Here is a 71728-nt window from a genome sequence, read left to right on the forward strand (position 1 = left end):
AGTTTCTGAAAATAATCAGTTTGTGCACCTTTAGCTGCATGCTATCCAAGGCCCAAGCCCACCTACAAATCGTAGTTGATTTCCGTAAATGAAGAAGCCCAGAATCCAGAACGTCAAAACTCTCAAACCGTTAGCTTCCTAAATCTTCGTCTAAGAAAAATGATATAAAATATCGAAATTTATTTATACTAAAACTACGTCTGTCGCAGTCTTAAACTTTGATTTATGGCATTTTAAAGATTATTATCTAGTATTTAAAAATAAGCATCTAGTCATACATGACGATGGACATATTCGTTTACGATGGCTCATGTACATTAATTATATTAACATATTTTTACGATGGCTACATTGTACTATTTGTAGCCTTGTCATATATATATATATATATATATATATATATATATATATATTACAACCGAATATTTATTACGTCTAATGTTTGTTTGAGATTAACTGTGTCTTTTTTTATATCAATGTTAGTTCGTGTTCATCTAAAAAGTCAACGAACAGTCACAATTGAACACGAACAAACATGTTTCCTTAAAGAACGAACATGAACACGAACACAGAATTTCATTTGCCTACATGTTCGTGAATGAACAAGTAAAGTCATTTCCTTGATGAACAAACACAACCGCTTTTTGTGTCGTAATAGTGACTCTCGGCTCATTCAGTGATCTCTTCGATACGTGCCATCCTCCTCCTTTGTGCACGGGATGCCATAAGCTTTCCGAAGGTGGCCAATCTCCTTGCACTCTACGCCAGCCTCAACGACATTCAACCTGTCCTTTCAGGTTAAAATCAATAATATTTCTGGCCGCTTAATTACCACGCAGCCATCACAAATTCGTCATTTCGTTGCATATGCGAATGTGGTTGGAGTTCCACTTGGTTTTAATTTGTTGGCCTTCAAGTGTAACATTGGTGCTAAGGTGCAAGTTGAAACATATATATTGTTAATTTAAATCGTCGCTATACCTATCGTATAAGGTTATACAGGGCGTATAGCGTCTACATAACATACCACTAGTTTCAGTACAGATGAGTGCAATGCCTCTATTTCATTACAGAACAAAAGACCCAACTGTAAAACCGATTATTTTCGATTATAAGGGGATCACAGTCCTTGTTAATTTACAACCAAAATGAGTGTTCAAGTCGACATATAAATGGCGTCATTAAGCACCAACCTGCAAAACTATGAAAAATACCATCATTTCCAGCAATACTTTTTAATCTTCCACCAGATCACACATATATACCTCTAATCTTGATGAACAATGCGCGTATCAAATGTTATAGTTTCTTCATCGCGTATCTCATCAGCATTATTAGCACCACCTTCAGGCTTCCTTGTTTCTATGGCCATATCAGCAGCTGCAATATTTGTTTCAAACAGGAACGGAGAAGGGAGGGAGTCCGGTGCTCCATTCCCGAACTTACTTCTCATGTTCTCCTCCTCTGTGTCATCATGTTGCAAACTTTGTAAAATTTGAGGAAATGATAATCCACCCGCATCTGCAAATGTAGTTCCTGGCTCAATATCAATTTTTTCCTTTGGCGAATCCTCGGGATTCGAAGGTGTGGGATCCACCACTATATTGTCGTCTTCATGAACATAAGCCCGAAAATCGTGTAGTGAAGGCGGGATCTTGGCAAAAAAGACTTCTGCAAGATTATTTTTTACCCCCTTATGATATGGATTCTCCTTTTTACTATATCTATATCTGAAGTTTTCATGTGTCGTCTGCAATACGAGCATGTTTCAGATAATAAAAGATTTAAATTACACAACTTTTAAAGGGAAATATAAAACATTACCTGGTTTGTGCATATAAGATAGAAATGGAAGATTGTTAAGCCCCCAACAAACCAAACAGCAATGAAGCAGTAAACAATGAGAAAATCTGACAATATATCCTGTGACATAGCCTTCAAAATGTTGACTTTTTGTTGACTTAAGTTGACCCATGAAAATGTGAAAACATAAATGCACAAAACAGTTGATGTAGATAAAAACATGTAGAAGAATCGATAGTTTCGCTGCAGCCGCATTAAAAAAACCGTTATCTATTTTATTGAACAAGAACAAATGAATTGATCTTCCAATGGCCTAAGTTGACTTACTAGTCCAATGCATTGACCAACCCATGGACAGTGATGGTCAAACTTGTGAACACAATTGTTGCAGACAGAGCAGTGTGAGACTCGTGGAGGACGATAGAGCATACACGTGTCACAATATTTGACTTTGACCGTGTGATTGTTAACAATAACGTCTTTTGTTCTCGGTAATCTAAAATGAGGAGTTGTGCCACGAATCCACTCCATTGAAGGGGTGTGCATATCATATGCTTCATCAGGGTCAGGCGGTGATGCGTTTCTCGGGACTATTCCAGGATCTCTACTAGATGTCATGAACAGAAATGCAATATCCTGTCCAAACAATATAACTGATGTCACAAATTAATTATTAACCATTTAGTTCATTAGTTCATAAGTTTGTGACCGGTAGCCATAAATTAATTATCAACTTTAAAGCAGACTTGATTACCAAAAAAGTGAGAGCTGCTGCTACAATCAACACTCCATACCAGTAGCCATAATCTTGGTGGTGTTCCTTTTTATAATTAATGATGTTGTTTACTTTGATACAGAAAGATATTGCAGGACCTGCAACCAGGAGGAATGAGAAACACAAAGAAGCTACATCTGGACCAAAGATCAATCTTCCTCCACATAAAAATCTCTGAAACATTAAGCAGAAATGAAGATGTGATTTTAATACAAAAACGGAAATATGTCACACAATAAACAGAGTTAAACTGTAAAACTAGGCGTGTAACAAGCCAAGCCACTCGTGAGCTTCAATGAGCTCGAGTAAGTTTGTTTAGTAAACGAGCCCTAGACAAGCTTCACTTATCGAGCTCATGAGCCCAAACAAGCCTGCTATTTATATAATTTTTATTTAATATTTATTTATTTGATAATAATTATTATATGTAAATTATGATAAAAATAACCAAAAAATCAAATATATTATGTTATATAAAGTTATAATTAAATAATATATATATAAAATAGTTATAAATATATAAAAATAATTTAAAAAATAATAAACGAGCCCAGCCCAAGCCAAGCTCGAACTTGAAAAACTACTCATGAGCCTAGGGTTGATCAACGAAACCGGTTCCTGGAACCGAACCGGTGGACCCGAACCGGACCCGAACCGGTTCCTACCCGTTTTTTGTAGGAACCGGACCCTATCTGATTCAACCCGATGATCCGTGACCGGTTCTTGCATTTCTGAGTGAGGGCGGGTAGGAACCGGAACCGGTTCTGGAACCGAACCATCCGGTTAGGAACCGGTTCTAGCCGTTGGATCGATTATAGCCGTTGGAAATCGTTTTTTTGGCCGTTTTTTGACCGTTGGGGTCAAAAATAGCCGTTTTTTGGCTCCCCCAAGCACCCCACTACTAGTATAAATAGGTATTTGGTGTCATGGGTTCATCACAACACTCAAAACGCAAACCCGAAAGCAAAAAAATACAAAAAAACGCTATTACAACGTTTTGAGTTCTCTAATATCTTGTTTTCTCTTCTTCTATATTCATATTTGTTGTTATGGCTGCCTCACAATCATCGGTTGGTCAAGGTTTCAACGCCGAACCAAGTTTCGTTCGTATTGTACCTCATAATCGTAATCAAGAGATTTGGTGCAATTGGGATTTGGTTGAATTGAGTGACCATTCATTGAAGGCTCGGTGCAAGTTTTGTGGGGTTTATTTAAACCCACTTTCGAATTCAAATTTGAAGAAACACATCGAAAAACCGTTGAAAAAGAACGTCGATTCGCAACAAACGCAAATGGATAGTGAAGGCGGAATATTTACATACCAAATTGATCGAGTTCAAGATCGTATGGCGAAGTTTGTGATTAAAGAAGCTTTGCCGTTTAGCCACTTCGACAACCCTCGCTTAACCGCCATGATTCGAGATACGCTTCAACCACAATACACTCACGTAAGTCGTCATACTCTTAAACGTTACTGTTTAAAATTGTGGAAGAAGGCCAAAGAGGTACTAATTGCATATTTTGAAAATATAAATACGGGAATAAACTTAACTAGTGATGTTTGGTCGGCTCCACATGGTCTACCAGAATCTTATCTTTGTGTCACCGCTCATTGGGTAGACCCGTCATCGTGGGAAATGATGAAACGCACCATTGCTTTCGAACTCTTTGAGTATCCACATACGGGAGATAATTTGTTTGAAATTTTAGATTATGTTATAAAAACTTATAAACTAGAAAATAAAATATTTTCAATAGCATTTGATAACGCGTCGAATAATACATCGGCGGTTGATAAATTAAAATTAAAATGTACGCCGATTTGCAATGGTGTATTTTTTCACTCAAGGTGTGTTGCACATATCATTAATTTAATCGTGCAAGACGGACTTGCTTCGGATGAGGTTACATCGGTTATAAACGATTTTAGACTAATGATACATGAAGTTTTTAAGAAAAGTAAAAAAAGACAAATGGAATATAGAAAATTTTGTAAAGATACGGGAAGAAAAGCTTTAGGAGCTAATTGGGATGTACCTCATAGATGGAATTCCACTTGCATAATGTTTCAAAGTGCTTTGGAACAAAGAGAAACTTTACAAATGTTTCATTCTAGTCTTGCCGAGAATGATTTGGCAATCCCATTTTCAAATGAGAAATGGGAAATTATCAATGACTTATCGACTTTTCTTGAAGTTTTTAAAACATCAACTACGAAACTATCGGGAACGTATTATCCGACAAGTCCCTTGGTTCTTTCGGAGTTATTTTTAATCGTTAACAATCTTAAAGAATTTGAAAATAAAAGTCCGATGTTTTCAAACATCATATTACCAATCAAGTTTAAATTAAAAAAATACTTTCTTGAATTGCCACCGGTTTTTACTTGCGCCGCCGCTTTAAACCCAATGTTAAATGTTACGGGGGTTGAATGTGTCATAGACGAAATTTTTTCAGCCTTAGATATGCATGAAGTTGACCCAAACTTTTCAACAGAGACAAAAAATTATTTTAACTTGAATTTTAAATTTATGTATGACTTTTATTTAAATAAATATGGGTCAAACATACACATGCCTATGCCCGGGGGGTCTTCATCAAGTTCAAGTGCTACTAGAGTACGAGATCCCATGATTAGCCTTATGAACACCGTTCGCAACGTAACGGCTAAAAAACAAAGGGGTAACACCCCTTCAAGCGAACTAGGAAGGTATAGTGCAAATGATTACTCTACCGGTTTATCCGAAGAGGAATATGGCACTTTTGATGTTTTGGCTTGGTGGAAGGTAAAGGAAACCGAGTTTCCGATTCTTGCCACCATGGCCCGTGATTTACTAACCGTCCAAGCTTCTACGGTAGCTTCGGAATCCGCTTTTTCTCTTAGTGGCAGGGTAATATCGGTGAGAAGAACAAGACTAAATTCGGAGTCGGTGGAGATGTGCATTTGCTTAAAGGATCACTTGGACTCAATCGATCGTATTCAACACGTAACCACTCTCGAAGATGAAACACCACTTGATGTTCGAGTGCACGACGAACAAGAAGGCATTTCTACAAGTAATTCCGAGGAAGAAGTCGCCGCTCAATAATTACGACGAACAAGAAGGCTTTTCTAGAAATAATATGTCACAACTTTATATCTATAAGTTTAATGTTTTGTTAGTTTGTTTTTGAAGATTTTAAAACATGTAACCTTTTTTTTTGAACTTCTTAAAGTAAATAAAATGAATTTTATGTTAATTGTTTTTTTTATTTTTCATGTTATACAAATACGAATCGTAGTTTAGAATCCAAATCGCAAACGAAAAACGAAAAAAAAAAAAAATTTTTTACACTGTAACCGGTTGGAACCGGTTACAGTACAGGAACTGGGTTAGGAACCGGTAAGAACCGGTTAGATAGGTTAGGGGTCCGAGGGTGGGAGAACCGGTTCGGTTCCCTAACCGGTTCGAGCCTGGAACCGGTTTAGAATGGGGTTTTGAATATAGGAACCGGTTAGGAATCGGTTCCGGTTCCTAGTCCCAAACCGTTTTGAACATCTCTACATGAGCCCAGCTCGAGCTTCAAAAGTAGAGCTCGGAACAAGCCGAGCTCGAGCTCTGTATAAGTTAAACGAGCCGAGCATGAGCCTAGTCGAGCTCAGGCCGGTTTGGCTCGTTTACACCCACCTTAAAGGGAAATCTCACAGAAAATCAATTTGGTTTCGGGTTAAAAAAAGTTTCATGAGAAATGAAGTTGAAAAGTGTAATTTGAGAGAAATTTAAATAAAAGCAATGCATGATCCCAAATTCCTAATACAACTATTCTCATATAAAACAATTTCAAATAACACTAATGGATCAGAGAAATCAAAACCGCAGTAATTCCGAAATATTAAGGGAAATGCAATTACATTGCTTCCTTTCCAGACTTGATATTGTCGTTTCGGTTTCTTCTTCTCTTCTGCCATCAAATACTCGAACTCCAAATTTCAACTAACATCAGAAGAGATTATTTGGAATATGAGAGCAATGATTAAAGTCAAAGAGTAATGACAAATGAAACCTCGAGAATTATAAAGTATGTATGTTATGGTTATGGGTTTGAGTGACGGATTAACCCATAATGGAATGTTTGGCTTATGTGGCTACACGTACAGCTAAACCTTCACTGTCCCTAGCTCACTACTGCCAACAAGGTGATGGTACGGCCAATGCTCCAGTTTTTGTAGCCTCCTTCACGCGGGTACCGTTACATTAATTGTCTTCAACCTTACCCCGTGTTAATATTATGGGTTCTGTTAAATATACCAAAAGTATACCAAAGTCATTAATGATGTTTGATTCCAAGAAGCTTTTTTGCTCAATTTCCAAATTTCACAAAATTCAATGACATAACTTTGGTGAACCAATCATGAACACATCTCCCAAAAATTCAACTTTTAATTATTAAGTGTATTATTTATTTTTTTATTAACTAATATATTATTAACTTTTTATTATTAAGTTTTTTATTAACTTTTTATTATTAGGTGCATAATTTATTCTTATTATTATTAACTTATGTACACATGTTTTTATTAACTTTTTATTATTAACTTATATATACATGTTTTTATTAACTTTTTTATTATTAGGTGTATCATTTATTCTTTTTTATTAACTTATATATACACATTTTTTATTAACTTTTTATTATTAAGTGTATTATCTATTCTTTTTATTAACTTTTTATTAATTTTTAGGTGTTCGGGTCCCATGAAGAATTGATGAATTGGGTACAAAACTTGGCACGCTCTCTTGGTGTTGTCGTCGTCACTAAAAGATCGAACAAATATCCTAATGGGTTCGTGTATAAAGTTGTAATCATGTGTGATCGTGGCGGAAAATATAAATTTAAGGATTCAAGTAAAGTTTCTGGCACAAAAAAAAACTGACTGCCCATTCGAATTAGAAGGGAAATATTCAATAGAAGACTAGTAATAATTCATAATTGTATAATAAAATATTTAATATACTATTATTAATACTAGTATTGCAAAAAACTAATTACAATAGTCTTTAAAAAACCTAATTAAAAAATATATATTAGAAGTTTAAATAATTATTATGTAATGATTAGTAGTTATATTTAAATAAAATAGAATAAAAATGATGATTGATATGATTAGTAGTTGATTGAATGATTAGTAGTTGATTAATAGGGTTGACTTGGTATACCAAATAAAAACTTTTGGTATATTTAAAGCCCCCCAATATTATTTGTTGTTGTTTAGGATTTTGGCTTTTAATAAGAGTAAAAATAAATAAATAAATAAATAAAAAATGAAAATAACGCTCTTTAGTTTGGGAATTTTTCTAATCAAAATTGGAATTGTAGTTAACTTTATTTAAAGTAATTTATATATAATATAAAATTATTACCATAAGATAAATGGTATTAAACATTTAAGAAAACGTAATTTATACATTTATAACAACATTGTTTTTTTTTTACCCTTTTGTCACAGAATATATAACATCAATATCAATAGCAATTTTATCTGTTACAAATCACCTTCTATAAAAACATATTTGCGTAGTAAAATCTGATAAAAACTCACCAATTGCTTTAAATTTTACAATTTAAATTAAACCAGAAGGGAGATAGTGACGTAGATGAATAAACAAATAGGATTATTCTTGTTTTAGATTATTAAAAAGAATATAATTTTTATTCTTGTTTTAGATTATTAAAAAGAATATAATTTTGTGATACAGACAAATACCATAAGTGTATTTTTGTCCCAGACACTAAATTTTATCTTATTAATCCCGAATCAAAATGATTTTAACCCAAGAACAAAGGTATACAAATTGGATTAAAACGAACTAAAGAAATCGGACTAGTAGTATAATGGCTGGCAAACAAACGAATACATCCAGAATCACTAATGAGGTGAAACTCGAAAACCATATGAAATGAATATTGAGAATAATGAAGAAGAAACTGCTGCACAGCGACACCCCTCCCTTCTTTTTATTTAATACATCAGCCCACCATTCTATTATTAGGGTCAATGTATATAATCGACTGCAAGCGTTCACAAGTCAAGCCCATAATAAGTCTAAATCTAGCGCACACGTGCGTGTGTAGCCTGGCTTAAGTTTTAAGTTCGACCCATACTTTTCTTCGTCAAATCCAACGTACCAAATAAACAAAATTATATTAAAACAATATCCTCTTTAATATTTTCAATACTATTTGCTATAGAATTATAGAATTGAAATATTCATACATTTCTAACAATTTTGGACTTATCGATAGTCAAAACATATCATTAAACTTTTCTTGTGTAAACGAACCTTATTTGTTAATATAATAAAAAAAATATTATAATTTTGATTTCAACTACGTTTTAAACATTTTTGTTTTTTAAATCAAGAGTTCCAAAACGACTTCAAGTATATATGCAAATATGCAATGTTATTTTGATAGATAAAATATGAAAATGTTTACAAGAATATTCAATTTTTTTGTTAACTTATAAACTTAAATAAAAATAACATTGTACGACAATTTCTGGGTTGGTTGGGATCCCAAACTTTGTTGAAATCATATTCAAACAATCGGTTACAATGGCTGTTATGGTGGATTGGATCATACACTGATCTCGGAGAAGAGAAGACAATTGTTGATCTAATCAAATAAATTCACTAGAACCAGATCCAATTCATCAAATTCAAACCACTCCTGGAACGATCGCGTTGTAACAATAATAATCGTTACAAAATGGCGGGAATGGGGCAGTTGATTGTAACAGATACGATATTGACTTTCATGTGGGTTTGGGCGGGTATTATCGTTAGAATAATCGTTCAATATTTTAACACGTTGCGCTGCAATGATTACGTGTCTGAAACGTTTAAGTGTTCTCTCACCGTTGCTAACATGTTCTTATTCACTTATTTGGCTAAGCTCACCAATGGCGCGGCTTACAATCCGGTTGTTGTTTTTATTAACGCGGTTAATGGAGATTTCGTCACCTTTCTCTTTAATATTGGAAGAATCCCATTTCAGGTTAGTTACATGTTATTAGAAAATTGGATGGTAATATTTCTTACAATGCACAAATGTATATGTGAATGTTAGGTGTTTGGAGCGGTCATCGGGGTGAGGCTTATTCTCGAGAAGTTTCCTGAACTATGGCGTGGGCCCGAGCTGGTTGTCGGCCTTAATCAAGGTGCATTGACCGAAGGGTTGTTGACATTCACACAAGTGCTGATAGCACTCGGTCTTGACAGAAACATTCGTGATAGTTTCTTCAGGAAAACTTGGATGAATAGTATTTTAAAACTTGCTCTTCATATACTCGGATCAGATTTAACTGGCGGATGCATGAATCCGGCTGCAGTAAGTATTCAATAAAGCTTTCAGATGTTATATGAGGAAATAAATATATGCAACATGTTTATTGAAATTTGCATGTTGACACTTTTTTTTTAAATATAAATTAGGTTGTCGGGTGGGCGTATGCTCTTGGTGTTCATAAAACAACGGAGCATATAGTTGTTTATTGGTTTGCTCCTATTGAGGCAAGTCTATTGGCTGTATGGACGTTTAAACGTCTTGTACGCAGGCCAGAACCAAAGAAACTGAAGACTCACTGAAGGTGGTTACATTTTTGCATAAACGTGATTTGTCTGCATATATATGCAATAACGAATCCATATACAGAAGTGTACATGATAGATTTTCTTGTTTTTCAGTTATATTCATTTCATCTTCAAGTTAGATATACTTTCCTAGTCAAACAAGTATTTTTGAGTATTCAGAAGTGATGTATACTTTGGCAATAGAAAACAAAAGGTGAAACATGAAAATTGAAAGGATAACAATCTATTTTATAGTCTTCACAAACAATGTACAGTCTTTACAAGGACATCCACCTAAGATGCAACCTCATATGTAGCTCTCTAATACTCTTTTTTTCATTTACACAAACAAGGACCTTAATGTGATTCATTGGAATGAAGTATGATCACATGTGGGTTTTGGTTTGATATCATACCATATAAAATTCAATATGAAGCATCAAGCTAGCTACCTAACTACATAGACATAGCCACATTGGGTCTTTTAACAATGTATTAAGTTGTAGATGCAACCATGAACCATGCAGTGCCACCATCAAATGCACACTTCTCTGGCTAAATTAACTAAAAATGAAATCATGCAAATATGTAATCACAATGGTTCGTCTTTCAAACGCAAAAATATTAGACACCACAATATATTCGTGACACTTGCTAGAAAAAACGACTAGAAACATGTTCATGCCTAGCAATTGTTGTGTGACAATCAACATATTACATATATTGGAATCAACCTTATATCTGGTTATGATCACGGGTGATTTAGCCTCACGTGCTTATAGTTGACGATTATAAAACACTAGGAACGGGCCCAAATGGGAAAAAAAATACTTTGTCTCTTAGGGTTCTTCATCTCACATTTGTTCTTTGGCTCCCAAATCATGAACGAGTTAGTTCCCTACATTTATCCTTTATATTTCCATGTACACTGAATGCAGTAACTTAAGATGCGCTTTTTTTTATACCATCTTGACTCTTTGCCTACTTATCAGACAGTGGCACTATCCATGACAATTGGGGAGAGCTAGAATTCAAATGTCTGTGTTGTATTTTTAAAATTCATCATTGAATGGATTCGATTATGTCTAAGAAGCATAATCCGGGTGACACTTCTTTGATTTTCAATTTTCATATAGCCATATTCCATTTTTGTGGCTAGGGGCCAGCAATATTTACCTTTTCTGATTTGTATCTAGTAACAACCACCTTAACACTTTTTATTAATAGTTGAAATATTCATTAACTATCGTCCTTTTAGTCGTGTATGATGTATCTTTTAAGTTTTAACTGCATTTCTGTAGTTGATTATATTAAATTTTTATTTTTATATTATTTACTTCCTATTTTAAAAAGGCTATTTATTTATTTTGTTAGTAAAACATATAATCATTTTTAGGCATTTGGAAAAAATGTTAAAAGCATGAAACAAGTGTTTATATCACTAGCTCATAACATGGAACATGCTGTTCTGATTCGCATAAGTTTACTTTTGTTATAAATTGATTAATATTTAAAGATTTAAAGTTACAAGTTCACAAAGGTTTTTTAATTATTATTATTGCAAAATAATCATCAACTACTTTAGTAAACATAAATCAGTGATTTTCTATGAATTTTAAATAATGTATTTATTTCCAAAATGAAATAAATACACGATGAAAAAAGCATAAAGAATAAAAAGTGCTACTATAAGTCTATGACTATGAATGCGGTTAGCATCATTCACGAGTCAAGCCAAGCCAAGCCAAGCCAAGCCAAATTGGTTTAATAAAAATACAGATTTCGCTTAGTTTCCTCTCCTTGTTTAGATTATTAAAAGTTAATAAAGAGAGAGATTCTGATGCAAATACAGGGTTGAGATTAAATATCTGATTTTAAACTAGTCAAACAATCAAGTCAACGAAGAAGCCAAGCCAAGCCTCGTTTAGGAACCCGAACCAATTCGACCCCGCAAGCAATTACTATTTCATTGTCATCCACCACGCTGCTATCCCTAGTCCCTATGTAGGTTCCAATTCCAAACTTTTTATTTAAATCAACCAAACCCACCCTATTTTATTCTTCATTGTCATTCCCAGCAGATCTATCTATTTAGAGATTACTTCCAGGTAAACCCTTATTCTATATCGTTTCAACTCTTGTTATGTTGCTACCAAGTAAATTATGTTATGTTGCTAGTCTGTTCAATTACCTGATTTCAGCTGTTGATGATACTTAACTGGATTGATTGTACAGTTTGAAACTAATTGTCTCATCGAATTAGACTGCTAGGTTACAACTTTGTTTAAGTTGATTATGACTATACATATCAATCAGTTCAAATTCAAATTAGGTTATTCAGTAAGTTCAGATCGCTTTTTTCTTTCCGATTTTAAATTAACCGAATTCACACTTGTCTAACCTGACCGAATTCAATTCGGTTAAAACGAATAGTCTGTAGATCACACATAAGCTATAAAAGGTCCTGGACAACATATCGTTGAAATTTTTGTCTTTATGGCAACCGTCTCTCAGATAAGATCAATTGATCTTGGAGAATAATAATATTGTCCGATTCTTTACTCCTAGTGGAGCATGGATTTCTTGGAAGCAAAGGAGATCCAGGTTGGCCTTGCGGTTGCCGCTGTTGTTGTTGTTGCCACTGCAGCCTACTTTTATTCCTCCAAGAAATCAAAAGGTTTATCAATTATGATAACATATTTTTTTCTGGCTTTTCATATATTATCTTGTTTTTTAACTCCTTTTATGTTGTTTAATAGGGAGCATTGACCCTGAAAACTTTAGGGACTTCAAGCTTGTGAAGAAAACGCAACTTAGCCATAATGTAGCCAAGTTCAGATTTGCACTTCCTACACCTACTTCAGTCTTGGGCCTTCCCATTGGACAGCATATCAGTTGCAGGTATATGTGATCTCAATACTCAAAAGTTTATCTTTGTTGTTCTTTAGTGAACGGCGTATTTAAGTATTTATAAAAAAGATTTGATATGCTTGTTTATTTCTATCATTTACCTTGTTTTGTACTCCAGGGGTAAAGATAGTCAAGGAGAAGAGGTTATTAAACCATACACTCCAACCACCTTAGACACTGATGTCGGATATTTTGAGTTGGTCATTAAGGTACACATTAAACTATGAATTTGTTGTGTTCACTTCGCTTTAAAATGATATGTTCATTTTTAGTATTCTAGTATGAGTTGTTAATATGATGCTGTATGTGTATGTAGATGTACCCGCAAGGTCGGATGTCGCATCACTTCAGAGAGATGCGTGAAGGTGACTATTTGTCTGTTAGGGGACCCAAGGTACCCGCACTTCCCGTTACTTTTACTTTTACTAATCTTCTAAACCACCTGACGTTGTTAGCAATAATAATTAATCTTCCAAAACTTGTATAATTGCAGGGGCGTTTCAGGTATCAACCTGGGCAGGTGAGAGCTTTTGGAATGCTTGCTGGGGGCTCGGGAATCACTCCTATGTTTCAGGTATTTGTTTATTTATTTGTGAATCTTATATAGTCTAAACAAACTGGTTTATCTTATTTTTGTGATTTCTATGTAGGTTGCTAGAGCTATTCTAGAAAACCCGAAAGACAAGACCCAGGTGCATCTCATCTATGCTAATGTCACATATGATGACATTCTTCTTAAGGTAATTATTATTGCACAATTGATCTATATTGAGATAATAAATTTGAAGATGAGGTTATTAAATATTGTATATTGATATGATCGTCTCGTTGGTAATTTTCAGGAAGAACTCGATGGGCTTACAGTTAATTACCCTGGCCGTTTCCATGTGTACTATGTATTGAATCAGGTATATGCATATAATCAAATTTATTACTCTGCCAATTTTTGTCTTATCTTTTTTATAAATTTATTTTATTAAACTTTTGCAGCCACCAGAGGAGTGGACCGGGGGTGTTGGTTTTGTATCAAAAGAAATGATCCAAGCCCATTGTCCTGCACCAGCATCCGATATTAAGGTATGTTTCGAACCGATTTCCATCTTTCCAAAACCTTTCTTTGAAAAATTGTCATATAAAACTAATAATATTTCTGAATATGCAGATTCTAAGATGTGGGCCACCACCGATGAACAAGGCCATGGCCGGACATCTAGACTCGTTGGGATATTCATCAGAGATGCAATTTCAATTCTAAACATATTGAGAGGGCCTTTATGTATTGCTATACTTCACCTTTTCATTGGTTCGATTGGGAAAATTAGACTACATTTTGACACAGCACTTTATGCTTCGAGACTGCTTGTTAATCTTCAGTGTACTCTACTCACAATAAGTTTTTCCGTTCTAGGTTACCATAAAAACATGTAATTTGCATTTGTTTTCCGAATGCTTTTGAATGTGAACTTATGGGCAATGAGTAATCATGTATCAGTAGGGGTGAGCATAAACCGGGTAAGACGTGAGTCCCGAACTGATCAGACCTGGTTATATTACAATAGGGTCGGTTCCCGGTCTTGAAAATACCAATAACCGGGTCAGGTCAGGTATGGCAGGTAAGACCCGTTTGGTCCTTGGTATCATATGTGTTAATAGGGTTGTTCACGAGTCGAGCCCGAGTCGAGCCAGGGTGTTTTCGAGCTCGGGCTCGAAATTAAACGGGGTAACTTAGTTAGGCTTTAGCTTGATTTTGAAGTTAAACGAGCTTAAGATCGAGCCCACGAGCCGAGCCATGACTCGAGCCGAGCCAGAGTCGATTTTGGCTCAATTACAAAAATGATCCAAATCAACCCAGAATGTTTGAAATCAACTTTTTATAGCTAGTTTTAATCGAGCTTTTTTTGAGCGAGCCATGAGCCCGAGCTTCGAGCCTCGAGCTTTTTGAACAGCCCTATATGTGTATGACCACTATGTGAGATTACCAAAGCCTGGGGGGTGAGCAAAAAACCGATTGGCGGAACTAAAATCTGATGACCACCTTCTAATCTTTAGTCTACTCTGCTCGCAATAAAGTTCTATAATATCAGGTTAAGGTTGTTGCTTTTAATTTATTATTCCGGGTTAATTTTTGTCTAGTCCGAACATTTCAAGTCTAAATGTTAAATCAAAGAACCCATAATCGAATGAAACTCGTATGAAAAAAGTCAAAAACCAACATTATAAGGTCTTCTAAAACCGAAAGTCTGGAATTTCGGTTTTGTTTGTTTTAGTTTGAGCCAAAATCTGATTCATACACATACCGACCAAATCACCGCTTATTGTCATCCTTAAACTTCTATTTATTAACCGTGTCGAATCGGTTGGAGATAATTAACTTATAGATATGTCAATGTGTGGGGCTAGCTCACTTGACAGAGGCTCTTGTCTCTTAGTGGGAGATCATGGGTTATAACCTAGGCAAGACAAGTGATTATAAATATGGAAGTTTGCCCTTAAAAACAAAATTTAGCTTATATTTATATATGTGAGTCTTCTACGCAAATTTAATGCAGTTTGTAATTTAATCGTCCCAAATTTTGAACAACGAATGATTGCTCCAATGATCGATGTATGAAAAGCTATGCTTAATAATTAATATTCTCATAGTCACATTATAAGACAAACTATAGCAAACATAGTATTATTTCAATATTGAAATATGATGCGTGGAACCATGCTCACAAAAAGCATAGATATGATTCAATTACACATATAAATGAATTTTCTATTATCAATCAATCAACTGCCTGCATATGATCGATAACAGTAATTATTAGTGACAAATCTACAAAGTATAATTACAAAAATGAAAAATGAAGTGGTGTTAAGGAACCATAACTTAAATTCTTTCATGTTATATCCATCAAATCATTGTTTTCCTTTTTTTGGGTTTTGACATACTTCCCTTTCAATTTTTTCTTTATAATGTATTTTCGTAACTTCTTAAAATTCATGTCAAATTATTAGTATATATGTTATTTTAATGGCAAAATATGCCATATAAAAATGATATTAGAAAAGGCTAACTAAGCATCAAAAAAGCCTAAACAACATGAATAGAAGTAGAATTTAAAGTCACTTGGTTCAAAAGCCTAAATTACACATTCATAGTTTTTTAAGTAGATTTGTATGCTTTGTATATTTAACTTTTATCATATCATGTCAAGAAATCTAAACTCAGTTATTCATGTTAACTGTAAATTTTAAAATCTAGTTAAATAAAAGATTTATTATTTCTATATATTATTAGTCTATTAACCTTTGTTATTTATGATTTGTGATTTAATTTTGAACTTGACTTCTTTATACTTTTAGTATGTGTGTATACAGGTACAATGATATAAAACATGAATAACAACAATAATAAAGCAAAAACATGAAAAATGCAAAAATAATAATAAAAAAAAAACTTTAGAAATACAATGACAAAAAACATAATAAAAATATAAAGCGCTAATCCTTTAAATATTTCTTTAAAAGAAAATGATTGATGCCTATTTTTTTTAACGACCAACAAAGTCCAGCCACCCAAATACACCCATTGGTAAAAAGTCATCCACATCTGCTATCGTTGACAGCGTTGGTGACCCGGCCTGCCACAAATTTAATGAGGTTGGTGACTCGGCCTGCCACCAATTTAACGAAAACTCATCACCCGAAGGCCCACTACGATAAATCAATCAAATGATAATTTTCATTTAAAAGGTCTTTTTATTTTCAATTTCCAATTGCATTATACATCATGGTATAACCAAAGAGTTAAATTGTCATTTGAAAAAAAGTAAAAATAGCAACACGATTCTCACATTAGGGAAAACAAAATTTATATTGTACATTATACATTATGGTAGGGGGTTTGAACCTAACTATCACCAATTTATATGGGAGATATAAGGGATGATTCTGGCTTGGCTTGCCAGGGTTCGAGTCCTGATCTCACCCGGTTTTACCAGCTCCTCGCTGTCGTGTCGTTTGACGGGCATGGGGGTCGGGTTTTATCCGGAGAATCCCTCAATTGGTGGACCGCTAGGGGCTCCGTCCGTCCGGACTCGTGGCCGGCTCAAGCTACCTTTAACCAATAGAGGGCGCGTACGGAGTACCCAGCGTTACTTAGTTGGTCGTTCCAAAAAAAAAAAGGAAAAACAAAATTTGATTTATATAATAAAAGTATATAAAAATTATATAATTAAAAAGTTATGAAAGTAGAACTTACATTCTTTAATTCTTTTACCTTCCATTATTATATCATCTACTATACTATTAAAACAATAACTATTTTCAAAAATAACATTTATTCTCATAATTTCTTATCAATAAAATAATTCAAAATTAAATTAAATTACATTCAACTTAATCAAATTCAATATATAATTTAATATAAATTAAAAACTATCATGTTTTTCTTTTCAAAGTTTCATGGTAGTTATTCTTATTTTGGTTTCATTTCGGGTTTTGGTTTTTGTTCGGTTTTAGTTTTTATAAATTTGATTCGTTTCAGTTTCGTTTTAGACGGGTTTAACTTTATTCATTTTTTGTTTTGGTTTTTACAATTTTTGTTTTTAGTTCGGGTTCAAGTTTATCGGTTTTAGTTTTTCAGTTTCATTTCGGTTTTTGTTTTAGTTTTATTGGTATTTGGTTTTATTTGGGTTTTCGGTTTTAGTTTTTTTTTTCAATTTAGTTTCGTTTCAGTTTTTATTTAGTTTGTTCAGTGTTTTGTTTTAATATCTATTGAAAAATGAAATAATATGAAGGGTTCACAAAATAAGTGAAAGGTTCACATGGGTTTCAACTTTCAAGTGTTTTAAAGTTATTGAAGATTTATATTTTTTTTGAATCTTCACAGCCACTAATAATGAATTCGCATTTGGTAAAAAAGATTTCAAAAGCTAAGAACATTGTATGTATTATCCTTCATTTTCTTCTTAATATGCAAGTGTGTTATTATTTTCATTTATGAAAATGGGTCATTTTAGAAATGTTTTTTGATTTGCTTTGACTTGGATCAAAACGGGTCATTTTAAAAGGGTATCAATTTAGTTCGGGTCAACGAGTCAATATAAAAAGGCATCGATTTCATTCTGGTTTCAATGGGTCTTTTTAAATCGCACTGACTTGGTTCTGGTCATACCGGGTTAATTTAAAAGATATCGATTTCGTTCGTGTTTAAATGGGTAATTCTAAAAGTGTAACGATTTGATTCTGGTCAAAACATGCCATTTTAAAAAGGTTTGGATTTGGTTCTGGTTTTTAAATGAGCTTTGAATGTGCTTCAGTTTATGAGGGTGCAGGATTTTTCACATGAAATGTAAAACCAGTTTTTGTAGTCAGTTAGTCACTATGTTTATTAGATTGGTATATGAATGTTTATGTCGTCAACTGAGTTCCCGATCCAGGAATAAAAGAAACCCGAATCATTCTTGGATGCTTATCGGGAATATTTTCTGGATGCTTATTTTCTGATTTGTTTGCTTTCCAGAATAATGTTAGTGAAGTTTGTTTGTTTTATATTAATATTAGTTTTTAAAGTTTATGAAGTTTATGTTTTAAAGTTAAATTTTCTTCGTAGACATTATACTATATAAAGTCATTTTTTGTAAGTTTATGAATTTAAGTACTTTGTTTGCGTATGAATATGAATTGCAATTAAAAATCATATTGTTTCAAAAAAATATATTAAAAAATAATTAGTCGTTTGAAATTGTATATATGTTTATTTGACGATTTCTATATTTCCATCCGTGTCGTGCACGGGTCAATAACCTAGTATTACATTGAATGATTATATGTGTCCGAACATCCGCATATATATTTACGTAAATATCACCGTCCAGAAAACCCAGATATACAAAAGTTACCTCCTCATGACTTCCTATGATTTTTTACACAACCCGTTTCAGAAAAGTACAATCACACATGTACATAAAAAAAGTGATTTTTTAACCTTTTTAAGGATTTGGTAAAAGTAAATTTGGGTAGAGTTTTTTACTTTTTTTTTAATAATAAAGAAAAAACAATGAAAAGTAGGCCATATTTTTTTACCTGCACAATGTTGGTAACAAAAATGATTTCGAATAGTCCAAAAGAAGTGTAAACTAAATTAGTGAAAATTATTTGTAGAATGAACTGAAAGTGGCTTTTAGAAATATTTATTTTTGTTGGCTTGTTGCCACATAAGTTATACCAAACCAAGAGACAAATAAATAATAATTATCCAACTCATATTATTATTTAGTTTTATTTGTGCCGCCGTTCAACTTTATTTGTTAGTATTAGTTTATTGGATTGAAAAGCCCAGAGTTTGACGTGGTAGGGTCGCCCTAACGGCACACATCGCATGTGGCCGATTATATATATAAAGCAAGCGAACTAAAGCTGCCGCAAAAGCCGTGAAGTCCTTCGTTCAGTTTGCATATTTTTGCAGCTTTGCTTCAATTGCTATCCAGCAATTACGTATGTTTTTACTCTCTCTTTGCATTCTTCTACTTACATTATTCTATTCATTACGTTACTATCTCATTCTAGTTTTCATTATATAGTTATTAGGGATCTGTGGTCCTGCTTTGGTTGTATTCATATAATAACAAATCTATATATATATATTTTATTATCTATGTACTTTGAAACCAAAGCAACTTCAAAAGTATTGCCAAAAGTTCATCATCATCGCACTCCGCAGATTCAGGATTTTTTTTGGGTGGTGCACTCAATTTCATGGAGTCGGATAAAAAATTTCGGCTCGGTTCAATGGTTCTGGCAAAGTTCATCACATAATAAAAATACTATTAAACAATAATAAAAAAGACACCGTCATTAGAAATTTAAAAACACATAATATAAATACAATGGGAGAGAGAGGCGTCCGTAACTTTGTATAATTGCAACAATTTTGTTTTATAAAACCCTAAACCTAAAAGGCAGCATTAGAAAATAGTTTAGAGAGATGAGAATTGTACCTTGACCTTTAGTTAACAAAACTGTGTCTTATCCACTAGACCGGCCGCTTTTAACGTAAGTAGGATGGTTCCTTCCAAACTTATATGGTGGTTCACTCTATTATTCTATATATACCAATACATGAATATTTCGAAACTCGGGTGGTTCCGGGGAACCACCCATTTCTTAACTACATCCACCCATGCCCACATTAGGGTAGGAAGTAGCTAGCCTTACTTGCATCTACCATGTAGGAACAGAGAGACTGCTTCCGGTGAGGACCCGGCTCGATAGCATCAAGCCGTAGACATAAGGCACTTAGCACTCAACTATCGGGTCACCGGCCGATTGGTGTCTCTACCCTTGTCTTTCGGCTTTCAACGCCACCACATGATGCATGATTAACCTTCGGCCACTTTTAACGTTATTTTCACGAGATTAGTAAAATAACGTCAAAGATTTTGCACTTTGAAAGCAAAGCAATGCTTCAAAAGTATTGCCAAAAGTTTTTTGGCTCAATCAGCAAAATAAACTAATAACAGTTTTGAACAATATATTAATTATATAATTGCATAGGTATCAGGTACAGTTGAATTGTTGGATGCAATGGGGCTGTTTCAAGTGATCTGCTGCCAATATGCCCTGCAAATCAGCATTGCTCAGAATGGGCTAGAAGTTACATGAGCTATTGTCTTTGCAGCACCAAGGATTGGGTGTCACTGATGTTGGGACTAATTAGTGTCTTAAGTTGGGGTGTTGCAGAGGTACCTCAGATTATTATGAATTACAAACACAAGTCTTCTGAAGGCCTTGCTATGTGCTTCCTTTTCACTTGGATACTCGGGTAATATTTGTATCTTTATTACTAATGATATGTTGTAATATGTGAAGTAGAGAGAGTTTTACAATATCATGTGTTAGGATCGGAGTCACACACAAACAAGAATACAATAGTAAAACCGAAAGAATAAACGAAAGAGACACAAGGATTTAAGTGGTTCGGTCACGGTGTATGACCTACGTCCACTGTCGATAACTAGGGTTTTCTTATTATTGAGTGATACAAACTTACAAGTACAGGAGAGAATATATAGACTAGACAATTAGGGTTTAACCCTTTAACTAAACTGGGCCTGATTAGAGCTTTTGGGCTTGGCCAAAACTCAAACAGCTTAATCTCCTAATTCTGTCTATTCGTCTAAACCGGACCCGACCCATGATGGATCGGAGATCACAACATAACAATCTCCCACTTGGGCTTCGAGACATCTTCTCTAAACCACCACTTGGATGCGTCAAACATTTCAACCTGCTCCCATTCGGAGACGTAAAATGTCTTCACCTGCATTGCCTTGTACATGTAAAATAAAACCCATCTGGTTTTGCACCTCCTAGTTACCCTTCGCCTTCTCAACATTATTCCTGAAGGCCTGCTGAAGCTCTGCACAGCTTCAGCTTATCCAGCATCACCGGCTTGGTGAACATATCTGCTGGATTCTTAGCACCTAAGATATTTTTCAAACTGAAAACACCATCACTGATCAAATCTCTGACAAAGTGATATCTCCTCCCGATGTGCTTAGTTTTCGAATGATAGACTGGATTCTTCGCAAGTTTCACTGCACTCTCATTGTCACAATATAAGAAGAACTCTGCCTGTTTCTTTCCCAACTCTTCAAGAAAAGTTCTCAACCATACTAATTCTTTACTTGCTTCGGCTGCTGCCATATATTCTGCCTCAGTGGTTGATAAAGCAACACTTTTCTGAAGTCTGGACATCCAACATACTGCTGTTCCCCCAACTGTGAAAACATAACCAGTAGTGCTTTTAAACGTCTTCTTACATCCACCCAGATCAGCATCTGAATAACCCCTGAGAATTGTATCCTTCCCCTTAAAACATAACCCCAAACTGGAAGTACCCTTTAAGTATCTGAGTAACCATTTCACCGCTTCCCAATGTTCCTTTCCCGGATCCGACATAAAACGACTAACTACCCCGACAGCATGAGCAATGTCTGGCCGTGTACAAACCATGGCGTACATGAGACTGCCAACAGCAGATGCATATGGAACTTTAGCCATCTCTGTTCTTTCTTCCTCTGTTCTGGGAGACTGGTCTTTGGTAAGTTTGAAATGACTTCCCAAAGGTGTGTTTCTCGGTTTAGTCTTCTCATCATTCATCCTGAATCTTTCTAACACTTTCCCTATGTATTTCTCTTGGGATAGTGTTATGGAGCCATCTTTCTTTCTGGATATACTCATCCCCAAAATCTGTTTGGCTGGACCAAGATCTTTCATCTCAAATTCATCAGACAACTGTTTCTTCAACTTGCGAATCTCCTTCATATCAGATCCTGCAATTAACATATCATCTACATAAAGAAGTAGAATGATATATGAGCCTTTAAACTTCTTTAAGTAGCAGCAATGGTCGGCCTCGCATTTCTTGTACCCAGTTCTCACCATAAAATCATCAAACTTTAGGTACCATTGCCTAGGTGCCTGCTTCAGACCATACAAGCTTTTCTTCAATTTGCAGACCCATTTTTCTTTCCCGGCAACCTGAAATCCCTCAGGTTGTGCCATATAGATCTCCTCGTCAAGATCACCATGTAAAAATGCTGTCTTAACATCTAATTGCTCTAGATGTAAATTTTCTGCAGCAACAATACTTAAGATCAATCTGATGGTGGTCATCTTCACAACTGGAGAGAATATTTCATTATAATCAATTCCCTTCTTTTGCTGGAAACCCTTGACCACTAAACGAGCTTTGTATCGTTTAGACCCATCATGTTCTTCCTTGACTCTATAGACCCATTTATTCTGTAGAACTCTTTTATCTGGTGGAAACTTGGTTAAAACCCATGTCTGGTTTTTACTCAAAGAGTTCATCTCCTCCTTCATAGCATGCTCCCACTGGAGCGAATCTTTCAACTTAAGTGCTTCATAATAACTCTCTGGCTCACCATTTTCAGTTAAAAGGAGATAATTAACTGAAGGTTTGTAACGTACCGGCTGTTTAGAAACTATGGTGGACCTCCTAACCCAGTGCTGAGGCGGGTCAGGTTCTTGTGGAGACTGTTCATCCTCAGACTCTGAACTCCCACTGTTAGAGACTCCCTCTGACTCTTCATTTCCACCAATATCATCATCTTCAAATTCAGGAACTGTGGTTTCTTTAGTTTCTGTCTCGGGTTCGGTAGCTGACTCAACTGTCTTTTTCTGAGCATCAATTTCATATTCAACCTGCTCTTCCTGAACCCTTGATTTTGAAGTGTTTCTATCTTTGTATAACTCAGCCTCATTAAAAGTTGCATGCTTGCTTCTGACTACTTTTCTGCTTTCTAAATCCCAAAGCCTGTAGCCCATTTCGTTTGACCCATATCCAATGAAAACATATTTTTTAGCTTTAGCATCAAGCTTGTCATTTTTCACTAGATCATAAGCGCTACACCCAAAGACTTTCAAATGCTTATAATCTGCAGCTTTACCTTTCCACTCTTCTTCTGGTGTCTTGAAACCCAACGGTACTGACAATCCCCGGTTAATTAAATAAGCTGCAGTGTTAACTGCATCTGCCCAGAACGTCTTTGGAAGCCCGGCATTAAGTCTCATACTTCTTGCCCTTTCATTTAACGTCCTGTTCATTCGTTCTGCCACTCCATTTTGTTGAGGAGTGCCAGGGACTGTAAAGATCATCCGAATACCGTACTCTTCACAATAATCACGGAATTCTTTGCTAACGTATTCACCACCGTTATCCGACTTCAAGCATTTCACCTTCAAATCAGTTTCCAATTCAACAGCAGTTTTCCATTTCTTAAAAGTATCAAAAACATCAGATTTATTTTTAAGAAAGTAAACCCATACCTTGCGTGTCGAATCATCAATGAAGGTGACATAATAGTGTGATCCTCCCAAAGAAGAGACTGAAGTTGGTCCATAGACATCAGAATGAATAAGCTCCAATTTCTGAGCTTTCGGTTGTTTTCCGGTCTTCACAAAAGATACTTTCTTCTTTTTACCGAAAACACATGGTTCACAAAATTCAGATTCAACCTTCTTCAGTTCTGGAATTTTTCCTCTAGCAACGAGCATTTTCATCCCTTTTTCACTCATGTGGCCTAGTCGTTGGTGCCACAAACTAGACTGACTCGGTCCACTGGTCACTGCATTTACCCCATCAGCTGGAATTTCAACCATGTATAAAGTGCCCTTCTTTTTACCTCTGGCGATCACAAGATTCCCTTTCACAACTTTCCATTTACCCCCACCAAACATAACATCATATCCTTGGTCATCTAACTGCCCAACAGAAGTTAGCTTTCTTCTAAGGCTAGGAACGACCCGAACATCCTTTAGAGTCCATGAGGTGCCCAATGAAGTTTTTAGTTCAATATCCCCCATCCCCGTGATATCAACAGCATGATTATTAGCCAAACGAACTTTACCAAAATTACCTGTTCGGAGATTCTTCATCTTCTTCGTGCTATAAGTGGCATGAAAAGATGCACCAGAATCCATAATCCATGAATCTGTTGATTCTTCAACACAGTAGATAAGAGTCTCTTCTGAACCTTCTGAATCATCTGAACCGGTGGCCAGATTAACTTCCTTCTTAGATTCTTTCTTTTCTTTTGAAATTGAGGGGTTAGGGCATTGGTTTCTGAAATGCCCCATTTCTTTGCAATTCCAACACTCAATGTCTTTTCTGGGCTTTAACTGACTTCTTCTTCTAGACTTTGACCTACCCCTGCCATTACCTTTCTCTCTTCTCCTACCTCTCCCTTCGGTGCTCAATATAGAACTAGATGTCTCACCAGAATTCCTTCTTCTTATGTCCTCCCCTAAAATCAAATCCCGGACTCCTTCAAAAGTAAGCTTAGTATTCCCAGAAGAACTACTAACTGCAGTAACAGTCCCTGACCAACTTTCGGGTAACGAGGATAACAAGAGTAACGCTTGAACTTCATCATCAAACTTGATATCAACAGAAGACAAACGAGAAATAATAGTGTTGAAGTCATTAACGTGAGAGATAACAGATGCCCCTTCCTTCATTCTGGTGTTAACTAGCTGTCTAATCAGAAATACCTTGTTTGATGCAGAAGGCTTTTCATACATATTTGACAAGGCTTTCATAAGACCATACGTGGTAGTTTCATTTACAATATTGAATGCCACATTCTTAGCTAGTGAGAGTCTAATAACAGCTATGGCTTTTCTGTCAAGTACCTTCCACTCATCATCTTTCATACTTTCCGGTTTCCTCTCTTCTAGTGCTTCCATTAAATCTTTCTGACATAGCAATTCCTCAATTTGCATTTTCCACCATCCAAAATCCTGACCATCAAACTTCTCAATCTTGATCTTTCCGTCCTCAGCCATTATCCAAACTGAGTTTTGATTACAGCAAACAACCAAACTACCCAAGGAATAAAAGGACTGGAAACTGATCAGAAAAAACGAACCAGCAGCTGCGGAACCCTAATCAGCGGCGGCGGAACTGTAGCGGCGGCGGCGGTACTGTAGCGGCGGTGGAACTGTAGCAGCGGAGCAGCGGCGGCGGAACTGTGTGTATAATCGAGAACCAGGCTCTGATGCCAATTGTTAGGATCGGAGTCACACACAAACACGAATACAATAGTAAAACCGAAAGAATAAACGAAAGAGACACAAGGATTTAAGTGGTTCGGTCACGGTGTATGACCTACGTCCACTGTCGATAACTGGGGTTTTCTTATTATTGAGTGATACAAACTTACAAGTACAGGAGAGAATATATAGACTAGACAATTAGGGTTTAACCCTTTAACTAAACTGGGCCTGATTAGAGCTTTTGGGCTTGGCCAAAACTCAAACAGCTTAATCTCCTAATTCTGTCTATTCGTCTAAACCGGACCCGACCCATGATGGATCGGAGACCACAACATAACATCATGATCATGCTAATTGATTATCATCATTCTTTATGTTTTTTTCTTTTTTATTCGCAGAGATCTTATCAACATGTTTGGTTGTTTGTTAGAACCGGCTACGGTCAGTCTTTCTTTCTTTTGAATCCTGCTAAATCTTCTCACATGAAGGCCCAGTGTTGTAGATTTCGCTAGTCACTGGTCGGGTGGCTGGGTACCCGACTAGCGAGTAATAGGATTGGAAGTTTTATATATAATTCACATAAATAACTAAACACAAACATAACAAATAATTGAGAAAACCAATGACCGATTCCCTTTAAAAAATTATAAAATAAAGACAAGGTCCGATTTTTGACTGATTTGACCGAGTTTGATTGACTATTGACCAATGTCACTGATTAGCAAAAAAATTAATCAGTAACCCACCGATTAGCAACAAGTCGCTGGCTAATTCAGTTTTTACAACACTGTGAAGGCCATGTACTACTTTGTTCTTCTAAAAGTTGGATTTTGAGTTATCGACAATGACTTTGCTTAGTATTACATATTAGCTTTAATATACGCACGAAATTGAATCTTGTTAGTATTACATGAGGCTGTGTTTTTGATTAAAAATGTCTTATCTTTCATAATCTAATGCATCTTATTGTTCTCTTACTCTGCAGCTTCCAACACAGTATTATATGGCAGTGGTAAGCAGCTTCAAACCTATAAAATAACCTTACATTTCTGTTCTGTTATTGTTAGTTTGAATCAGACCAAAGTCCCAAACTTTTTCTTAATTTGTTGATTTTTGGCTCTCTTGCAGCTGTACTTTCTGACTACCTTAGCTCTTGCCATCCAAGCAGCTTACTATGATTACTTCTCTGATGCTACATCTAAGAAACAAGTCTATAAGGTAATAATGTTGCATGCATACAGCTATACCAGTTTACATTTTGTACCTTAAACTTATAAATATTGTTTTAAATCTAGATTGACTCAGTAGACAAGAAACAGCTGGCGAATGATGCCGGCCTTGAAGAATCAACGGCTCCTATGCTATCAAAAGTCACTCCCTGTTTGTCAATTCCATCTGTTGATGATAATTCTTCCACTGAAACAGTATACTACAGGTATTTGCATTTTTTTTCAACAATTTTGTTAAGTTAAATGCTTGATTTGTGTGAAACGTATACACACATACTAATAAGCTATTAATTTATATTGTGTTTTATGGGGCAGTTCTGCTAGATCTCTATCTAGTAGTCACACTCGTACAGCGAGCTTTATTCATTCACAGAGAGAACACACCGATAAATGTGATCTGGATATTATGCAAGAACCGTTGCTCGGTGGACATGTGTCAAGACAATCATCTACTGTTTCAGAAACTAAGAATATGTTGTGTGTGGTAAGTCATATGTAACAATACGCTTACTTTTTGGAAGTTATATTAAACCATTACTGAATCAGTTATACTTCTATTATTCTGTAGGTTTTTTCGTTGACACTGTTTCTCTGCACATACAATCTCAAACTTGAAAGAAACAGTTACCTTAATTCAGATTCAGTAAACTCACAAAATGGAATTGTCTTACAAGTGGGAAGAAAGCTTTTACAGGTAAATAAGCGGTGCATTAATATCTATTGGTTGACTTCAGGCAATAGAAATATATGACTGTTTGACCATATGCATCAAATGCAGGTAAGTGAAAGTTTAGTTGAAGGTAGTGATGGCATAGAAAGTATTGGAATCGGAACCTTTCTTGGTTGGGGAATGGCCACTATTTACATCTTCCACAAATTCTGCTAAACGTAAGAATCTACGTTGCGTAAAAATTATATAAAAGAAAGTAGAATTTTTGGATTATAATAATCTGGGAAAAGTACTGTGTTAAAATGTTTGCTTTTGGATTTGCAGATTAGAAGGGGACATGTTCAGGTGAGCACAAGTCCATCATATTCGTCATGTTTATGTTTATTATATGGAAAAGAACATCTTTAGTTATTGAATCTGCCCCTTTGACTCTTGGCTGCAAGTCAAACATGCATAGAACAATTACGTTTGTGGATGTTAATTGCGTTATTTGCACAAATGTTTGCAGGGTCTGAATCCACTAATGTTCGTCTTTGCTCTTCTTGGAAACTCTACGTATGTAGCAAGGTAAGCGTTGATCAGATGTCCAAAATGATCCTGCAGTTCAGGTTTTTGTATCATATTCGAATTTAGTTGTCGATTTTGAATCTAAACATATTGTGATTATGTATTTTTGTAGCATACTTGTGAATAGCATGGAGTGGTCAAAAATACAACCAAACCTTCCATGGGTGGTGGAAGCAAGTGGATGCATAATGCTTGATACTTTTGTATCCTTCAAACATATTATTATTTATTTCCTTTTTAATAATGCATTTGAACAGCCTTCTATTTTCATAAGACTTTTGATCCTTAGCATATTCCTAGATTCTAACTCAATTTGTGTATTTTCGACTTCGGAAACACAAACGTGTTGACTCTAAGCACGCAGACTTGGATCCACGATCGGTAACAGCAAACTAGAAGTTGTTCTTTTGCTCGCCACCTTAAGCACGGGGACCTGTAAACAATGTTTCTACATGTGATTGCATATGAATCGCGTTGGTGGGTACCAAAACGTGCATCGGGTATTCGTATTTGAGCGTAGCAAGTAGATTTATAGACTTATAATTGGATTTGACAAGAAGTTGAAACCTTTCAAATCTTGTATATCTTTTAAGTATGATTTTGGACCTTTTACCGATCGATCATTCAAGCTATTTTAGCTTGTGAATCTAACTTAAGCTTTTTCGTTTCAATGGTTCTTGAATGATGTAAAACACATGCTGATATCCTTTTTGGCATATCATAACTATATTTCTTTGGTTTTTTTTTTCTTTCGGTTGCTATACCGAGTGTCGATAACGTACTACACGGAGCAAATCAATACCGACCAATGAACTCCCGACGCATCGCACGTGGGTGGGAGTTCGGCTAGTTATATGAATTAGTACTTTTACTTAATTTATAAATAAACACTTTGTATGGAATCTAGATAGTCAAAGATAATGCGTTGGTGGGTATAAATTCAATGTGAACATCCAATACATTTTTAACTTTATCATTTGTTACTGTTTGAAGAACTGCAGTTTTCCTTCTTCTCTTGCTCGCTGGCCACTTCATTTTTCACAGCGGTAATCTGTAACATAAAAATAAATAAATAAAATATAATGTAATGATATAGCCATCATAAAAAAGCGTTCTTTATTTTCTTTTTCTACTTTTCATTATAAGTTTTACCAACATTCCAAACATCATATGCGATTTAAAAACAGGCTTAGAGTGTGATGATGGTCATGGCCATTGTTCCGGACCTGCCACTCAACTGGTTAAATCATGGAATAGGGGAAAATCACTAAAATAAACAACTGACCACCTCAAATTATTGAAAATAAACATTGAAAAAATGATTTTTTTTTAAAAGATAGCCAGTCATTGAGTGACACTTGGTCACTTATCGCATTTTATTATGCATACCAAACACTATCTTACGTAATGCATTACGTATATGCGTAATGACATGCCTTTTTATTGTTTATGAAGCCCCTTTTAGTCATTTTCCCCATTCATGTCAATTCTTTATCCTTACAAATCAAACAGTAGACCATGGTCAACTTTTAGTTTTGACTTTGGATGGAGTTTGCTTTATTAAAGCAAAAATTATTTTTTGGGGATTTTTGTAAAACTAGACCCTAGATTAGAAATTATCTATGATTTTGGTAAGAAAATAACAATTTTCATTGGATCCTTGTTCTTGCTAAAGAACGCACCGTTAAAATCTTTCGTATACTCTTTCAAATCACCAAATTTCTTAAAATACATATTATAAAGGTGATTGAAGTGTAAAACAAGATCTAACCAAATTTGTTAACAACTTAAACATCAATAGAACTAATTCTATGTTAGAAATAAAAATATCCACATTTTATAATACTCACGTCATATGTGAAAAATGATCCAGCGTCAAACTTCATGATTCCACGACGACTACCAGATACCGAAGAATCACCCGTCTTATGATTCCACGGCGAAAAAAATGAATGGTCATATGTTAGGAAAGTAGCAAGCGGCGATAAGCTTAGACTTGCTTCTTGGCGGCGGTTGACTCCACGATCGCGTTGCCTGAAGTGTCTTCCCATAGCTGAAGACGGGATGGGATTTGGTACTTTTTACAATAGTATTTAATACTCATGTAATCATGAAACGATAACACGTGTCATATATTTTTGAGGCCTGCTTTACCAAAACATATTTATTTGTGTCGATTATGTGGGCTTATAGATACTATTTCCTTTTAAAGCCCACAACTCCAAACAATACACATTATATCTTCGTTAAACATAAGGTTAACTACTTATTTGTTTTGATGGTGGATCCATGTACATTATAAATTATATCACCTTTGCGTTTAATAGATACTCTACTTAACTAGTTAATTATAAAATCAATAAAAAATTTGTATATATATTTTTCTTTTAACTATAACATATAAGGTAATAGTTTGTCCAACTACCTCTATCCCATTAAATAACTATATTACGTCATTTGTTTTCTGGTTGTTGTGGAGGAGCTTTAAACCTCAAGTTGAAACGCCACGTCACGTTAAAGCCCAACCCTTATAACACGTGTTCTAATTGAAAGGCCCGTTACCACATTTGGGCCCCATCATGCGTTGAAGTCCCTTCTTTGTCACCCGTTAATGAGTTGAAGTCCCTCTCTCTTGCCCCGGCCTAAAAGTCATGCCACATAAGCTTTTGAAGCCCCTTTTGTAGCCCACAACAACAAGCTTTATAGTTTATAGTTGTATACAACTTAAAATGCTTTAGAATGAAACGAGACACCACTCTTACAATATTATAAATACTTTTAAACTTTGTATGTATAATTATGCACCATCCTTTCTGAATTTGTTTCAACCTAGTGTTTTTTTTGGCTTGGTGGTCTAATAATATAAATAGAAATAAAAGTTTGATGATGATAAGTTGAGGGACTAGAATGATGAAAGTGGATATTAATAATGGGAAAAAAGTGGAAAGTTTGAAGATTGAGTGGACAGGGAGCATATCATGAGTTGTATGTATAACGGGCCAAATTTGAATTGAATGGGTGGATGGATGTACACTCACAAACAAATAATAATAATAATAATAATAATAATTGACTGGCCTCAATACTTAATTAATCTTGTTGAAGAGGTAGGTCCCAGCAGAGCCCAGTTGGACCCGCAAGACTCACCTTGAACAGGGACGTCTGCGCAACGACCAACTGCTTCCGCAGGACCCACCATGCTCAGAGAAGACCTTACGCGCAGTACGCCAGCTGTACCCGCAGGGAAAGCCTCCCAATGGTGAAGTACCCCGCTTGTTCCCGCAGTTGCGGATACAAGCCATCAGGGAAGGCTACCCGCACTGATAGCAAGGCTACACGCACAAGGCACTAACTTTTGCTACTTCAGTAGTCACCTGAAGGAATGAGCAAGGCGGGAATACTCCCGCCCAAATGAGCCAGTCCGTATGCTTCTGGAAGATCTTTTGTACTATACCTACCAAGGTATGGGCAAAACAGACGATCTGACCAGAACAGCCCATGAACCAATCACAAGGTGACAGCTCACCGACAACAGTACGAGGAGGAGCACCCTCTAGTACTGTTTGTCACTATTAGCCGCTGCCTACTCACCAACCCTTACTATGGGACGTGCGCAGCCTACAGTTGGTGGAACAGTGCATAGCCGGCAGTAAAGGAACAGTATACAGCCGACCTTGTCACTGTCGGCCGCAGCCTATCCACAAACCAGCATGGCTTGTGCGTAGCCCACTGTTGGTAGAACAGGAATACTATTCAGCCGGCTGTACCTTCTAGGAAACCTACATTCGGCTATAAATACTCCAACACCTTGGAATGGTAAGGACATCATCTGATATCTCATTATCCTATCTTCTCTAGCAATCTCTTAATATACACTTATATTCAGAGCAATCTAGTCTGATTCTCACGCCGGAGGGTGGTCACAAGGAGGAACCCCCCCCCCCTTTTCAGTGACGAGCTTACGGTGTCTGTTTTGCAGGTCACCTGAAGAACAACTTTCTTTGCTGGACCTCATCCTCATGGGAAAAATTACTTAACCCCCAGATTATCCGTAATCTGCCCGGGGTCACTTAGTGTTTCTTCATTGGCGCCATCCGTGCATAAAAGCTAGAACTAATTCTTAGTTTTTTCAAAATTTCTGAAGAAATGGTTAACGTTACTCCGGTCCCAAGGCCAGTAAGTAACCAAGAAACCCCGGTGACCACAACCCCAGCAACTGGGGGGAACACCGGCGGTTATACAAATTTTACGAACACTACCCCGGTTACTCAAGCCGGGACAAGTGCAGTAAACAATATTTCACTGGGGTTCACTGATGCCCAGTTGGAGAAACGGACGAGGGTCCCTCGCCAAACACTCGATCAAGTTAAGGCGTGGGCCGAAGCACGGCAGAAAGAGTTCCAAGCTGAGTTGGATGAACGCTTGCGTTCACTTCAACAGGCTGACGAATTCGGCAGTACTCGCCAACATCTCAACATGAACAGTGAGTGTGAGTACTTGGACGATGAGCGGGAAGAATCCGATACCGACGCAAACCTCGCCATAAGGCAAAAGGGAAGCGTAAGGAAACGGACTTCCAACCGACAAGGAATTTTGGAGAAACCTTTAAACCAACGAACGCGGGGAAAAACCCACGTGACTTCTCCAAAACCTTTAGACCAACTGCTGCAAATGCAGGAAAGTCCAAGTTTGCAAGGGACATTGCGGAAGCAATCGCCCCGAGAAGTGCCAAACAAATGTCCAACATCGGCACTTATGATGGTCTATCCGACCCAGACGACCACTTGAACAGATTCATTGCGGGGGCAACCGTCAGTAACTGGACGGAACCCACGTGGTGTTATATGTTCCAGATGACTCTGGTTGGAGCGGCCAGGGCATGGTTCGATCGTTTACCGGTCCACTACATCTATGATTGGGCGGACTTTCAGAACAAGTTCAGCCAACACTTCAGCCAACAGAGGAAATATACTGAAGAACAGTGGACGATCCTCAACTGCGTTAGAGAGGAGGATGAATCTTTACTAGACTTCATCACTCGCTTCAACTCCAAAAAGCTGAGTCTGGGTAACATAAGTGAAGATCTTGTTCGCGCCGCTTTCATCCAGGGCGCCGAATACCCAGAGCTTATCCGCACATTGACGGGTAAGGACCGCATGCCATCCACATGGGATGCCATCATGACGGCGGCCAAGCGCTTTGCCGAGACAGAGAAGCAACTGGGAAGGGATCTTCCCCAGAGTACACACCTCTACACTCAAAGGACTAGAGAAAACAATGTTCGGATCGCCCAGCAGAACAAAAAGAGGAAGCTACGTATTTGGCAGTCAAGGGTAAACTTTGACACCTCATCCAGCTCTCGCCCTCTTGTTGGCGGAAGGGATAACACACACCCTTCAAGCCGAAAACACCGGTGGACGCCACTCACCAAAAGCGTCACGGAGATATTTGCAACCGAAAAACTACCATGGCCAAAAGCTCCAATGATCCGGCAGCGACCTAATGCGGATCAAAGCAAATCCTGTGACTTCCACGGGACAAAAGGTCATAGTACGGAGGAGTGTACATCCTTGAAGGATATTGTTGAAACATTCGTCAAGGATGGAAGACTTGCACACCTTGTGGCATCAATCAAGAAGGGAGGAAGGAATGATAACCGGTACAGAGGCAACGGACGAAAGCCCGTTGACATCAGCATTAACATGGTTCATGGCAAGATCAGAGGAAGAAAAAGGCGAGCGACAGAACCATGCACGTGGAAGGAAGCTGAGGTGCGCTTCCCGCGAGTGCCAGGAGGACCCAGCAAAGAAGGCCCTATCGTCATCAAAAGCCAGCTGGGGCACTACATCACTTCTCGCACTCTTGCTGACAACGGCGCCTCGTCAACAGTGATGTACAGGCAGTTCTTCGACAAGCTAGATGACGAAGACAAAGAACGCCTGGAAACGATCTACGCCTCAATGGAAGGGTTCGACGGCAGCACAAACACCCCCTGGGTATCCTATCTTTCCCCGTCACTCTTACGGACGGGAATCACTCACGCACAGAAGACGTGGATTTTTTCGTGATGAGGAAGCCACACCATACATACGAAATTCTCTTCGGAAGAGACGGGATGGCAAGATTCAACGCCGTGGTATCTTCAGTCCACGGCATGATGGGATGGCCAACAGCTGAGGGTGTAGCGATGATCACCGGCATTCCCCAGGTATGCATCGCATCTGTCTCATCTAAACCCAAACCAAAGATGGCTAAACCAACCATCACCGAACCGGAAAGATGGGCCTTCAACGGCAAATACCCTGACCAGGCCGTTTCCATTGACCCAACAGTTGTTGATCCCACACGCACCTTACTCAAACGCTTATTACAGAAAAACGCTGACATCTTCGCGTGGACACCAGCTGACATGACTGGTGTACCCCGAAGTAAGGCAGAGCATAAGCTCAAGTGCGATCCGGCTGTTACGCCAGTCGTACAAAAGCGCAGAGTAATGGGGCCAGAACAAACTAACGCGTGTAGAACCCAAGTCAAGGAACTCCTTGACGCAGGCATCGTACGCGTTAGCAGATATCAAACATGGGTTGCAAATCCCGTTATGGTACCGAAGAATAACAAACAATGGCGCATGTGCATAGATTTCAAGGACTTAAACAAAGCATGCCCCAAAGATTGTTATCCGTTACCCGAAATTGATCTTAAGGTGGATTCGTTAGCACCGTTTCGCCTTAAATGCTTCCTGGATGCGTATAAGGGGTACCATCAAATCCACATGGCCGTTGATGATCAGGACAAAACCGCTTTTCGGACGCCCGATGGCACATTTTGTTACCAAATGATGCCATTTGGACTTAAGAATGCCGGGTTGCGCAAATCTTCAAACCCTTGATCCGGGTTATCAGAGTATACCACCCCTGGATGCACCTCCAAGAGTAGAAGGTCATCAGGCGGTCGACGAAGGGCTCAACGCCCAGAATCCGGCACACCCACTCGAAGTGGCGAATCTTCGCGATCGCCATCGGGTGCACCTCGGTCAGGTGTACACCGTGCCTCTCCAGGACACGGTACACAAACTTTGTCAAAGGGAACCTAAGATTCCCATAGACAAAGAATGCGGCATATACCCCGATCTTGCCTCTGGGGGCATCATACACCGTCTGATGAGGTTCAGGAAACTCAGGCTCGAGAGACTCGAGCATGAACTTCCTGACGATGTACTGATATAGATCGACAGGCAGAGCACACTGGCACTCGCCAGCAGTACTCTTGTCATCCTTGTCGGACGTGGATGACGGGTGCTCGGCGTACACCCCAGCCTCCTGGGCTGTAGCCTCAAGGTCGTAAGCAGAAGACATCTTGCAGGTATGAAAAAGAGAACGATTTCAAGAGAATGCTCGACTGAAAAGGTGAGTATTCACCGGAAATCGTTTTGAAGATGAAGAGAAAAGTGAAAGTGTGGATTACAAAGGACCCTCTCCCCCTTTATATACTAATCGCAATTAATGCGATGAATTTAATGCGGAAGAGAGAGAAATCGCAGGTGCAATGAAACTATGACACGTGGCAAAAAGCAAGCTGGCAACAGCTGTTGAAAGGACGCGTGCCAGTAATTTCGCGGCCACGCGCCCGAAAATTCGCGCCTGAAAAAGCGCCTGAAAAAGCGCCTGGAATGACCATATACTGTCACGTCGCCATAACTTCCTGCACGTCCTGACACTGTCAGAAGAAACCGTCGGACGACGTTTCAATAGTTTGGACTGTTCTTATCGTTTCACCAACTCTTCGAATTTCAAAATTTCAAAAAGATTCGAAAGCGGGAAAATACCCCTTACCTTGACAAACAAGTAACTATAAGACAGGTGCGAGTAAAGTGTTAAGGCAAAACCCTTCACATACTTAGCACCCGCAAGGAATTGACGTCAGGAATACCTTGGAAGTAAAGTAACCGTAAGACGAGTGCGGGTACAGTGTCAAGGCAAAACCCTTCACATACTTAGCGCTCCGCATGGAATTCAAACCAAGAAGGATCTTCTGGGCCATGCTTGCGGAAACGGGAATTCAAACGGGAACGTCGAGAACTATATTGTTTGAAACTCCAAGATGGAATTGGTGGTTTTAACATAATTGATCACTATGTTGAAAACTACCAAAACCCCATGGAGAATCCATACAAGTGGGACTCAACGCTCCTGACTTGCGAGGAGGTTACAGACCTACCCGCTTCATACCCAAAGATCAAGCAGAAAAGTCGGGAATTTCTGCGTGACATTAGGAAAACCGCGGGAAGAATCCCCACAGAAAACCTTAAAACTAAAAACCCTTTTCAAAACCCCTTGCTAGTCCAAAAGTTCACCTCACTTATTAATAATTCATGAGAAGAACATTGGACTGGGGGGACTTGAAGAGGTAGGTCCCAGCAGAGCCCAGTTGGACCCGCAAGACTCACCTTGAACAGGGACGTCTGCGCAACGACCAACGGCTTCCGCAGGACCCACCATGCTCAGAGAAGACCTTACGCGCAGTACGCCAGCTGTACCCGCAGGGAAAGCCTCCCAATGGTGAAGTACCCCGCTTGTTCCCGCAGTTGCGGATACAAGCAATCAGGGAAGGCTACCCGCACTGATAGCAAGGCTACACGCACAAGGCACTAACTCTTGCTACTTCAGTAGTCACCTGAAGGAATGAGCAAGGCGGGAATACTCCCGCCCAAATGAGCCAGTCCGTATGCTTCTGGAAGATCTTTTGTACTATACCTACCAAGGTATGGGCAAAACAGACGATCTGACCAGAACAGCTCATGAACCAATCACAGGGTGACAGCTCACTGACAACAGTACGAGGAGGAGCACCCTCTAGTACTGTTTGTCACTATTAGCCGCTGCCTACTCACCAACCCTTACTATGGGACGTGCGCAGCCTACAGTTGGTGGAACAGTGCATAGCCGGCAGTAAAGGAACAGTATACAGCCGACCTTGTCACTGTCGGCCGCAGCCTATCCACAAACCAGCATGGCTTGTGCGTAGCCCACTGTTGGTAGAACATGAATACTATTCAGCCGGCTGTACCTTCTAGGAAACCTACCTTCGGCTATAAATACTCCAACACCTTGGAATGGTAAGGACATCATCTGATATCTCATTATCCTATCTTCTCTAGCAATCTCTTAATATACACTTATATTCAGAGCAATCTAGTCTGATTCTCACGCCGGAGGGTGGTCACAAGGAGGAACCCCCCTTCTCAGTGACGAGCTTACGATGTCTGTTTTGCAGGTCACCCGAAGAACAACTTTCTTTGCTGGACCTCATCCTCGGTAAACATTACTTAACCCCCAGATTATCCGTAATCTGCCCGGGTCACTTAGTGTGTCTTCACTTGTCGTTGAGAGGTTGAGCTGACGACGAATTGTCTGTCTGTAAATCAACCGAGCAAACCTGTGGGGCTAAAACCCTAGATTCAGTTGGTTGAATTAAAAGAGGCGAATTGATCAAGGATAGGAAGGAGGAGGAGCGTAATGAAAAGGTTATTAGGGGTTTGATGAATCGAAGATGCATCAACTGCAACACCCTCGTATGCTATTTATTATTACTTAATTCATTCTACCTCTTTTCTGTTTCTACTTGTTCCTTCACACTCATCTATATATATGCATCTGTAGAATTCAATTCATACCATTATTATTATTATTATTATGCTCATCAATGTAACACTACTGTATTAACCTCGTCTAGGCTCTACCTCTGCTACTCAATAGTTTTTCAACCTCAGGCTTGGCTTGGGCTCGGCTCGCTTATTATCTATTAATTATTTTACTGATATTTATACCTATTTTTTTTCAACTATAATTATAATATGTAACAAAATGCATCTTATTTACTTATTTTTGAATTATACTTTTATATATAATAATAATAATAATAGGTATTATTATAAAAACGTATAATTATATATTTAATAAATTAGATAAATAATAGGCTTGTTTATGAAACAAGCTTATTTTTATGCTCGAGCTCGTTTAAGCTCGGCTCGATTCGAGTTTTTAACAAGCCGACCTCAAGTAGCTCATGAGTGGCTCGGCCCGTTTATTCCCCTACTGTATTTCAAGACTCCAATGTACAAATCTATCATAGAATTATTGCGTACAGATCATCATGTTGGGATTGAAACAAAGAATAAAAACTTGGATTTCAATATTTATTTGTATGTAAAATTGACAGTGATTCTTACTATTCTCTTGATGCTTACTGATTTGGCATTTTTTAATTTGGATTTTTCACTTTTGTTATGACATGGATGGAATGGAGCACAATTTGTTTATATATTTAATCTGTTATAATCAACTGTAACCTTCATTCAGTTATTTATGTAAATTTTTAAGAGTTAACAGTGATATTTCTTGATTAGTTTAAACAGTTTCTTTTGATTCTCACTGTTCTTTGACTGTATTTTGTTTTTAATATTTGATTACCAGGGACCTCAATACGTGTGCACAAATTTCTGGACGTTCGTTTGCATGACATGTAGTGGGATACAGTGAGTTTTCTACTCAGTTTAAGTTTTTTATTCAATGTTATTTTGCACATGAATGTTGGGTAAAACATGGATGTATAATTTGTCATTTTATAACATCATAATTAAGTTTTCTTAATGCGATTTGCAGCCGTGAGTTTACTCACCGTGTTTAATCCGTATCAATGTCCAAGTTCACTTCACAAGAAGTTGAAGCCCTTCAAGAAGGTGGTAATCTGGTACAAATGCCACAAGAAGTTAAATCCATATTTCCCATGTAGAAATTTGTTTATTTATTATTATTTCACAAGATATTTGCTTCTCCAGCGTGCAAGAGAAACATTTCTTAGAGATTGGGATCCACGGGAACAGAGACTTCCTGATAACAGGTGATACACTTTTGCATTTATTCTTTGAATTGAAAGTATTATAAATAAATTTTCTTATGCATGCTATGTATTACAGCAATGTAGACAAAGTTCGAGATTTCATAAAGAGAGTATACGTGGATAAGAAATTTTTTGCTTCAAAGACGTCTGGAAAACCTCCTAGAGATATACTGGTAGTGTACCTGCTAATTAATTATATATAAAATTTTCAATGGGATAATATGCACATAGGCCACCTAACTCCCAAGTAGTCAAAAGTTATCACTAAAGCCCCACCCAAATAGTAACACGACTTTAGAGGCTACTTTTTCGTTTTGGTTGAATTTCATATCGAGCCGGGGGTCTCACCGGAAGCAGCCTCTCTATCCTTATGGGGTAGAGGTAAGGCTGTCTACATCTTACCCTCCTCAGACCCTACTATAGCTTTGCTATTGGTGGGATATACTGAGTACGATGATGATGATGATGATGAAGCTTCTGAAATATCATATATTCATATATACCCAATCTAACATGAAAATATCATATCTACTTCTTGAAACTAATTAAAATATCATAGTTATCCTTTTCATTAAAAAGTTATTACCATTCTACTCTTCTCTTTCTTAAAACCTTAAACTTTCATATTTATCCATTCTAACCATAAAAGTTCATAGGTAATAACTTAAAAGTTTCATAAAATCAGGGTAGAATGGTCATGTATATGAAATTCATCCTTTCGTTTATGCTGATTTCAGCAGAGAAAGAACTTGCTGGAATTTTGTAAAATGTTGAAATGCCCCTAAATAAATTTTTTAGCACTTTTCAGTTGTATAAAGATCACCATCAATCTGCTAAATGCAGGGGCACTTTTGCATTTTAAACTCAAACAGCTTGATCGTTAAAAATAATGGCATTAAATTTAATTTTAGCTCTTTTAGAGTTTTAAAATAACCAAAATACCCATGAATCTACTAAATTCAGTGGTACGCTTGTCATTTGAACAACCCTAAGCTTGACCACGACCTTTAAGAATAATGGAATCGTCATAAACGAAATCATATTGATACTTGGAGGTGACCTTTGAACTTGTTTTAATAGTTAGTAACCTTAATGAAAAACTTCAAAAACTTAGTATGCCTACGTAATCCATTTTTAAAAACTATGTATTTATTGGCAAACTAACATGTTAAATTTGGCAATTGTTGTAACAGAATCATAGAAACCATGAGGATGAAACTAGACGGGCTAGTTCATATCATTCTTACTCTCAAAGTCCACCATATGATTATCAATATGAAGAACGCCGGTACGGGAAACAAGCACCTGCACTTACTAAAAAACCTGGATCCGACAGAGGCATGTTGTGATTTCTTAGTACAAGTCGGTTAAGTGATCATGTGCAGGAAGACACGTTTGCAAATGAGGTGGTTAATGCTAGGGTTTCAGATTATTCAGTGACTAATGGAGGTGATTTACTGAGATCCAATTCACAGTCACCCCCCCCTTTGTCACACTCATCAGGATCTGGAAAATTTGATGGTTTGGACCTTATCAGTGCACCGAATCCACCTCAATCCGCCACATCAGCACCCGAAAGTTTGGTGGTCTGGATCTTTTTAGTGCACCAGATGCACCTCAATCCGCCACATCAGCACCCGAAAAGTTTGGTGGTTTGGATCTTTTTAGTGCACCAGATGCACCTCAATCTGCCACATCAGCACCTGAAAAGTTTGGTGGTCTGGATCTTTTTAGTGCACCGGATGCGCCTCAATCTGCCACATCTGCGGTTTCTACTCAACCTGGAAAGTTTGATGGTTTGGATCTTTTTAGTGCACCAAATCCACCTCAGCCCACCACATCAGCATCTTCTGCTGAACCTGGAAAGTTTAATGGTTTGGACCTATTTGAGTTATTGGATGCATCTTCAGCTTCTGCAGCACCAACTTTGAATGTAGATCAGGAGTTCAAAGCTTTTGGACCTGATTTTGATTTATTTACTGTTATGCCACAGAAGCAGTCAACTGAAACTTTAAGTGATAAATCAATGGATGCGACTACTCAGAAGAATGGTGGGTGGGCCACCTTTGACATGCCTTGGCATGCACAGCCCAGTCAGCAAGATATTAGTGTCCCAGTAACTATACAAAATAACAATAATCATGCTCAGGTATCTTATATTGTCATCGTTGCAATATATATTTGTTTACTCCAACATAATAAGAGATTTGTTTAATCCTAAATTTTGCTGACAGTCATGGAGCTCGTTTAAAAAATCTACCATACCCTTTGAAAGCGTTTATACAAAGAGTAGTGAGCAAGTTCCTGTACAAGGCCCTTTAGTTGCTGATCCATATTTGGCATGGGGAATATCGGAGGTATTAATTTAGCTAGGAATAACGGTTACATTGCTTAAAATATTAATGCAAGCAGCTCTTTTTTGAATTTGTTATATGAATGCACAGAATTTGAAGATGAAAGAAGTTGATTTGGATACTAGATCTACTCTTTTTGTTAGCACAACTGAAGTCCCGATCCTGGTACAGGACATCTCTTTTACTTATTCTCCTTTATTTTGATTTGCTTATAGAGGGGAGGAGGGGTAGAGGACGACGAATCCTGTTAGATCCGTAGAAAACATTACTATAGAGGGGAGGAGGGGTAGAGGACGACCGAAATTGACTTGGGATGAGAGGATTAGGCATGATTTGATAGACCTAAACCTCTCCGAGGACATGGTTGAGGATAGGAATTTGTGGAGAAGTAGAATTAAAGTTAAGGATTTTTAGAGAGAATTGAATACCTTAGGGCTTAGACTTAACTTATTTAGGCCACATACCATAATGGTATTTCCCTTACATATATTATTATTATTATTATTATTATTATTATTATTATTATTATAATTATTATTAGCTTTTATATAGCTGTTAAACTGTGATCTTATTATTAATATTATTATAATTAGTAGTAGTTTTTATATAACTGTTAAACTTTGATTTCCTTTATTTTGCTTTATTTTCCTTTATTTTGCTTCATACACATGTACTTAGAGCCGAGGGTCTCTCTGGAAGCCACCTCTTTATTCCTTTGGATAGAGGTACGGTGTGCCTACATCCCACCCTCCCCAGACCCTACTTATAGCTTTGCTGTCGGTGGGATTTTACTGGGCATGATTGATTGATTGATTGATTTTGATTTGCTTATGTTTATTAGTTGTCTGAATTGATGCTATCTCATTAATATTATTATTTTATGTGTATATATTCAGGATGGAGCGCAACTGCATGGGCCTAATGCAAAATCTCACAATCCATTTGATTTTCCTGGCGACACTGATTTTGAAACTAGCAACATGGTAAATTCTATGCATACAACTTTGGGGCAATTTCATATATACCCAACCAAAAAGTTTAGTTTCATATATACCCATTCAAAATACATGTTTTATATTTACTCATTTGATTAAATTTAATTGATAACTTGACCATTATACCCTTCTCTTTTTCCTTGCACTCCAAACTCTTATATCTTATGCAAGGTTTAAAGGAAGGGTATAGATGTCATGAATTTCAAAACGGGTATCTTTGATATTATGTTAGTTACATATGATCTTATACCAAGTTTTGAGGGGATATATGAAATCATCTGTATAATTTTCATTTTAGTGCGTATGAGTTAATATGCTGTATTTACACTGCAGTATTTTGACATGAACTCTATGCAATCTGCTTTGCCATCACCTTGGTTTCCTGATAGTGCAGCTGCTTCAATACCGTTTGCTCCTGGTACATCACAAGGTAAGATGTCAACAAACAAATGAACTTACGTTGTTTAATTATTAATAATCCTGTAATATGATTATGCAGAGGCCTTAGTATTCAAGGCAGGGCAAGCACCAAGCATTCAGATTCCATAAGTCCCTCTCATATATACTTTTATCATATATGCATGCACACTTATAATTTAACACTATTGCTGCATTGTTGTAATATATCTTTTAGGAATACTCAAGCTCAGGGTCCTGTAGCTTCTGTTGGTGGTAATCCGTTTGGATAGGACTGGAAATTGTTTTTGTGGATACCGTCTAAGTGTCTAACCTGACTGTGAAGTTATTAGTCTCTGTATTCCATGTAAAATAAGCTCTGTGGTTTGAAGTTTTAGGTACTTTAGTGGTCTCACTGGAGCTATAAATGATGATAAAGTATGCTCATGGTTGCTTAAAGTTGTTAGCATATTATGTTATTCATATGGATATCTAACGTGGTTTGCTTGTACTTTGACCCAACATTTGACTGACTCAATACACTGGGACTTTAATATCTGCTGGCAGGCGGGTTTATGAAAACCATATCCCTTTACAAAAAGATAGAATTCTGGGTGAGTCACAAATGAGTTGACTCGATGTGTTTTACTTATTAGGCTTGGTCTTTGGCCCAACCGAGACTGCGAACACGATATTCTTTTGGTTTTTGATAGTTAAAGAGAGTTAAGTTAGGACTCGCTAAGCCACAACCCAGTTAAGGACCAAGTCTGAGCCCCCTGATTTTAAGTTATGATCGAGGATCTAGAATGTTTTATAACCCAATGTGTTCTATTTAGAAAATGGTTAAAACTAACTATTCAGTCTATTCATAATATGAACATGCCATCATTTGTTATTGGATCAGAAGATACACGCCTTTGCGTTTCTTTACCCATGGAAAAACATGCGATAGACGTATAGTACAATGAAGGATTGGTTGCCATCGTCTTTAATTGTCGCCAAAGTTGAAAGAACACGCCGAATAGCCATTTTGGTATATTTATATGATTGGTCATGCAATATATTCTTTTACCTCTAGGACTAAAATATACGAATGCTTTCTTGTAACAATAACATTGTAATACCAAAATAGTCCTTTCACCCAATGACAAAAGTCTTTGATCAAAATTTTAACAAAAATGTTTCTCTGCTACAAAACCGATACATCACTTTCGCACCACGTTAACAATTTGTCAAATTTCTGCGACCTTGTGCTATGTCAGTCCAATCATTACAGAGTTTTTTCCAAACAAATTTTGAGTCATGAGCTATTTGGGAAATCCTAATCTATGTGCATTGTGATAATGGAATCATGCCGTCAAGAGCACATAATCAAGTGTATACCGACATTTAACAAGTCCAAACATATCTATACTATATATAATATATCAGAGATGGGCAAATTAAAACGTACATTAAGGGATTTACAAGCTATATTGCACATGATACAATCTTGAATAAGAGCGTCATTCTCACAGTAAAGCACAGAAGTTAACCGTGTTATTCAATTTCATTCAATAGTTACAATATTGACCATTCAACTATAATCTAACATTTGTAAATATAAATAATAGTTATACCTATAACCCTTAATCTTTTGCCCATATCTTATTTTAATTTTCAATTTTTAACCCAACTCCCCAATGGTTTTAAGCATTGATAACTTTTTTATACATTAATATTTTTTTTGAAAAAAAAATTATACTATAAAAACGAGCATATTTTTTTCTTTAATTTGAATATGATATTGTTATAGTTTTTTTTTCAATTAAAAAAAATAACATTTTACATAGGAGTATTTGCTGTCTGGTTTTGATGGTTTTAAATTAAACATGGAGTCAACCTTGTTTTGGTCAAAAATCAGTCTAAGGATCACGTAACCAAATTCGTATGTGAGGATTGGTGCTTGTATAAACAAAATAATCAAAGTAGTAATTGTAAAGAATGGACAACGAGATTTATACGAGAAAAAGCCCTTGGTAACTAGTATCACGCCGCATAAAAACCTCGGGTAGTGAAAACTATCACTACCAAGTATATTAAACTCAAAAGAATTACAAGAGATGGAATCAAGGCTGATCGTGATTACAGAGTGTTTTTGCTAAGAGTTCTAAGTGTGCTTGAGAGTTGTGTGTTGATTAGCCAAGGTTCAGTACATAAATACAAAAATAATAACGTATACTAACTAATTCCTACAAATCCGGCCACGTTTATTTACTTTTTCTTCATGACCATTCACGAACATGGACGAGCTGGATGGACCTGGTAAAATATGCTCTCCGTAAAAGTAGGAATTCCAGTAAGCACGTGTTTTATCTGAAAAAAATAGATTAGAATATAACTCAAATTGACCGTTAAGGATCCTTGAACCAACGATACTTGATTTTCGAGGATCAAAGATCCTGGTCCCAACAATTGCCCCCAAACATGATAGGTGTGAATGGGGAACAGCTGTCATGTTTATCCCGAGAAGAGTGCACCGTAACCGTCGATTAAGAGTGGATGTGACTGTGGCCTGCCACCAAATAATTGCGCCTACTTAATAGACTCAAACCCTTATATCTTCCTTCTTCATCGGATTATAAGCGTAATTTCGGCATAACCATCAGGCATCCTTCTTTCTTTTTCTATTATCTCCTTTATCTTTCTCATCCTTCTATCACAATGCCTAGAAGAAACCATAAAGCTTCCTTTAGTTCAAGCCCTAAGGATTGTTAGAGCACGGATTTTCAGTATCCTCAGCAAACATTATTTAGAACGAATTTAGGATGCGGTATCCTCTAAGGTAACAAGTATCCTAATTATGTTACATAACTAACGTATTGTCTGCTACATTCCTTGTTTACCAGGTCAAAGATAGTTGCGTAAATTCCCAAAAGAATCGCACTTTCAGCTAATAAAGCGTGGCAAGAAAGGAAACGTGCTGATTGAAAGGCTAACGGCTAATTGGACTGATTCCTTAGTTTCCTAAATTATAGGCAATAGTTGTTAGACTTTGTTTATTATAAATGGAGCTCTAAACAATGATCATACACACACTCTAGCACTCGAGAATTTACTAGTACTCGCATTCTCTGTAATCATGATCAAGTTTGAGCTCCACACTTGTAATCACCTTTATTATTAATAAACGGGTGGTGATAGTTTTCACCACCCGGGATTTTTTTCTTGTTATCCTAAGGATAGCAGGTTTTTTTCTCGCAACAAATCTCTGTGTTCATACTATCTTTACAAGCACCTAGTCCCATTTTACTAATTTGGTTGTAAAATCACTATTGTCAATTTTTGACCAAAACAATTTGGTGCCCACCGTGGGGCTACGGTGCTTTATTCCATTAAATCCGTTTATTTCATTTTCAATTACTTTACACTCTCTTGACAATGGCCTCACAACCAAAAGCTAGTTTAGTCTTTGCTCCAGTGGTCACTACTGCTTCAAGTGTCAACCCAGGACCTCCACCATTGCCAAAGAAAAATATTCAACCTAAAGGAGAACTTCCACCATTCGCGGGATCCTCTACACGGGTAGATCCGGTTATTTCTAACAATGATATTTTTGCTTTGATGAAACAGGTCAAAACACACATGGAGCAGCAAGAAAAGACCAACTCGAGGCTATTTAAGGATATTGAAGGAATCAAAAAGAAGCCAGGGCAGGAGGCTACTCCAATCATGCTCAGGGTTCTTGATTTTGGTTCTCCAGGATCAACCATCCTTCAAAATCCAGGATCCTTGGGGACACAATCAACAAGGACTCCGTCTCAGCAGCAATCAGGATACGGAGGAACTTATCTTCCGGTATCCTCGGAATTATCTAGACCAACGAGGCCAGAATTCATCAACATGCAGCCTCGTTCAACCATACCAGCCGACATATTCTCATCAGGATCTCCCATGGTTTCCTCTGAAGTGCATGTTGGAGATGACATCCCAATGCAGGCGTCGCCTTATCCTGAGGATACCCTCAATGGAGGAACTAGCCGTCAAGGCTCAGGATACCAGAGACCTAACCATGACCTCGGTAACAGTTTATTTAATGCTAATTTATACATTAACCGTGGACATATGCAGGATAAGGGGATAACCCCCGAGATAGCCAGGGAACTGCAGAAAATGAAGGATATGATTTCCAGTATCCCAGGGATAATACGTCCCATAGCTGAAATGCCCGCAGGTAGCCATAAGTTATTTAGGTTTACTTGGCCTATATGTGACGTGGAGATCCCCAAGAAATTTCAGACACCCAGCATGAAGCTCTACGACGGCACTACAGATCTTGAGGAACATGTAGCTCAGTACAGAGAAAGGATGGAGATTAACCCCATCCCCATTGACATCAAAGAAGCTTGCGTATGCAAGGGATTCGGCTCAACATTAATGGGGCCAGCCCTCAAATGGTTATTGAATATTCCTTCCAACACTATTACATCATTTTCTCATTTGATTAATTTGTTCAATAATCAATTTTCTTGTAGTAGATCTTTCGAGAAAATGACAGGTGACTTATATAGAATTGTTCAGCGTAATAATGAATCCTTAAGGGATTACATAACCAGATTTAGCAGGGAAGCTTTGGAGATCCCCAACCTTGACATGACAGCTGCTGTCGAAGCCTTCAAGATGGGACTAAGGAAAGATTCTCCTTTCTATGATGACCTTGTCATGACTCCATGCAGGAACCTTGATGAAGTCAGAAACAGGTATTAAGATATATTCGGCTAGAGGACGATAAGAAAGCTCATGGGAGCTCGGTTATCCCGAAATACGAATCTACCAATAGAAAGTCAGACACTCCATAGAAGTACACTAGGCCCAAGCCTTATTCTAAGCAGGATAATCCCAGGATAAACGCTGTGGAAGAAGATGAGGATGATGAAGAGTATCCTAATATCTCTGAATATTGTTTTAATATTGATATTAGTGGTGTAATTTGTGCAATGTGGGATCTAGGTGACAAGGCCAGATGGCATGAGAAAAATGAAAAGCCCGGATCCATCAAAGACAAGTCCAAATGGTGTGCATTTCATGAAGACTTTGGCCATCGCACTGAAGATTGCATAGCACTTCGGAAAGAAATATGATATCTTCTTAGCAAAGGATACCTGAAGGAACTATTTGGAAGGAACAAGGATAAGAGTCAGGATTCTATCAAGATACTTGAAAGGGCACCTTCTCCTTCACCCGGAGCTAAGGTTGTATCCTTTATCTCGGAAGGATCCGACATCTGTGGAACCTCATATTCAGCAGCTAAAAAGCGTTCAAAAGAAACAAAAATGGACAACGGAGAAAGACCTCTCCGCACTTCCACTCTGACAACTCAAAGGATCATATCCTTCGACGAGGAGGATCGATGTGATCTTGTAGATCCCAACCATGATGGTTTGGTAATCACTTTATGTATAGCTAACTATTTTGTGCGCAGGATACTCGTTGATGGAGGAAGCTCTGTGAACATTATCCAAATGGATGCCTTAAAGAAGATGGATATTCCGGAAACAGAGATTATCCCAAAATCCTCAGTTCTAGTAGAATTCAGTGGCAAGACCAAGAACACTTTGGGAGAAATCAAACTTCCAATATATATTGAAGGAACTAACTCTCTACAATAATTTTGTGTTATTGACTCATTACCTTGTTGTAATGTGATATTAGGCAGGCCTTGGATCCACAGCATGAAGGCAGTGCCCTCAACTTAACATCAATGTGTGAAACTACCAAGTCCTTGGGGGGTCATCAAGATTGAAAGCGATCAGCAAGATGCCAAGGAATGTTATGCTTCATCAATGAAGTGGACTACAAAGCCTACTCAAGCATAGCAATTACAGAAACAACCGGGGAAGATCCTGCAAGCAAGAGAGCAGGATGTAAAGGAAGTATCTTTGGATCCTCAGGATACTGAAATCAAAGTATTATTAGGATCAAGTATTCCTGAGGATATTGAGATGGAATTGATATCCTTCCTAAAGAAAAGAGCTTCTACCTTCGCATGGAAACATGAAGATATGACATGTATCTCTAAACCTATAATTACTCATTAGCTTGGTATAGATAAATCTTTCAGGCCGGTACATCAAAAGCGAAGGAAGCTTGCTCCTGAGAGAAACGCTATCATACAAGAAGAGGTGCAGAAGCTGCTCAAAACCAAGATGATAAGAGAGGTCCAATATCCTAGATGGTTGGCCAATCTAGTTGTTGTCCAGAAGAAAAATGGAAAATGGTAAGTGTGTGTGGACTTCACAGACCTGAATAAGGCCTGTCCAAAAGACCCATTCCCACTCCCACACATTGACTCAATGGTGGATGCAACTGCTGGCCACGAGCTGCTAACCTTCATGGATGCATCCTCAGGATTTCAACAAATTCAAATGGAGCCTTCAGATCAGGAAGATACAGCCTTCATGACTCCCACAGGTATATGCTGTTATACTGTAATGCCTTTTGGACTAAAAAATACAGGTGAAACATACCAGAGGCTAGTTAACATAATGTTCAAAGACCAACTGGGGGACACGATGGAAGTCTACATAGACGACATGGTGGTAAATTCAAGAAAGGCTGAGGATCATCTCAAAGACTTGGCAACAACATTTGACATCCTGGATGAGTATAACATGAAGCTGAACCTAGGCAAGTGTCATTTTGGTGTCAAAGCAGGAAAGTTTCTTGGATATATGGTTACCAAGAGAGGAATAGAAGCAAGCCCTGAGCAGATCAAAGCTATCATGGATATCAAATCACCAAAAAATGTCAAAGATGTCCAAAGGTTAACGGGTAGAATAGCAGCTCTCAACAGATTCATCTCAAGATCTTCAGAGAAGTGTAAAGACTTCTATGATATTCTGAGGAAGAATAAAAAATTCGAATGGGGAGAGAAACAAGAAAGGGCATTGGTATCCTTGAAGGAATACTTATCCTCAGCACCACTCCTGATGAAGCCGGTTGATGGTGAACCGTTATCCTTGTACTTAGCTGTTTCTGGAAGAGCAATAAGTGCTGTCTTAGTCAAAGATCATGAAGGTCAACAGCATCCAATATATTATGTAAGTAAAAGTCTACTAGATGCTGAATCCGGGTATTCTTATCTTGAAAAGTTAATTTTGGCACTTATAATGGCTTCTACTAAATTAAGACATTATTTTGAAACTCATGTTATTCATGTAAAAACTAACTATCCTATTAAAGCTATTTTGAGAAAACCAGAAATGTCAGGTAGGATGGTAAAGTGGGCTGTGAAACTTAGTGCATACGATATCTTGTATGAACCAAGGACAGGAAGTTCAACAATCTGAGATCAAGGAGAGTTGGACTTTGCATACTGATGGTGCCTCCAACATAAGAGGAACAGGTCTAGGTATCCTGCTAAAATCGCCACAGGGAGACATAATACCTCTATCTATATCTTGTGAATTTCAGACTACTAATAATGAGGCTGAATATGAAGCCTTAATAGCTGGTTTGTAATTAGCTAAGGATATGAAGGTCAGGTATCTTCAAGTTTATGTTGATTCTTTGTTATTAGCTAACCATTTTAATGGCTCTTATACAGTGAATGCAGAAAACTTAGTAAAATATTTAAAAATAGTTAAGAAATTAGCTATGTGTTTCGAAACATTTGATATAGTACAAGTACCAAGGGAAGAGAACACTGAAGCAGATGCCTTAGCAAATTTGGCATCAGCTCTCAAGATACCAGATGATGTCAAGATACCTATCGTGCATATCTTGACTCTAGAAACGAAGGAGAACCAAGAAGTCATGGAGACTTCGAATCCTGAAAATAATCCAATATCCTGGACCCATCCCATAATGCGGTATCTTTAGGATAATTAGATTCCAGAAGGAGAAAATCCAAGAGCTTTCTGAATGAAGGTAACCCAGTATTTTATCCTAAATGATGTTTTGTATAGAAAGTCACTTGCAGGCCCATACTTGAGATGCTTGGAACATCATGAAGCACAGAAGTTCTTAAAGACATACATGAAGGCGATTGTGGAAACCACACTGGGGGCAGAGCCTTAGTATCCAAGATACTGAGAACAGGTTACTTCTAGCCAACGATGAAGAAGGATGCAATGAACTTCTCCAGAAAATGTGATGCTTGCCATAGACACAGCAACATCTTGCATCAACCGGCTGAACCATTATATCCTATCATATCCCCATGGCCATTTATGAAATGGGGAATGGATATTGTGGGAAAGCTGCCCAAAGCTCCTGGTGGAAAGGTTTTTATGCTGGCAATGACAGATTACTTCTCCAAATGGATCGAAGCTGAGGCATTTGTTCAAGTTAAAGAAAAGGATGTGATCTCATTCATCAAACGCAATATCCTGACAAGATTGGTATCCCGGCAGAGATTGTCTGCGATAATGGATCACAATTCATCGGTAGAAGAACAACCAACTTTTGTCAAAGTTGGGGAATCAAAATGGTGACTTCAACTCCAGTACATCCTCAAGCCAATGGTCAAGCAGAGTCAAGTAACAAGATCATCATCAACAATTTAAAGAAGAAATTGGGATCCAAGAAGGGAAAATGGGTTGAAGAACTACCATTTGTTCTTTGGGCCGATAGAACCACTTCAAAAAATGCAACAGGACAAACACCTTTCTCCTTGGTGTTTGGGGCCGAAGCTGTTATCCCTACAGAGATGGTGATCCCCACAGCAAGAACCAACATCCAGGATACTGAGTCCAACAACCAAAGTCTTATCGAAGACCTGGATACCATCGATGAACTCAGAGATCTCGCCAAGATCAGAATGGCAGCATATCAACAAAGAATAGCCAAGTCTTTCAACAAGAATATCAGGGTTCGAAGGTTCCAAGTAGGAGATATGGTATTAAGAAAGGCATTCCAGAATACCACTAACCCAGCAGATGGAAAGCTAGCTCCAAAGTGGGAAGACCCTTACTTGATCGATTCAGAAGCAGGCAAAGGGGCCTACAGGTTAATCACTATGGAAGGTGTTCCTATACCAAGAGCCTGGAATGCTATCCACCTTAAAGCATATTTTTGTTAGTATCCTTGACTGGTATGTTCGTATCCTCAGGATAAAGGTATGTTCCCTCATTCGTCTTTATATTTTCTAAACTTTATTATCTCTAAATCAAGTTTACTGACTTAAGCATCGAAGGGGTGTTAGCCAGGCTAACACCCACCCCTCATCAAGAGTTTAGTGTTTTGTAGTTATCCCAAGGATACGTTATCTTCACAACAGTCAGAGACCGATCACCTCACACACGAATAAGATATCCCTGATATCTCCCAAGGTGAACGCCTGGAGCGCACGAATAAGATATCTTGGATATCTTCTAAGGTTTAAAGGTTTTCACTTTCCAACGAACTCCTGGAGCGCATGAATAAGATATCTTGGATATCTTCTAAGGTTTAAAGGTTTTCACCTTCCAACGAACGCCTGGAGCGCACGATGATTCGGATATAGTTCGAGGCAGGCAGAGCAGACCAGCTGATAATCCTTTTGTTGTTGGCTATATACCGAATCTTTAAGATAAGTGGCAGACGTGTCACACATACGGTTTATAACATTTTCATGTTATCTAAGGTTTATAACATTTTCATGTTATCTCAAGTTTTGGCACTGACATGCCCGTACGTTTGGGACTTTCCCCAGTATTATCTCAAGCTTAGACATTTTCATGTCTCTCAAGTAAAGGCCTAGTCGCCAGTGAAAAGGCTTTATCGCCAGTAAATGGGCTTTATCGCCAAGATTATCTAACTTTGTTTTGACAGATCGAAGATCGAACAATCACTAAATGGAGAGATGCTACAAAGCTGTTTTTGACTTAGTAAAACTCCAGAAACATGATACTCCAAAAAGCTCAACAATTGGGGACATCATATGTAAGCTAACTAGATTTATAAATGATTTCCATGAAGGTACTCCTTACACTTAGTTCTATCACTCAATTTATATTTCAAGGTATAATCTTTTGGTTTGATAACTCACACAAGGCATAAGGATATATTATCCTTAAGATATTTTCAATTCCTAATAAGTCTTTTGATTATGTTTGCTAAAAACATAAAAGTATTTTATGTTCTGGATATATGATCCTCAGGATATTTTAACAAAAAGTCTTAGAGATATATTTTCTGAAACTATAAATATTCAAGAAACATGTTTTCAAGATACATATCCTCGACGTAACTTATTTCAGAAAATTAAAGACATGTAATATTCCAACTAAAACTTGTAAGTTACTGAACACGATGCTTAAAGCCAAAAGATCATATTATTACTAATCATAAGTGCAGGAAATTAAAAGGCAACACCCGGGTTTCGTCTTGAAAAGCCAAGATCCCTCAACCCGAATATCGCCATGTTCAAAAGTCAAGATAACATGGGCTCGTCTTGGAAAATCAAGATCCCTCCACCCATGTATCCTATTATCCTAAGCTTACTTGTTTAAGACAGGAAAATAAAAATTGTTCAACAGCCATTACAACCCAACATCAAACCACAAACACATAAACCTTAAAAAAAATTGGGCCCAAGCTTTTTCTTTACCGCCATCACTGCCCAATTGCACCTCGCCACCGACCGCCTTCATTACATCCTTTATCGCCACCTCCACAGCCTGCTCCGCTACCTTCTCCACTCTGCTCGGACCTGCTTCCTCCACGCTTTCTCCATTAAACTCCGCTAGAACTTTCTCCCAAGAAGCCACATCCCAGAATGAAGTATCCACACCAGCATCTTTTGCCTCCTTAGCCATCCTAAACCGGGACTGGAAAATGGAGACAGCAGCCGACTTCTTTGCTCCCTCAGTAACCTCTTGGATCTGCACAAGATGATCCACCTCTTGGTGGACTAGCTCCTTCTTGGCAGCGAAAGTTCATGCTTCAAGTCCTCAATCTCTTTCGTCTTCTTATCGAGAAGGCTGTTTTTGGCATTGGCAATCTTCGACATTTCGGCAATGCGAGTTTTAGCCTCAAGAAGCTCATGATGGAGATCATTGAATTTGGAGGATATCAATCCTAGTCCCTACACAAATCATAATAACCTCAACATATGTTATCTACAGGATATAAGGATAAAACACAAAACATACCTGGTTAAATTCAAGATCGCCTGTCGGAGAAGAATTAGAGGTATCCTGGGTCTTCCTCTTTTTCGAAGTTTTAGCACGACTGACTTCGGGTTTAAGCTGGGGGACAGGAGCGGGTTCTTTCTTCTTGGTACTACGAGTAGAGACCATGCTGTCAATGTCGTCCAAAGCAAAGGCTGAAACAAATTTGCCTACGAGTATACAGACATCATGGAGCTCTAGGAGGAGATGATTCTTGGAAACCAGACTGAAAAAGAAACGTTCTCTCTTCCTCGTCTATGAGGTAGAACGAATTTAGCTTGCTCTCAGTTTCTTTGCCAGGAGGAGCGATTTCGAAGAACTTCAAGGCTGCAATAAGACACGATAAAAGCTTGTCAGTCACAAGAATAACAACATACAGTTTCAAGACAACGTATCCTACTTTTGGTCACCCAAAGGTATGGAAGGTTTTTGGGGTTCGGAAGAGAGTCTCTCCTAACAAAGAAGAATTGCTTCTTCCATTGGTCATTGTTCTGGGTGGTTTTCAAAACTAGTGGGTTCCGACCAGATCTGGTTTTGAGAAGGTATCTTGAGGAGCCGTGGCTACGAAGGTCATAGACGGAGGCAAGCTCCTAAAGGGTAAGATCCAGAGCATGATCGGCAATTAGTCTCTCCAGGACAAACAATGTCCTCCAAACCATCGGCATGGTTTGGACAAAACTAAGCCCAGTTCTGATGAAAAACTCCGTGGTAAAAGCTGGAAAGGGGTAAGTAAACATGATCTTGAACGGCAAAAAAGGAAAACAAGTCCAGGTTTTAGAGACAAGTTCAGATAAGACAGCTGGATCGAAGGGTCGGAAAACGGTTCCCGAAGGGAAGCAGCCTCGGGATTGTAAGCTCGCAATATCATTATTGTTGAACATGCATATCTCGTTCACGGGGTTGGCAAGAAGATTTTGGGAAACGAAATCTTCAATACCAAAATCATGGAGCTTCGGACTCATGATTTCCAGAATATAAAGAAGAAGAAGAAAGAGTTTACCTGGATAGAAGGAAAGACGGATAGAAATGTTATTTATCCGAGTAGTTATATGGGCGACCTAGGGTTTGGCGAATCATCAAGACGGCTGACACGTGTATCAAAAATCAACCACGCATGATTTAAAATTCAAATTTCAAAAATTTTATAGCTGTAAACCATATCTACAACTGTCAAATTTGGGAACAATTATTAGGGCACGGATTTTTAGTATCCTCAGCAAACATTATTCAGAACGAATTTAGGATGCGGTATCCTCTAAGGTAACAGGTATCCTAATTCTGTTACATAACTAACGTATTGTCTGCTACTTTCCTTGTTTACCAGGTCAAAGATAGTTGCGTAAATTTCCCAAACACTCGTACTTTCAGTTAATAAAGCATGGCAAGAAAGGAAACGTGCTGATTGAAGGGCTAACGGCTAATTGGACTGATTCCTTAGTTTCCTAAATTATTGGCAATAGTTGTTAGACTTTGTTTATTATAAATAGAGCTTTAAACAATGATCGTACACACACTCTAGCACTCGAGAACTTACTAGTACTCGCATTCTCTATAATCACGATCAAGTTTGAGCTCCACACTTGTAATCACCTTTATTATTAATAAACCGGTGGTGATAGTTTTCACCACCCGAGGTTTTTTTCTTGTTATTCTAAGGATAGCAGGTTTTTTCTTCGCAACAAATCTCTGTGTACATACTATCTTTACAAGCACCTAGTCTCATTTTACTAACTTGGTTGTAAAATCACTATTGTCAATTTTTTGACCAAAACAAGGATATTGTTCCAGACGCAACATCTTCTAAAAGATCCAGTTTCCGAGATTTGCAAATTCACCAATGAAGAAATCCAGAGAATATCCAAATGTTTTCTCTGAAGGAACAGTGTTTAGAGTGTATGACTCCCGATTAAAGAGCGATTGTGTTTCTTCTGATTGGGTTTGTTTTCCGGCACTCCCATTCCTTCTCGGCTTTTCGTATCCGTTTCCTGACTTTACAACTACCTTCTTTTCCTTCACCGGTCTCAGCTATATCCAAGCCACGCCGATGATGTGGAGGACTTTGCATACCCTTGAGAGACTGATTATAGAGCAATATCTTAATTTCAATCTTCCAGCCCTTTCTTACTTGTATAACCTCGTAACTCATGGTTCTAACAGATTTCTCTTCAAAATTAAACCCTTTCAGCCTCTACCGATCAACAAGACCACTCACAACGACCAAAGTTGGAAGGACCAGTTCTTTTTCGTTTTAAGAGATAGTATCCCAAAAGGGAATTCATTACCATCTCGCTGGATCCTGAAGGGTAGGATAGTGGATCCAGAGGATAGGTGATACTTGTTTTATTAATTGACTGACCGCAGGCTTGTTGTTTCTTGTGCAGTATCCAACTTCTCAGATCTTGCTGCTGATCCAGACGGTGTTAAAAAGGCGAAGGTGCTACTGTCTCTGGATCCTTTTGATAGGACTTTCAAGACTGTTGTTGAAGAGGTAAGCGATTCGGACAAGGAAACTGCAAGTTCTTCAGAAACGATATCCAGTAAGTTAGAATTTATCCATTGATCATAAATTTAGTAAATAAGGAATAATAAATTATAAAGAACTTATTTTTTTTTGCAGGCGCACATAAGTCCTCATCCATGCCTTCCAGGAATTTGCTAGGTCAATTCCAACTGGAAGATGTCGATAGCCTCATCTCATCTCGTTCTTCTGAGAAAAAGCCGCTGAAAAGCTCCAACCTGGCGCCTCCGAAGACCATGACTACTCGTTCCAAGGCCAGCATGAAGAGAAAAAGGGACCCTGACATGGAAGTCCATAGTGCGCAGGATGTGTTCGATCAGCTCTCGAAGGTAAGGATCCTTTGTCCACACATACAAATGGTTTGACTATCTTATTAATTCGCTTTCTTTCTGCAGGCCGTGGCCAGCTTCAAGGTTCCGTATGATGATAACGTGGCCAACACCGAGAGAGAACTGGCCAAGTATCAGGCAGGGATATCCCTAAAGGATAAGCTGATTATGTAACTTCAGACTGAGAAGGGCACCCTGAAGGATAAGCTGGCTCTTGTTGACATCCAAGCTCAGGAGCAAGTGGTTGAGGTCACCGAGCAGGCCAAGGTGTGGGCTAGCAAGGCGGTGCTCACAGCCAGGATCAAGATGGTTGCAGAGGATCCTAACTTTGATAGGTCCACTTGGAATGTGGCTATGTGGGAGAAGGCATCGGTTGGCTTTGGTGAAGAAAGCGAGAATGCAGGGACTGAGAAGAGGATCGAGGATGCTGGGACGAGCGGGGTTAAGGATAATGTGTTGGAGGTTAAGGAGGCTGGTGAAGGTGTTGGTGATGTGGCTAAGGAGTAGCTGGCGCAATGGGCGATGATGGATATGAAGACAAGGCCGGAGCCCATTTTTTATTAAGTTTCTATGGTTTTTGTCAATGGTTTGTATGGGTAATGAAGTTGACAATTGTTGCATAGTGGAAAAGTACCGGTATAGGGTTTTCGATTTTGTGGGGGAGCTTGGGTTTTTTGTTGCGGTTGCGGTTGGGTAACGGCATAGTTTCGGTGGTTTTGTTTAGGTTTCTTTTTGTTGTTGTAGCGGGAAGAGTTTGAGTAGTTGATGGCTTGAGGTGGTGGGTCAACTTTGGCTTGAGGTGCGGGTTCGGTTTTTCTTTTATCACTTTTCTTCTTGATGGTTAGGGTACCCGCCTTAACATGGTTCCCCGATAGTGCACCGGCTAGAGTAATTGCATCCTCAAGGTTCTCGGGTTTGCTACTCATGATTGAGTCCCGAATTAGCATGGGTAAACCCCCGATGTATTTGTCGATTTTACGTTCGAGCGGGGTAACCAAATGAGGTACAAGGGTGCTCAATTCATGAAAACGGAGCGAGTAAGCGGCATTATCACCACTTTCTTGTTTCAATTCCCAAAATTCGGCTTCAAGCTTTTGGAGTTCGTGTTTGGGACAAAACTTCTTCATCATGAGTTCCTTAAGTTCGGTCCATGGAAGCGCCATGGCAATTTCCGCCCCTTGGAGATGCATAACACTACCCCACCATGTAAGAGCAGTTTCCTCAAACATGCTTGAAGCGAAATTAGTTTTCTTCACTTCGGGGCATTCGCTGTGTCGGAACACACTCTCCATTTTCTCAAACCATTGCAACAAGGTAGTTGCACAGTTCGTGCCGACGAATTTGGTTGGGTTAGCACCGGTAAATTGTTTATAAGTATATGATGCGGGTTTAGGTTCAACGGGTGCAACAACGGAAGGTGCAACGGGAGGAAGTTGGGTAGCTTGAAGTTGGGTTAGTAGTTCGGGAATCACAGCGACCATTTGCTTGACGACGAAAGATGCCATACGCCGGTTGGAGTTCTTGCATGGTTGACGTCGTAGTGGAGGCATTCTAAAAAAAATTATAAAGAAAATAGAATGAGTTTGAAGTAATTGGAAATAATTATGAGGATGTATAAAGATAAAATAAAATTTCAAGTTTTGATTGTGAATTCCTAGAGTTAGTGAGGATGAGATGTTAGTAAGAAATTTTTTATTTATTTATTTATTAAGTTTGTACATAAACCAAATGATAAAATGTGTATAAGTATATGTTTCAAAGTTTTGGAGTTTAAAAATTGGGAGGTTTTGAAGTATAGAAATTTACATATAGTCGGGAAAGTCGTACATGAACCACCATCATTTGGTATCCCGACAATAAAATTTGTATATAAATGTAATATATATATGGAGTCGAACATATGCACGTATCACCGCGTCTTTTATGTCGTTGACTCAAATTGCGATAATAACATATAATAAAACGGAGATACAACGAGATGTCAAAAACACTAGTCCACGTATCACCGTGGCTTTCATGTTTTCAACACCAAAATATGGAGGCAACCAGAACGCTTGCATTCGACTACTTAAAGTTTTCGTCTCATATAACGTAAGTCGTTTGGCCTAGAAAAGAACACTTAAACTCGACCTTCCCAGGTAAGTATATCACCTTCGATTCTTGGAATCTTTTTGTCAAAAGGCCGTTTCCAAGTGTTCAGTCCCTACAGTCATCGCAACGAATATTATAGAGCCGATCTATAAGGAGATTTTAAACAACGGAATTCAAGTTAAGCTTGTGATCCATAAAACATAATAATAAAAAAAACTAATGTTTCGCGTTTTAAGATAAGGATACCTTAGAATACTATGAAAGTGTGTGTATGTGTACATTTATGATTTAAAAATGAATTTTAATCAAGTTTATAAATAAATAAGTGCAATAAACAATCAAGTAGCGTAAACACGTATAAGCATCACGTATAAGGACCCTAAAGCCTAAACTATACTAGGTCGTTACGTCTAACCACTTATCTTACAGTCGATGGGCTTTGATACCAATCTGTCACACCCCGACCATGACGGAAACGTCGGGGCGCAACCGATTGTTCATCGCACATGACACTATTAAGTGACAATATTTAATCAACTCATTTAAATTCATAAAAACACAAAGAGTCACATAACTTGTTCATACAATAACCGAATTCAAATCATAGTAAATAATATATTGTTCGTTTTGCTAATATCCTAATAGTCTCGATAATGTTTTTTCTTCAAGTCCTCGAGTCAACCTAAAGTCAAACCTGTAACATTGCATAAATAGATTTTGTCAACACAAAGGTTGGTGAGCAATTTCATAGTTTTTGAACAATAGATATATAATATGAAATTCCACAACTTGTATACAAAACAATAAACAATAGCAACAATTTAGATAAATGAAATCGTTAATAAGAATACATTAACGACACATTTCTATAAGGGGATGCCAAATATACTCGGATTTTGTATGAAATCGTTAATAAGAATACATTAACGACACCTTTCTATAAGGGGATGCCAGATATACTCGGATTTATGAATCAACCATCCAAAAGCGGTAAACACATTAGCACTTAAGCATATAAGTATATAATCACCAAATCGAGCATTTATTTAAGTAAAGTATACAATAAAGTTTATGGTTTAAGACTCAAGTATAAATCATTTGGATTTGAATAAGTTTGCAATGTCACCCCCAAAATATAAAAGAGTGAAAACGAGGGATGAAAGTACTCACGTTCAAGTAATAAACTTGAAAGATTTGATGATTTGGAGATTAACCGGAACGATGAGTTTAACGAACAAAGCCTAAGGAGAAGAAGTCTTGTATTAGAAAAGTTGTCTTTGAAGTCTTTAAACAAAAATAAATGATAAGAAATGTAAACAATTTAAAGTTTAAGGTTTAAAATGTAAATATTTAAGAAATTATAATAATAGTCCTTTAAAAATGTAAGTTTGCTCAAAACCGGGTTAAAGTATCTAGCCCTTAATTTTACTCAACCTAATGTAAGTAATAAGGTGGGCAAAATGCAAGAAAGCAAGTCCCTTTATAATATAGATACTAAAACGGGTTTTAACGAGCGTTCGGGTGGTCGGTTCGGGTCTTGGTGACTTGACCAAACTCAAAGTCAACTTTCCCAAAATAATAAATGTATGAGATAACTCAATAAATCTTAAAGAGACTTAACCAAGTATGTAGTTCTATTGTTTTAGAACTAACAACGTCCGTTAAGCGAGTGTTTGGTTTAATCGGTCCAAACTTTGTTATAAGATCAAGTTGGATTCAACATTCCGAGTACTTTGTGAAAATAATTAAAATCATTTTATAAAGTATTTTTAAAGAAATATATAAGCTTTAATGGTTAAAAACAAACCTGTGTGTCTTAAGCGAGTAAACTTGGTTTAGTTCGGTTTGGTTCGGTTTTTATCTTGGAATAAGGCCAAGAATGGTTACCACATGTCCAAACATCATAGAACTTGTAAAATAATTTATAAATAATAATACCAAAGTTTTACGTACAAAAAGTCAACAACAAATTCTTTAAACGAAAGTTCGGTTTCCGGTTCGGATCTTGTTTCGGGATAAGACCGAGGTTAGATTCTACAAACCCATAACCATGGAACTAATTAAAATGGTTTTTAGAAACTCAAATCTTACATAAAACATGTTTATACAACTATTTAAACAAACTAGTAAACAAGAGTTTGGCTTCTGGTTTGGAGCTATTTACGGAATAACCGAGGCTAGTCTCTACAAACCCATAACCATGGAACTCAAAATGTAAAATAGAACTAAGATGAGCAGAAGTTAAACAAGTATAACAAGTTTGATGGTTAGATGCGGAAAATATATATAATCAAGGACTACTATGAGTCCTCCATGTAGCTTTGTCTTATGGGCCGGACACTTAACCGACCGAGACCGGAGAAATGTCCACCGAAGGTACAAAGGGTGCTATTATATATATGTTGTATAACAATCTTCAAGTATAAATAAGTGTTAACAAGTTGATTATAATGTAAGGCTATGGTCAGTTTGACTTTGGACAAAAAATATGAAGAACACCTTTGAATGCTTGAGAATTGGAAGAGAAAGAGATGAATGAGCAGGGATTAATGAAGGGGATAGGGGTGTATATATAAGGTGGTTTGAAAGGGTCAAGCATGGGGTGTGATATCAAGGTTTGTATGCAAGAGGGGTCAAGACAAGTCACAAAACAACAAAAAAAAAGATGGGGCTGCTGGTCTGCACGTCGGTTCGCGTTCGGAAGTTAGTTTTTGATATATCTTGAGCATTTTAAGTCCGTTTTCGAATCAGTAAAAGGGGTTTTTCAAATTAGACAAGCGGGAATGTTTTAGTAACATAAAATCCAATATTTTATATATTTGAAATGTTTGGGATATAAATCGGGTCGGTTTACAACATAAAAATAAATACAAAATAAATACAATTTGACCCGAAATCGAGGGATGTCACATCCAAATTCCAAATCGCTGTTTGTTACTTGCGCATAGTATATTTTGAAAACGATTGAGGGATCCAAATGGCTGCAAAAAGGAGATCTAAATTTGAAAAAAAAAACACAAAACAAAAAAATTAACCTATAAAATATAAATCAAACCATTAATATAGATGCATATACTCTTGAAGTTGATATATCATAACCCTCAAAATGTTTCAACATTGAACCAAAAAAGAAAATCATATGATACACAGATGTACTGTTGTAAACATATGAGGGAACTGTACCACCAGTTCCAATCATCCACAAAGCTCATGACAAAGATTTCGTAACTGAGACGTCTTCGGGTTGTCCAGCGAGTAGGTCTCATTTTTACCACTGTTGGAGCATGTTAGCGTATACTGATCATCATCCATTGGCTCAACCTGCCATGCCACAATCTCATCCATTAATTACATGTTAATTAATAGAAACAAATATAAACACGCAAGTTTGATGACTCACCATGCAAGCAACAGGTTTGTCACACCTCCACCTCCACCTCCACCTTGAAGTAGGTACACAGCTCATGTAATGACACCACGAACAGTGATCGTTTAAGTTCACTCCACGCAGAAGCAAAACAAGCCCAGTAATCAACCTTTAAAAACGGACCAAATTTGTAACATATAAAGGGAAAAAGATCAAATATGTAAAAAATAACTACATATTTTCTTACCAGCGACCACAAGGATGAGCGAAAGGATCCAAAGAACAAGTTGATACATCTTGTATTTGGGCTTATTAATTCTAGCCCGGGTCTAACCCAATCAAATTGAGGGCGCATTAAAAAACAAACCCGAGAAGAAATCCCATAAAAAACCCTCCAAGATGAGCAAAATTATCGACGTGTAGCAGAATACCAACCGCCAGATTAATAACTATAATGATCACAAGGGTCACTAGTGCTGCTATCTAAACATAAATGTAACGACAAACCGTTAGAAAACATATTTTCCAAACATACGCATTGAGAAACGATTGCATGTGATAAATCAATAATACCTTGTTAGCATATATGGTCCAATTAGTTAAAATTTCTGAAAGAATGCCACCCAACAACCCGAAAACCGCACCAGAAGCACCAACTGATATACCAAACTGAAGGAAAAGTGCAGATAATAGGCTGCCACCAAACCCTGATATTACATAAAGCAATCCAATGCGTACTGCGAACGAGTAATGAAGCAAGAAAATCAAAATTAATATGCAAAATAAATACAGAAAATCAACCAAACATGTATCATCCGTATATTATCTTACTTTGATCCTATTCTATATAGGTCACTTATATAATGAATGTGGTAAGATAATAACATATAAAATTTAAGCAGTGATAATAATGAAAATTATGAAATAACTTTTGAACATCGTAATCAATCTACTTACGGAACCCAAACTCTCACTCGAGCCGAATGCCAATAACCAACAGACTCAACATGTTTGCCAACAAATGAAACAGCCCACCGTGCAACCAGATGCACGTAATTAACCGCCACTCCTGGTGATCATTAACCACTTTACTCACATCCAAAGCCCCCATCGTCTCTAACCTAAAACACAAACACAAATCCAAAATTGAAGCTTTCCAGTACAAACCAAAAACCATATCACAAACCAAACTAAAACCAGTTTCGACCGTGCCTACATATAAAATTAGCATTAACAAATAGTTGTTCATGATCAAGAATCCACAGCTAAAGATGGCAATGAAACCCGAACCCGAAACATTATGAGGCAGGTTTGTGATAACTTTTGAATATTTTCGCAGGTTTTGGATAACTTGTGAAATTATTCGCGGGTTTGGGATAACTTTTAAAATTCTTCGCGGGTTTGGGATAACTTTAGAAAATTTTCTCGGGTTTGGGATAACTTTTGAAAATTTTCTCGGGCTTGGGAAAAAATTTGAAAATTTTCGTGGGTTTGGGACGGGTATGGGATTTGTAACGTACCCGATAACATAGACCGATTGACCCGATTAACCCGACATCAAGTATAGTTAAACTTCCGACGAAAATATTAGCAATGTCAAATACTGTCAGTGTATAATAAACCCTAATTCTGAATATGAACATAGTAACAAGTAACAAACAATGAATTAAAAGAGAGAATTACGTGTACGCAGAATGTCCGAGAAGAGGGTTTTCCTTAAACGGCTGGAAAGAAAACCTGCGTAGGAAGCTAGTAGCAACGCAGGAAAGCGAGTTCTGAGGGCAATCATTGACATACATAATGATTATAAACACCACAGTATCCGCTATCACAATCGCAGGTATCAACCACGGGACCCGCTTCTTAAACTGATTAATTAATATCCATATGATTCAGTGGGATTTTTTAATCTGTCCTTCACAGTTCACATAAAGCAACGTTTATTAGCCTTGTTACTAATATGACATGTTTTGATTGAAAGAGTGTTCAAGCATCTTTTGGAGGGAATGAATGAAACAGTGTACGAGATGTCCAATCATCTGTTTCATACGTATGTTATCGGCTCGTTTGCCAACGATATCCTATTTAATGTGACGTAGGTAAAGGAACATCACATTAAATGCTTGTGTTTCACCAGAAAGAAACCGTCGTTTGTTTAGTTATAAGTTTGTGGTGCGTGGCTTATGCAATTCACACCTTGTTTCGAGCATGTTGGTCCAAAGTTTATATACAGGACTGCTAATCCGAACATAATGTGTCCCGCTCCCATCTATACAAGCTTGGTGACCCAACCTCGGATAAAATGGTATGTTCTGTAGGGGGTTACCTCTTATATAACGTATGAACATAGATTGTGTTGATTCTTAGAAAAAGATCTATTAAGCATAATATTTGTTTTACTAATGATCAATGATCTTTTATAAGCATGTTTACATTTTAGGGTGGACGGAGTCATCCCGCCACCACCCATCTCCCGATTCGGTACCTAAATGGGTGGGACAGTGTTCCCACTCAATCCCAAACCAAAATCCAACTTCCATTCCGACAATCGTTCCTGCTCTTCGGTACCATAAGGGGTGGGGAGGAGTTCCCACTCATACCGATCGGTACCGGCTTCCATGTTCCCGCCGGCTCTCACCAACCTTGCAACTAACAGGGTTTTGTAAACTTTTAGGGAATGTATAAATTATTTTATTAGCTTTCTTTTCTAGTTTTTATGTGTTTTGCTAGTTTTCTCGTGCCTAGCTTGCTTAGACGTAACTATTATAGTTTTATTGTGTTTTACTTGCTTAGATGTTACATTTTTAGTTTGCGCATCATCTATATGTTACTGATGTTGTACCACTTTTATTTTCAGTATTTGTTGGTTCTTTGTTATTATGACTCTCTTAGATACACTATATATTATCTATTTTTATCTAGTTTAATATACTTAAAAAAAACCTTTAATGGAGTCGGGTGTCTCTATGATTTAAACTTATTAGTATTTAAACTTGACTTATAATTATTGTTAAGTCTAGGGGTATAAGTGTGATTAGTGTTAAATATGTGTTTAGGGTCAATGTGTCATGTTGTAATTATGTAAGGGGTTAGAATGTCAACATGCATAACCGGTTATTTGCAATCGACGTATCCTTTAGAATTTTAGATTGCGATGGTTAATAGTATATAAAAACCCTATTGCAGGCATTCATTGTAATCAACAATTGTAGTTCAGTATATTATAATAATCAAGTATTTAAAGTTTGTGCTTCAATCCTGTTCTTTAATTGTGAATGTTAATTGCCCTTTGATTACCAACATGTGGGAGCAGTATCTGATACCGAATCCATAGCTTTACTCAAATGCCTCAAAAACAATTGATCATAATCAAAATAACTCAAACTAAAATATATAGTTGATAAGCTTCATGCTTACAATTATCTTTTATTAAACATAAACAACTGATTAAACAAAATACCTAATAGTCCTATTTATACTAAACAATAAAAAGATAATCTTAGAATTTGAAATTTGAACAAATAATAAAATATAAGTAAATATAGATTTAAATAACATGCTCCCGCATCATACCCTCACTCTTAAAAAAAATTCGTCCTCGAGTTTTACCTTCAGGCCAAGGTCACCTGGATCAAAGAGAACATCTACTCACTCCTTATTTATTATCATCAAGACCCGCCTAAATAACTTAACTTCACGGTTTGTCTCACCCGGTTCCAAACCCGTACCTTTTGCGTCAGTATCTCTACATCCTTAGATAGAGAAAGGGCTTGCCCTCTTTCCATTCTACCTAAACCCTATCATACGAGTGAGATTTTACTAGATACGTTTGTTTATATTTTACAACAAATGTTTATGAGATTATGTAAACTTTTTGGGTATTTAAAATCATCATGCACTTGCCAAACACCAATTTTGTACGTGTCCAACTTCCTTTTAAAGGAGGTATATGGCGTAAAAAATGTGGGGCGTGTTAACAATGTATGGAAACATTGAGGGGGTAAAAATGTAACAGCGAACAAAAATAAACATTCTCACCAACTCAGGCAAATCCACACCCCGTTTTGGTCAAATCACAAGCAGGTGGGATATTGCTTCACCAACCACTTTATTTAATTACAACTTATCACAAACAACAAACAACGATAGTAATGACACATTCGACATTCGATACAATTAAAAAACACACCCCCAATTCAAACAAAGTTAATGTCATCTTCCTGGAGTATATAAACATAATAAAGGGTACATTGAATTCAATCTCAATCTAAACTGTTACATTATTCATGAATCATCCTAAACCATCAACCACCAAAAAATAACAAATATTCCACCCAAGTGTTGCTAACACTACAACCCGAATCCTCGTATAAATCACGTCAAGCGCAACTTATTTATATTTATATCATTGTACACAAAATCATTTACATTGACGCTTACTGAAATTCGGATTAGACGTCAACTTCGTTAGCAAAGTTCTTAACCTCCTGGCACCCGCCCCGGGCCTCAAAACACCAAACCCATCATTATTCAACCCGGAGCATGTTTCATGATTACCTCCACCCGAACACCACCCTCCATGACTGAAACGGTTAGCCCGTCTCTTGAGTAGCTCACGGTCAATTCTATCAAGAACCGCATTATTATGCTTGAACTTTCTTGCAAATGGGCGACTACTAAGAACCATTTTCCTATAGTCGCGCGGTCCAAGTAACCTTGGATGCTGTTTAGGTGGCGTGTCCCATGTAATGTAGTGAAGATCATGGTTGACCGTTGTGTTTTTGTAGTCTTTTGAGTTGCATATAACGGTTTGAAAATATCCTTCAGGCGATGACACAAAGTTAGTGTAATAAAGTAGGAGCGTTCGTGGTAAGTTTTCCCAACCGACTATGCAATATTCCGCAAAAGATCTTGATAATACAGTCCACGCCGATCCTATATTATTACCAATTTACCATGACTAATTACTATTACTGTTAATGATATAACTAGAAACTGAACTTGAAAAGTTAACCTGTGTATAACTTGAAAGCGGTGGGGAGAGTCCTTTGCTTAATCGCAAACCATATCTCTGATTTGTTGGAACTGTAAAGCCCCGGGTCAATCATTATCGGCTTCCCTCTCTTGTTGCTTAACACATCAAAGCAGAAGTTAAATACTAACTCAATCAATAACAGAATCATCGCAATTAATGTTGGACGTAATTTCCAACTTAATAGGCTCGTCACGTGTAGGTGACCGGGTCAGACCTATTGGGCCCGTGGGATTCATTAATATGTAATGGGTTTATGAGATATTTGGTAATGCCTTGACTAGCAAGTTAGGTTAGTCTATATAAGCCGAGTTATGGTTAGGCATTATAGAATATGAAGTTGATGCAACCGAGTCAGGGTTATTTGTAATCAGTTTTTTGAGTTATATTTTCTGATTAATATAAACAAGAGTTATTCGTTTACTTGGTATTTGATTATTGATCTGGGACTTGAATTAATTCGAAAAGAAACTTACAATTTCCAACCTAAGCGGCTCGTATGCTGCACGAAATTAAGGTGTTTCGGCATCTCGGAAAACGCAGATATCAGATCTGAAAACATAAACCAGAAATCAACAACCAATTGCTAGGCATAAACAAATAAGATGTAAAAACTAACAAATGAAGCACTCACCGTACCATCTTGAGTGAGCAAAGGATAATCAGAAGCACTGAGATTAATAAACCAATCCCAATCGGAGCCGATCCGCAGCAGCATTGACATGGCGTGCAGCGTATTGGCAAGCATCGTGGGGCCTCTGTACGTGACTCGGTTAGGGTTTCCGAGAATGAAGACATTTTGAAGCTGTTGAAACACGCGGTTGCTGGCAACGAATGTAGCAAGCTGGTTATGCTCGTGGTGAGTGGCTTCGAGCTCGAGGTGGAGGAGGTAGAGGTTAGCCGGATGGTAGAGTGCGAGAATGGTGCGTTTGAGTTTGTGAAAGTCGCCTTTGGAAGCGGAGATGAGGTAGGCGAATGAGACCGGGTAGGGCTTGGAGTTGTTGATGGATTGTGGGATTAATAAAGTTTTTGTGATGGGGGATTGGGTTAATGTGGTGGTGGTGGTGGTGGTGGTGGTGGTGGAGATGTATAGTAATGTGAAGATGAGTGAGGTTAGAGTGAAGGTGATTAAGATGAACTTCAAACCCATTGATGCCTGTGAAGACGAGTGAGTGTCTGTGTATGTTTAATTAATGTTAATGGGTGGTGGTGGAGTGTGGATGGGTTTTGTGTTGCTTTGGGTGTAAGGTGAAGATGCTGGAATTAGTCACTCTCAAAGTTGGGTGCTTTTCTTTTGGTTTCCAGGTTTTTTTACTTTCTTCATTTCAATAAGATTGTGTTGTTGTAATGATATTGTTTTTAGTTTATGTATTCATTTTAATTAATGTAATTTAATTACACTTTAAATTTTTACATAAATATCCGTTTTTAATTTACATTTTAAATTTTTTTCATAAAAGGTTTAATGATATTTACATTATTGTTAATTGCATCGTGTAGATGCCTTTATCTTATTCTCAACCCAATGTAACCCAACTTTTTATTAAAAAACTAATTTTTTTCTTCTATCTATACAACCCAACCAAACCCAAATTTATACTTCCGTTCATAACCCAATCAAACCATTTCTTTTTATGAATATAATATAGACTATAATTAGTTTTATTGTAAAAAATAGCTTTTCAAATAAAAAAAAGGCCTGCTTTAAATATAAATCAGGTTCTTTATTCTATATAGCTAATATAGAGATTAAAATTAATTTGTTTTGTTTAGAAACTAATAAGTTATACTTATTTCAAATACAAAAAAGTTTGAAAGCTTTTATGAATCACATAATATTAGATGTTTTTGTCTTTTCGATGATAAGTTTTAGAAATATAATATATATTTAAGCAGTAACAAATTTATATGATAGAAAAAAAAATTAAAGAAATGGGCCATGATGATGTGTCAACGACCAACTTTTGATTGCTCCACCGATCAAGTCGGAGGAGTTAAATGATTTTACAATTTTCACGATAACTCCCAGCCGACCGACCAATTTACCACCGATGGGAGTAGTCAAGACTAGTCCCTTTCACAAGCCAACCCAGCATTTTATTAAAAAACTAATTTCTCCTTCTTCCACATATGCAACCCAACTAAACTCAATTTTTCACACACATTGACTACCCAACCCAACCTTTTTTTTTGGTTAAATTGCATGATTTATGGTCATCTTTTATTCTATAATCAAAGTTATTACAAATATTAACATTAAATTATTTTTATTGAAAACTAATAAATTTAAGTGAGTTTTTAAGTTTTGTTGATAAAATTATATACAGTGAACTGGAAGTGGGAATAAAATGATGCCAACATTGTATATTATAAATAGAGAAATAATTGTCATGAATTTTGATATTTTCTTTAAAAAGAATTTGAATCAGAAATTTGATATGATATACTTTATTTTAAAAAAAATGGTATATAAGTAACCAAAATAGAATTACATGCGTTAAAAAGAAATTCATGAAAATAATAAAATAATGCCCAACCAAACCCAACCCTTGGTTGGTGGACCGTCTTAGGTTGGCTTGGTTGTTTGGGTTAAATGCTTTTAGATTTTCTTTATTAAATAAGCCTCAACACCTTATGGTTAAAAAGATGCACATATTTAGCCATTGGATTTGAAAAAAAAATGATAAATTTTCGTTAATAATAATATATATAATACAACATATATATAATAATAAGTATTTAACAAACTTGATTACACTTTGTTAGAAAGTAAAAGTAAATATAAAACATCGAATAATACAAGATATGAGTGATTTGGAACCACCTATTCTGGAACACAAAATATTTGTTCAATCTGAGAATAATATCCATGAAAATCTATTTTAGGATCTAAATTTCACCCCATTTACAAGTTGATAAGCTCGACGCATATCTTCTACATGGAACTTCTACGTACTCGGGATTCAACCACTAATCTTTCGCCGGTAGAACAACCACCTGTTTACAGGTCAAAACTGCAAAAACAACGGCTCCATGTTGTTTTTACTCCAAAATATGGTTTTCAAAGTAGCTACTATATATTGCAATAGTATTTTCAATAGACTCATGTAACTTGCACAACTTCTTTGAGTGAGATGATGTCTTCACGCGGGTGAGCTTTTTCAACCCGAACTTCCACTTCATCCCCAACATGTGACCCGATTGACACCCATGCAGATGCTTGAAAACCAACCTATTAAAACAACAAGCATTCACGAAACCAAACCAAACTGAACAGAAAGCATTAAAGACGTCTTTTACAGCCAATTTTTTTACCTCCAAAAGTAGTAAAGATGCATTACGATCTTTGAGGAATTTAAGGATCAGCGCGCGAAACTTTCTTTGTTTCGGCTGCCTTCTCAAGTATTCCAATATCCAATAGCGTAAGCTGCTACTAAATAGCTTCTTTGCTATCCTTGCATTCATGTTCACAGATGCAGCCATTCCTTCCATTTGACCAGATGTAAATGGAAGAGCATCGCCTTTAATATAAGCCTTCACCTGTGAAGAAAATAATACTACTATAATATAATGATAATGAAAATAATAAAATTAAATAAATAAACAAAAACCTGGTAATGAGCAAGGAGATCCATATATCTGCGAATGGGAGATGTGAACTGAACATAACCAGGAATCCCGAGAATACCATGGCGTATGGCTTTTCTGAAATCCATTTCAGCAGCACGCATAAGTTTTTACAATAGCAGAGCTTCTGACTGGACCTTCAGGCAGATGATTATATGCTGACGTGTCAATTTTGGTCTGGGGTTGTCCTCTGTATGGCAAAGGAATCTTATTAGCAGAACCAAATGTGGCTATAGCTTCCCCACACAGTATCATCATCTCAGATACAAGTCGCATGGCGGGGTCCGTTTGGTCTTCAACATATAATCTGATGGACGGTTCTGGATCGTCTGGATTTTCCACCTTTATTCTAGGTTCTAATGATCCCGTCTCAATTGCACCCTAAGCCATTATTAATATTCATAAATAATTATCCATTTTTAAATATATATTGAATTTAAGAGTTAGCAAACCTGTCCACGTCGCCACTGAAGCCGAAGACATGCAGCCTCAGCAAGAATCCTCAGTTCCAACTCTTCTTCCAGATTCAGATTGAGAAGCTCGGATGCATTCTCATATGTTAACATGTAAGTCGGTTTAATAATTGAATTATTCACTGAATATTCTGCAATGCTGTCATCAAGCAATATAGTAAGATCACAAAAGATACTATAAACAAATTATATATTTATATCAAGTAATTATTGTTTACCTGCCATCAGAATGCAATACAACTGATACTGTAACAGCCCTGCAAATTGTTCCTTGCTTCAAGCTCATTCCTTGCATGGCAAGTTTCTCAGGGAACATTGGATAAGTGGCGGTTGGTAAGAAAACAGATGTTCCTCTGTGCAATGCTTCTCTACAGA

At 37.4% G+C, this 71728-nt stretch overlaps 4 protein-coding genes and 4 pseudogenes across 8 annotated transcripts in view; 4 read left to right on the plus strand and 4 right to left on the minus strand.

Annotated features, from left to right (window-relative positions):
• Window positions 1-1141: 1141 nt before the first annotated feature.
• On the minus strand, window positions 1142-6527 carry LOC143593995 (putative protein S-acyltransferase 4). Its single transcript, XM_077073430.1, has 5 exons — window positions 6471-6527; window positions 2558-2752; window positions 2131-2439; window positions 1825-2046; window positions 1142-1750 (listed from the first exon to the last, which is right to left on the minus strand). The coding sequence occupies exons 1-5, from the start codon at window positions 6525-6527 to the stop codon at window positions 1268-1270; spliced, it is 1266 nt and encodes a 421-aa protein (XP_076929545.1). The 3' UTR covers window positions 1142-1267.
• Window positions 6528-9328: 2801 nt separating this feature from the next.
• Window positions 9329-10206, plus strand: LOC143593996 (putative aquaporin SIP2-1). Its single transcript, XM_077073431.1, has 3 exons — window positions 9329-9616; window positions 9689-9949; window positions 10054-10206. Exons 1-3 carry the CDS (start codon window positions 9329-9331, stop codon window positions 10204-10206), a joined length of 702 nt encoding a protein of 233 aa, XP_076929546.1.
• Window positions 10207-12728: 2522 nt separating this feature from the next.
• LOC143593997 (NADH--cytochrome b5 reductase 1-like) lies at window positions 12729-14544 on the plus strand. The gene is made up of 9 exons (XM_077073432.1): window positions 12729-12868; window positions 12951-13092; window positions 13220-13310; window positions 13418-13495; window positions 13595-13675; window positions 13752-13841; window positions 13944-14009; window positions 14092-14178; window positions 14264-14544. Exons 1-9 carry the CDS (start codon window positions 12766-12768, stop codon window positions 14354-14356), a joined length of 831 nt encoding a protein of 276 aa, XP_076929547.1. The 5' UTR covers window positions 12729-12765; the 3' UTR covers window positions 14357-14544.
• A 6008-nt stretch (window positions 14545-20552) lies between these two features.
• LOC143593992 (uncharacterized) lies at window positions 20553-28519 on the plus strand (annotated as a pseudogene). Its single transcript, XR_013146234.1, has 10 exons — window positions 20553-20575; window positions 20693-20914; window positions 26073-26115; window positions 26660-26686; window positions 26803-26838; window positions 27472-27597; window positions 27682-27791; window positions 27898-27918; window positions 28082-28140; window positions 28253-28519. The product of XR_013146234.1 is annotated as an uncharacterized LOC143593992 (transcript).
• Window positions 28520-30319: 1800 nt separating this feature from the next.
• On the plus strand, window positions 30320-43317 carry LOC143593993 (uncharacterized; annotated as a pseudogene). The gene is made up of 11 exons (XR_013146235.1): window positions 30320-30397; window positions 38613-38674; window positions 38802-38889; window positions 38978-39039; window positions 39116-39212; window positions 40233-41188; window positions 41274-41396; window positions 41484-41558; window positions 42290-42376; window positions 42722-42818; window positions 42888-43317. The product of XR_013146235.1 is annotated as an uncharacterized LOC143593993 (transcript).
• An 18653-nt stretch (window positions 43318-61970) lies between these two features.
• LOC143593998 (RHOMBOID-like protein 1) lies at window positions 61971-64035 on the minus strand (annotated as a pseudogene). Its single transcript, XR_013146237.1, has 6 exons — window positions 63905-64035; window positions 63179-63342; window positions 62795-62958; window positions 62459-62704; window positions 62255-62381; window positions 61971-62175 (listed from the first exon to the last, which is right to left on the minus strand). The product of XR_013146237.1 is annotated as an RHOMBOID-like protein 1 (transcript).
• Window positions 64036-66534: 2499 nt separating this feature from the next.
• LOC143593999 (beta-glucuronosyltransferase GlcAT14A-like) lies at window positions 66535-68403 on the minus strand. The gene is made up of 4 exons (XM_077073433.1): window positions 67893-68403; window positions 67730-67805; window positions 67236-67351; window positions 66535-67156 (listed from the first exon to the last, which is right to left on the minus strand). Exons 1-4 carry the CDS (start codon window positions 68401-68403, stop codon window positions 66642-66644), a joined length of 1218 nt encoding a protein of 405 aa, XP_076929548.1. The 3' UTR covers window positions 66535-66641.
• A 1741-nt stretch (window positions 68404-70144) lies between these two features.
• Window positions 70145-71728, minus strand: part of LOC143594000 (ribonuclease II, chloroplastic/mitochondrial-like) — a 6261-nt pseudogene continuing 4677 nt past the window's right edge. The window contains exons 10-14 of the transcript XR_013146238.1: window positions 71572-71721; window positions 71333-71492; window positions 70865-71261; window positions 70569-70793; window positions 70145-70485 (exon numbers count right to left, since the gene is read on the minus strand). The product of XR_013146238.1 is annotated as a ribonuclease II, chloroplastic/mitochondrial-like (transcript). The remainder of the gene's footprint in view (window positions 70486-70568; window positions 70794-70864; window positions 71262-71332; window positions 71493-71571; window positions 71722-71728) is intronic.

This window comes from Bidens hawaiensis, unplaced genomic scaffold (genome assembly GCF_021521415.1).
Source record: "Bidens hawaiensis isolate Kalapana, Puna unplaced genomic scaffold, B.hawaiensis_p1.1 tig00042988_1, whole genome shotgun sequence".
Lineage (NCBI taxonomy): Eukaryota > Viridiplantae > Streptophyta > Magnoliopsida > Asterales > Asteraceae > Bidens > Bidens hawaiensis.

Excerpts from the sequence above, each read along its gene's own strand:
- LOC143593995 (XM_077073430.1), bottom strand. The coding sequence starts at position 6,527 with ATGGCAGAAGAGAAGAAGAAACCGAAACGACAATATCAAGTCTGGAAA. Across the intron at positions 2,753-6,470 it reads AAGTCTGGAAAGGAAGCAAT|AGATTTTTATGTGGAGGAAG; the intron begins GTAATTGCATTT and ends TTAATGTTTCAG. Across the intron at positions 2,440-2,557 it reads CAGCAGCTCTCACTTTTTTG|GATATTGCATTTCTGTTCAT; the intron begins GTAATCAAGTCT and ends TTGTTTGGACAG.
- LOC143593996 (XM_077073431.1), top strand. The coding sequence starts at position 9,329 with ATGGCGGGAATGGGGCAGTTGATTGTAACAGATACGATATTGACTTTC. Across the intron at positions 9,617-9,688 it reads TTGGAAGAATCCCATTTCAG|GTGTTTGGAGCGGTCATCGG; the intron begins GTTAGTTACATG and ends TGTGAATGTTAG. Across the intron at positions 9,950-10,053 it reads GATGCATGAATCCGGCTGCA|GTTGTCGGGTGGGCGTATGC; the intron begins GTAAGTATTCAA and ends AATATAAATTAG.
- LOC143593997 (XM_077073432.1), top strand. The coding sequence starts at position 12,766 with ATGGATTTCTTGGAAGCAAAGGAGATCCAGGTTGGCCTTGCGGTTGCC. Across the intron at positions 12,869-12,950 it reads TTCCTCCAAGAAATCAAAAG|GGAGCATTGACCCTGAAAAC; the intron begins GTTTATCAATTA and ends GTTGTTTAATAG. Across the intron at positions 14,010-14,091 it reads TGTACTATGTATTGAATCAG|CCACCAGAGGAGTGGACCGG; the intron begins GTATATGCATAT and ends AAACTTTTGCAG.
- LOC143593999 (XM_077073433.1), bottom strand. The coding sequence starts at position 68,403 with ATGGGTTTGAAGTTCATCTTAATCACCTTCACTCTAACCTCACTCATC. Across the intron at positions 67,352-67,729 it reads AGCCGCTTAGGTTGGAAATT|CAACAAGAGAGGGAAGCCGA; the intron begins GTAAGTTTCTTT and ends TGATGTGTTAAG. Across the intron at positions 67,157-67,235 it reads CGCTTTCAAGTTATACACAG|GATCGGCGTGGACTGTATTA; the intron begins GTTAACTTTTCA and ends GTAATAATATAG.